Source organism: Anabrus simplex, chromosome 3 (assembly GCF_040414725.1).
Source record: "Anabrus simplex isolate iqAnaSimp1 chromosome 3, ASM4041472v1, whole genome shotgun sequence".
In the NCBI taxonomy this organism is placed as follows: Eukaryota; Metazoa; Arthropoda; class Insecta; order Orthoptera; family Tettigoniidae; genus Anabrus; species Anabrus simplex.
In genome coordinates this window covers 294,075,738-294,147,826 of record NC_090267.1, presented here as the reverse complement: position 1 = coordinate 294,147,826, position 72,089 = coordinate 294,075,738, and positions in this window count along the sequence as shown.

The window sequence follows — 72,089 nt, the reverse complement described above, 5'->3', positions numbered from 1 at the left end:
ATTGTATACAATGCTACGCCATTTGGGCCTATCCTCGGCTGTAGATTCCCAGTTGATCGTATCAATATGACATCTTTTAAGATTATACTTTAGAACATCCTTATATCGTTTACGCTGCCCTCCATGGTTACGCTGGCCATTCTTTAGTTGGGAGTACAAGATTTTCTTTGGGAGGCGTGTATCTGGCATGCGGACGATATGACCAGCCCAGAGTAGCTGATGCCTGACTATCTTTGCCTCTATGCTTGTAGTGTTGGCTTCCTCGAGGATGCTAATGTTCGTTCGACGATCTTGCCATTTAACTTTCAGTATTCTCCGCAAGCATCGTTGATGGTATTTTTCCAGGCATTTTAGGTTTCTCCTGTAGGTTGTCCAGGTCTCGCTGTTGTAATTCCTACTCCTACTCGTAGATGTAGAACAATTGTGGAAACCGCCCACGTTTATGTTTGCCTTCTTTCTTCACACTCTGCGAGTATTTTAGATGAATGTTTAGACTTTTGATCCAGTGCAGTGTCTCGGACTTTACCACTAGGAAATCTCTCCAAACTTCTTGATGATGAAGTAGATTACATTCACTGATGATCTGAAGTAGAATTCTATACAGTCGACATCTATGGGCCTGTGCTATTAATATTTGCTCTATTCTAATTCCTTCTGGAGGGGTGACTGAAATATAAATTCGTGTCCTCGTCACAAGGCGGTGTAACTCTCAATAGAGGTGAGCTGTATTCACCTTCGCTTTAAACACATACCAGCCCTCCTGCCATTCTTATATTTCTGACATTTTCGAGTACCGAACACGAACCTCCCAGGATCGTTACACTATTGAGACGGAACAGAGGTAAGTGAGAGCCGTTGGTAAGTTGAGAGTCAGCAACTTTATCCTCTTGTACAGTTTGCCTCTTGCCTGTTATACTTTTCTTTGGAGTTTGCTACGTTTCGTAACCGAAAACCTTCGACAATTTTTGAAATATGGTGTTGAGTGGAATGGCTACTTTCCGTCTATAGTTATTCAGTAGATATAATTTACAGATGTCAACGTAGATGTCCTGTTAGGAGAAGCACAAGGCTGTCTTCACGTAAACTAGCAGTGTACTTTTTTTTTTGAGATCATGTTATATACTCTAACAAGCGCTATAGATTCACCAGGGTCTGGTGGCAACTTGTATGTTGATACACAATAGTAAACATGTGTCCTCGTATTTTTCGAGATGTTGCAGCTCCTTTGAGCCACACTACCAGCGGAGGTGAACTGCCATGTACCTTTTTAACTACATACCAGCCCTCCTGCTAATTTTAAATCTCTAGCAGTACAGGGAAATTAACCTGGCTCTCTTAGGATGGCAGCTAACAGCGCCATCCGTTACACTATGGATGCGGATATGAGAAGTCAGTATGACCCCGATATATCTGTCAAAGAGACACAGACAGATATAATCTTGGATAATGAAGGGCATGGTAACCGAATGACCATGTTACCGAATTTTCACCAAGGCAGACGTGGCTCGAATGACAGCCGATGCACATGGTATATTTGAAAAGAAACGTCACGTCCCTGTGGTTCGAATACGACGTAAACTTGGAGCTCCCGTGGCTATAATCACAATATTAAATGTCACGCTTCCTTTCATGTTGTATAGTGGTTGTTAAATCTTTTAGAATTGGCTTTAGATAGGTCTTATGGCGACGATGGGGTAGGAAAGGCGTAGGAGTGGGAAGGAAGCGGTCGTGGCTTTAATTAAGGTACGGCTCCAGCATTTGCATAGTGTGAAAATGGGAAACCACGGAAAACCTTCTTCAGAGCCGCCGACTACGGGGTTCGAACCCACTATCTCCCCGATGCAAGCTCACAGCTGCGCGCCCCTACCCGCACGGCCGACTAGCCCGATAAAGTAAGACTTTAAGACAGAAAAATGTTCGTGTTCGATTCCCGATGAGGTCGGCGATTTCAGCCGTGTCTGGTTAATTCTTATGGTTTTGGGAATGGGTGTTTGCGTTTGTGTAAATATAGACGACACACCATGTTATCAACCATAGAAACACGCAGAACTAAGTACATCCCAAGACAAAGTTTTGGCATCAGGAAGGGCGTACAGTCACAAAATAGAATCAAGTCCATATGTGTGGTATAGTCACAGCCTTAACTCACGAGAGCGTACGAAAAGTGGAAGAGGAGAATGTAATTTACCATTTTCCTTTCTACGGATTTTATTTTAAATGTTAGTTATGCCGTGTAAGATTTCTGTGTTAAGTCAAGCACTTCTGGAGGTGCAATCAAGTAAATGTAGCAGAAGTGACCGGGAACTAACACGGGAACACTAGAATAGCTCCATCTCTCCCTGACAAATCAATCCATGTCCGAGTGACTTTACATTTTCCCTACCCTTTCTGGTTTGTTCTATTATTTGTAAAACAGATTAGAAAGGGGAAATTGATTCTGTTGAACAAAAAGTTGACAGTCACGAGATCGCGTGAGGCTTCCTTCCGAATCGAGCTCTTCCTTTTCTTTTGCTGCGGAAGGTCTTCGACTGACTCTTCCTCTATCAGGCAACGAGCTGGTCATTACGTCACTGGAATTCGGCCATGAAATGAAATGGCGTATGGCTTTTAGTGCAGAGAGTGTCCGAGGACAAGTTCGGCTCGCCAGATACAGGTATTTTGATTTGAATCCTGTAGACGACCTGCGTGTCATGACGAGGATGAAATGATGATGAAGACGACACATACACCCAGCCCCCGTATCAGCGAAATTAACCAATTAGGGTTAAAATTCCCGACACTGCCAGGAATCGAACCCGGGACCCCTGTGGCCAAAGGCCAGCACGCTAACCATTTAGCCATGGGGCCGGACTCGGCTATGGAATTTTGGCGAGGGGAACTTACAGACTAAATTCTATCGACTCTTTTCGATCGTGTGATCTGGTACTTCAATTTTCAAGAAGCTATATCAAAATACCAATGGAATGTTCCTCTGTTAATTTATTGACCTATGTTTCAGCGAAGTTCGATATTGAAACATGAGTCCTTCATCCTATCTGGTTTTGAGTCAACTCAGTCAGCAATAAAGACGTGTACCCTCATCGAATATTGTCAGGTACAGTAGTTTAGCCAGTTGTGATAAATGCGAGGTCTCTGTGTCGTTGGCTTCCAGCGTGTTACAGAACTCCTTGGGGACAAAATTTCTATACCTCGGTATTTCAAAATATTTAACAATTGTTGAGTGTCCATCTTCTTCTCCTTCTTCCTATTATTATTATTATTATTATTATTATTATTATTATTATTATTATTATTATTATTATTATTATCCTTTTGTCTAAGTTTTGAACGTTTCGTCTTTACTTCACTTTTATCTCGGATTAAGCAAACACAAGAATTGGCAATAGGTTAAGTTTCATCACTGTCGACCTGTTTTCCTGTTAACATCGTGTAAAAACACCTGGAAGGTTTCTACGTTAAGGGATAATAAGTATGCAGAGTGCTCAGCCCGGAGGCTGGTTTGGACCTCAACCGCTCCGCCATTAGCCGTTGTGTGGCCCAGGCGTACTAGGGAAATGAGTAAGATAGTTTCCCGTTGCTTTCCTCACTGAGCCAGAAGTAGCTATTACATCTTAGTCTGACAAGCTCACTGAAATGCCCACACCAACTGACTTAAGGAATAAAGAGGTTTGGAATTTAGGTTGTGAATTATTTGATTAGTGCTGGGTGGAATGATAGTTTACAGAAGGTTCTTGAAAATGCATACTCAATTTATTATGCTCAATGTTTGTCAGTAAAAATTTATAATTTACCACCTTGTGTGTATTATATATTTTTTTCTTCCGGTGATTGATATTAGAAACATCTGCTTTTCTTAATGTTTGGGGACACACAGAGAACATCGTACTGACTGGAAATTTTGTGAAGGCGAGGTATGAACTGAGAACGCTTGAGTCGAAGAGTGGGGACAACGGTTCCCTACTTGGCTTTCACTTTCTCCTTGTCCGGCTCCGTGGGTAAATGGCTAAGATTTCTAGCCTTTGGTCCACATGGTCCCTCAGTCGATTCCCGGCCGGGTCGGGGATTTTAATCTTAACTGGTTAATCCGTCTTGCTCGAGGGGGGTGGGTGGGTGGATGTGTGTGGGTCTTCATCATTAGAAACCAACTTAGGTAGGACCGCATCCTCACAGGCATGGAGGTCGCCTGTAGGTCGTCTGTTAGAAATAGATCTGCACCAGGCCTTTCCGGAGGCTTGACGCCATTATTATTATTATTATTATTATGTATATAAATTAAGTTGTAGGGCTCCGCTGTCTGTAATTTCGTCTGCTTTGCCAAATTTTCAGATATTTATCCGTTTTCGGCCAACTGAAGACCGTATCGCTGGTTTTCATTTTTCGTGTCTGTTTATCTGTTTGTTCCACCATCACGGCGAAATGGCAGGATAGATCTGGACCAAAATTCATTTTTAGAGTACAATCATCCCCGAGATGGTTTTGATATGCATACGATTTTCAAATATCTGAATAGACTGGGTTTTTTAGGAAAGCCAGAATGTTTTTCATCTATTTTCTCTTATACTATTGACTTTCTGTAAAATCCGTGGACTACATGTGAAACATCCCTTCATTATAAAGAACTTTTGTTATGCACATAATTTCGTTTATTCTTCAAATAACTATTTTTCTACGGGTTTCATGCTCTGCATTCAGTGACTGACTGACCGGGAACGAACCTACAGTTTACCATGGAAACGTCTCTGATTGCTTGCCAGCAGGGAAGTAATGTATTGTCATTTTCGTCATCGTTCCTGTAAACTCGTGGTTGTTCCTTGGGCCGGGCGAGTTGGCCGTGCGTGTAGAGGCGCGCGGCTGTGAGCTTGCATCCGGGAGATGGTAGGTTCGAATCCCACTATCGGCAGCCCTGAAAATGGTTTTCCGTGGTTTTCCATTTTCACACCAGGCAAATGCTGGGGCTGTACCTTAATTAAGGCCACGGCCGCTTCCTTCCAACTCCTAGGCCTTTCCTATTCCATCGTCGCCATAAGACCTATCTGTGTCGGTGCGACGTAAAGCCCCTAGCAAAAAAAAAAAGGTGTTCCTTGGGTAGAAAGCGAGAAAGACGTCAAGCGGCCATTCTCATAATACTCGATCTTGGTTGAAAACCTTTTTTTTAAATTGTGTTGACAGTTCCATACATCTTGTGGATCTTCCTGTTTCTGTAGTTATCTTGGATTGATTTTTGTTTCAGGTGGAGTTTTTTCCTTGTACGAATTAATTTACTACATTCTTTCTGTTTTTCTCTGTATACTGCCTCAACTTCTACATTCATATTAGACTACAGCCACTTATTACGCCGTATTGGCACTTCATTAACTGCATCTTACATGCTTCATCGAACCATTTATTTTTCTTACTAACACCTTTAACACCTTTTGGTATCACTTTCATTGCTACTGATGTCATGATTTGTTTCGTGTTATTCCAAATTCGTTCACAAACTTCGTCATTTGTTTCATGAATGTCTTCAAAATGATTTTCTCTCAGAATGTCAAATTTGTTTGTAATTTCCACCTTGTACTTTAATCTTTCATACTCCTGCTTCAGTTTTCCAGTGTCAGCTTTGTATCTTTCCTCAGTCTGTGACTTACAAGAGGTTTACAATTTTTTTTAACAGAAGCAATTATATTATGATCAGCTCCTCTGTAAGCTCTGATATCAGTTATGGAGTTTCTATGCCTGTTATCAATTAGTACATGATCTATCTGATTGGAAGTCTTTTTTTTTTTTTTTTTTTGCTAGGGGCTTTACGTCGCACCGACACAGATAGGTCTTATGGCGACGAAATTGGAAGTCTTACCGTCACACGAGTACCATGTTTCCTTATGTATTTGTTTATGTGGGAAGGTGATACTCCGCACAGTCATGTTTGTAGATGTAGCAAAATTGATTAGTCTAATGGCATTATCATTGGTTTCGTCATGCAGACTTTTCCTTGCTATTGTTGGCACAAAAATTACTTCCTTTCCAACTTTTGCATTGAAATCACCCAAAATCATTTTGACATCGTGTTTGGGTAATTTATTCCATAGTTCTAACAAATCCTCATAAAAGGAGTCTTTAACGTGATCATCCTTGTCGTTTGTGGGGGCATGACAGTTGACCAGTGATACGTTAAACCATTTAGAATGTACCCTCAAATAGCATAGTCTTTCATTCACATGTTCAAAGGACAGCACTGACGATACTAGTGAATTCTGGACACAAACTGCAGTACCAAATTCGTGGGGTCCAGTTTCTTTACCACTCTTAAGAAGTATACTTCTCCATGTCCTGTATACCATTACCTAATAATCTAGTCTCTTGAATTGCAGCAATTTCCACTCTATACTTCTCTATTCTGAGAATTTTGTAGGATCCAGGTTTATACAGGGTTCTTACATTCCAAGTTCCTATTCCTAAAGCCGATTTCCATTGCAGGGTCGTCATATTTTGATGAAAATGAAATGAAAATCCACAGCCTGTTTCCAGTCATTCGACCGGGTCAGGAATGGAATGAATGAAGTCCCATCTAGCGGCGAGGATAGGAACTGTGCCGGTTGCCGAAGCTTGTCACACTCCTCTGGGGAAATGATTAATGATATTGGAGAGTGTTGCTGGAATTAAATATGACAGGGAAAACCGGAGTACCCGGAGAAAAATCTGTTCCGCCTCCGCTTTGTCCAGCACAAATCTCACATAGAGTGACCGGGATGTGAACCACGGAACCCAGCGGTGAGAGGCCAGCGCGTTGCCGCCTGAACCACGGAGGCTCTTCATATTTTGATATCCATTCTTATTCATCTGCGGCAAATGTGAGATATTCGTAACAACCGTTTCTTTTTTAAACAATAGAGCTGATAACCCTATGTGCAACCCCCAACCTGGACGGCCAGAGAATTTTCTGTCAGGGTTGTCGTACCTTAGTCTAGCAGTCCCAGTTGTTGCTTTTTTTTTTGCTATTTGTTTTACGTCGCACCGACACAGATAGGTCTTCTGGAGACGAAGTCCCAGTTTTAAGGTGCCAGGTACTCACCCTCACCGCTTGTATTAGGATAGGATTTGCTGGTTATAATGTATAGCAGGTAGTCCGTCAGCCAAATATTTCGTGAGTTTTAGCAGATAAACTTACTCGACATGGGTGCACCCCCCCACCCCTTCCCTCTCCCAAGTTCTCAACCAGCCGATGCTTGGGATACCCATTCAAATCTTTAATGGAGTAGTTTCCCGTTCCCTTCCCCATCCTATGTCGTTGGCCATCTAGTGGCTCTTTCGTCTTTAGGAGCAGTTTCTCACACCAAGGGCAAGAGAGTGCCCTTCCTTATACACGCTCATCCGCCCTCCTAGGAGACCGTTGGTATGTGGCAGAAGGTAGTCTCCTTATACCGGGAGATAATAATAATAATAATAATAATAATAATAATAATAATAATAATAATGATAGTCTGTTTTTGGTGTGTTGTGCTCCAACTATTTTCATGCAGTGACCACCGATGGTCACGGTGCTATACGATTAATGATCCTTCGTCTACAATCAGGTTTAAGATACATTAAGAAAAATGGATATGTAAGGTACCTTTAATTCTACTTAAGCACTTCAATATACTGTAATCCAACTGCGCCGGGACCAATTCCACAAGCTTAAGCACAAGAGTCGACAGAAGGTATCTGACCAACCACGCAGTCCGTCTAGGTATGTATAAGCATAAGCGTATGCATAGGAATAAGAATAAATTCTGAAGATATCGGGTTCAATCACAATTTAAGTCGGTGACATCTCAGAGCGTTTAAAAGTGACAAATCGGAGCTTACAAAAGCGCTGGTCTTCTGAGACAAAGTTGGTGGGATCGATTCTGGTGGTCATTGAAGGTACTGAAATACAAGGGCGTCGCGTCGGTATATTTACTGAAGCGGGAAAAGTTATGGTACCTAAATGCCTCCGAAAAGAGCGTAAAACCAGAAATAACAGTAAATGTGGCAACTCCGTAAACTTCCGACTCCCTGGTGTCTCTTCAACTCCATGGCAATTGAAGGGAAGGTAGATAATAATAATAATAATAATAATAATAATAATAATAATAATAATAATAATAACAACAATTACTTAGAGGAAGGTCCGCCTCTCTGGTGTAGTGGTTACCGTGATTGAAAAGTGATACCAGGACTGGAACGGGGTCTACTCAGCCTTGGGAAGTCAAATGAGTAGAGGAGGGTTCGATTCCCACCTCAACCATCCTCGAAGTGGTTTTCTGTGGTTTGCCACTTTTCCTCCAGGCAAATGCCGGGATAGTATCTAACTTAAGGCCACGGCCTCTTTCTTCCCTCTTCCTTGCCTGTCCCTTCCAATCTTCCCATCCCTCTGCAAGGACCCTGTTCAGCATAGCAGGTGAGGCCGCCTGGGCGAGGAACTGTTCCTCTTTCCCAGTCATATCCTGCGACCCAAAGTCTCAAGCTCCAGGACACTACCCTTGAGGCGGTAAAGGTGGGATCCCTCGCTGAGTCCGAGGGAAAAGCCGACCTTGGAGGGTAAACAAGATTAAGAAAGAAAGAAAGAAAGAAAGACAGAAAAGCGTATAAAAATGTAAAATAAGAATAAAATGGACTGACATGAGATCTGTGATATCAGGATTAGGATGGGAAGAAGAAAACAGAGGAAAAATAAAGTACATCAGTACGGAGATAGAAGAATACATAGAATCTGTAAATAGTATGATACTGTACTCTAAGTCCTTCCATAGCATGAAATTGAAAGCGAGAAGGTCATATGAATAAGTAAACGAAATTTTGGACGCAAACTAACCATGAAGTTCCGAAGTAGGACTGCGGAACTAAATGCTACCTGCATTCCATCGTACTAAACAGAACTCGTCCTTTGAAGTCGTGATGGTAATCTCTCATTTGACTAAGAATGCTGTTTATCTCTCTGGGTATTAACTGCACGTACAAACAAGTGGCAAGAGTGAACATACAAGGAAATAACGAGAGTGCTTCCGGTGGAGCGAGGTTAACATGCTGGTATCCACGAGGATGGCTAATTCACTGTTCCCGTTGAATACGACCTTTCACGAGTTTCTGTTATAGAATAAGGGTAATATACCTGTGTTCTCGGCAGTAGCCCTAAATATATGATATATTTCCAGTCAGTGGATTTTCCATGAATTAGATACCTATTAGTACATAGATATTCCATTACTGATTCCTTACTTCAATTGTTAGAGGGGAGAGATTTGTCCAGGACAAGAAAGGAAGTGGTGCATATTTTTCTGAACGAGTTGTTCCCAAACATTTGAGGTCTCGAATTACAGGAAAAACATTCAACACGGAACAATAAATTGCGTTATTTCATTCAAACAATTATTTTATGCTCCAGGTTAATTACATATACGTTTTCAAAATTAAAAATAACAAAACAACCACCAAAAATGTCACTAGGGATAATGAAGGAGTTATTATAACAAGTGGAGGTGAGTCTATTTTGATTTACATAGCTTAGTTTTATCTGGTTGAATCTGAGATAGTTTCAATCGAATATTTGGCTCCGCATCGAGACAGGATCTGCATTTTATTGTAGTAGCGTACTTGCGTAAGCAGAGAATCCTGACATCAGAATCAATATAGAGACTTGTTTAAGATCCCGGATATTTTAGTTCTCCTGTAATTCTTTTAACGGTGGGAAGCAGTCAAGATCACGGTCTTTTGGTGATTCTGTCTAAAACTCAATCTCATCATGGAACACAAGGAGATGTTTCACGGGGCACACTTTGGGAACAACTATCCTGAAATGTCGATTGAAGCCTGCCCTCAAAGAAAGCTGTTGTAGTATATCAGTATTTGGACAAGTTGAGATGTTCATGGAATAAGATTGTATATCATCTAAGGAATATCTTGGCACAGAAAAGTCGTTCTATATTCAAACAAATGAGGGAGAGATTTTTGTTTGAAATTGGCTTCCCTGAAAGAAAGTTGTACATCAACAAATGTAGAGAGTAACGAGGAGATGGAAAAAATGCGAAATAAAGTGCAGTTGTTGGAGGGGGAGGTGAGAAACTGAAGAGAGAAGTAGCGGAAGGAAACCTGGAACGAAGGAAGAAGAATGTTCTTATATATGGAATAGAAGAAGCTACGAAAGGAGATAATGTGACACTAGTTTATAAGGTGGTTGAGATGATACAGAACAGAATGAAGATAAACTTTAGTGAGGTAGATTTTGATGAGGTCCAGAGAGCGGCAAAAGTGAAAGGGAAAAGTGGCTGGCCAGTTAAGCTTACGTTAATATCCACCCTGATGGCAGATATTGTTCTAAGGAACGCAGGGAAGCTAAAGGAAGAGAAGATCTGGATGAAACAGGATATAGGCAGTGAAGCGAGTAGAGATTTTAAAGTGTTAAGAAGACATATGGAGAGAGCAAGCCAACAAAGGCTGAGAGCGTTCATTTTTTTTGCAAGTTGCTTTACGTCGCACCGACACACATAGGTCTTACGGCGACGATGGACAGGAAAGGGCTAGGAGTGGGAAGGAAGCGTCCATGGCCTTAATTAAGGTACAGCCCCAGCATTTGCCTGGTGTAAAAATGGGAAACCACGGAAAACCATCTTCAGGGCTGCCGACGGTGGGGTTCGAACCCACCATATCCCGAATACTAGATAATGGCCGTACTTAAGCGACTGCAGCTATCGAGCTCGGTGGAGAGCGTTCATTAATAACAATATGTCAAATAATACGTTTACTATTTAACAAAATACACTGACTGAAAGAGCAAATGCAACACCAAGAAGGAGTGGTTCGAAAGGGATGAAAGTTGGGGAAAAAACAGAGACGGCACGGACGAATAATTGATGTTTATTTCAAACCGATATGCAGGTTACACAATGCGCACGGCATCGACTCAGTAGGATGTAGGACCACCGCGAGCGGCGATGCACGCAGAAACACGTCGAGGTACAGAGTCAATAAGAGTGCGGATGGTGTCCTGAGGGATGGTTCTCCATTCTCTGTCAACCATTTGCCACAGTTGGTCGTCCGTACGAGGCTGGGGCAGAGTTTGCAAACGGCGTCCAATGAGATCCCACACGTGTTCGATTGGTGAGAGATCCGGAGAGTACGCTGGCCACGGAAGCATCTGTACACCTCGTAGAGCCTGTTGGGAGATGCGAGCAGTGTGTGGGCGAGCATTATCCTGCTGAAACAGAGCATTGGGCAGCCCCTGAAGGTACGGGAGTGCCACCGGCCGCAGCACATGCTGCACGTAGCGGTGGGCATTTAACGTGCCTTGAATACGCACTAGAGGTGACGTGGAATCATACGCAATAGCGCCCCAAACCATGATGCCGCGTTGTCCAGCGGTAGGGCGCTCCACAGTTACTGCCGGATTTGACCTTTCTCCACGCCGACGCCACACTCGTCTGCGGCGACTATCACTGACAGAACAGAAGCGTGACTCATCGGAGAACACGACGTTCCGCCATTCCCTCATCCAAGTCGCTCTAGCCCAGCACCATGCCAGGCGTGCACGTCTATGCTGTGGAGTCAATGGTAGTCTTCTGAGCGGACGCCGGGAGTGCAGGCCTCCTTCAACGAATCGACGGGAAATTGTTCTGGTCGATATTGGAACAGCCAGGGTGTCTTGCACATGCTGAAGAATGGCGGTTGACGTGGCGTGCGGGGCTGCCACCGCTTGGCGGCGGATGCGCCGATCCTCGCGTGCTAACGTCACTCGGGCTACGCCTGGACCCCTCGCACGTGCCACATGTCCCTGCGCCAACCATCTTCGCCACAGGCGCTGCACCGTGGACACATCCCTATGGCTATCGGCTGCGATTTGACGAAGCGACCAACCTGCCCTTCTCAGCCCGATCACCATACCCCTCGTAAAGTCGTCTGTCTGCTGGAAATGCCTCCGTTGACGGCGGCCTGGCATTCTTAGCTATACACGTGTCCTGTGGCACACGACAACACGTTCTACAATGACTGTCGGCTGAGAAATCACGGTACGAAGTGGGCCATTCGCCAACGCCGTGTCCCATTTATCGTTCGCTACGTGCGCAGCACAGCGGCGCATTTCACATCATGAGCATACCTCAGTGACGTCAGTCTACCCTGCAATTGGCATAAAGTTCTGACCACTCCTTCTTGGTGTTGCATTTGCTCTGTCAGTCAGTGTAGTTTATTACTGAAGTGTTTGTTTCCTTTTAGGCTCGGGTGTGCAGTCTTAAAGGTTGTTTTTAAAAAGAGTGTTTTGTCTGTATTTCGAGGCCATTGGAGTTACAACAGTACACATATTCCTTTTTTGATACTGTATTTTTTACAAAACAATGCATATTTCGAGTTGTAATGTATTTGAAACACAAAATACTACAGAAATTATGATGTGATATACAACTGTTTTCTCACCATAATCCTTCTATGATAGCATTTACATGCAAGTATATTATTTAACTAAGAATAAACTATAAGTTTTATTTTCAGAAAGAATAAACCCAGACCTCTGTTATATAAAGAACTTCCTGATCTTTTTCATTCCTGTGAAGTTGCCAAATGTGATATATATAAATTTCTTTGAGGGCAGGATTCAATTTTTTACTTCTTCTGTCACTTTCATTATGTCGTTATGAATTTGTCATCGTCTCACGGTATTCACCAGTTGAGATGTTCCTTAAAGGCGGGGTTAGGTCTAGGTGGAACTAAATTGCAATGAAATCAAATAATCTAGACTTTTCTGTTTGATGGACTTGAAAGGACAACATTCCTGTCAATAGATGGACATACGATAACGAACTTCTGTTTGTGGTTGGACGTAAAATTGCAAACTATTGTTTGCTACTGAACACAAAATGGCGGATTACAGGATGTTTATTTAAACTGGAGCTCAAATGAATTGAGAGAAATAAGCAGAGAATAATTATACTAGGCCAAGCTGACGTCATGTGTCATGATTTAATAAACTGACAATTTTATTTTAATTCATATTCCGGAGTATGTTAGTAGATGGATGGAGAAAGTAATAAAAAAAGTTATATATTTTTGAAGACAGATAAACTCGTTTTGGTTATTTTAATGGATAAACGTTGTATATTGAAACAGTATAATTTGGTAGTTCCGATCTTTATGACGCATTCTTGGAATAACACTCAAGAGAATTCGAGATTAATTTTGTAATGAATATTATTAAAGACATTTTAAAACAATCCTTTTTGGTGGAATTAATAGAAAATATTACAAAAAGACAACTTGGAAAGAGTACCTTTTGACGATCACCGGCATAACCACAAAAACTTGAACCGAAAACATACCATTGTTATGTACGTAATGATATTATTCAGGTATGTGTGGATAGAAGTTCTATAGCAACGTTATGTGTGATATGTTACTAACCGCATTTATACGAGTTTCAGGTATTGTTCGGAGTTCACATGTTTGCTAGCAAGGGGTGAAGTGGAGAGAGGAATGCTCTTCCGTCCACACAGGCTTGTTGCTGTTACCATAGCAACCTCCTACTAGGTAGTGGAAAATATCGGCCCGCTCTGAGTGGCTTTCTTTGTGTCAGTCAGTTCGTATCTTTGCTCTTATTAAGTCGTTATTAACATTCACTTTTGTGGGTTTTATTTTTTCAGAGAGCTTTCTTTGAGGGTGCATAGGTTTGATAAATGTTCTGCCTTCAACATGTCTACCGTTCGCACATTGTGGAAAGTAATTCGTCGTGAATCTAGGAAAATAGTAGAAAACATTATTAAGCAATTAAATCAGGAAGATAGACAAGGTAAAAAAACCGTATCGTTAGCATAAGTCATCCTGTTTGATTTTTAAACCATTATAATTAATAATAATAATAATAATAATAATAATAATAATAATAATAATAATAATCAACATCTAAGGACTCAGATGCTTAGTGTACAGAGTCTCTTAAAAACTTTAATAGTCGAAGGAATGTTAAAGAAATGAAAAACACCGTTCGCGGTGACTTCTTTATTATTGTAGTGTTTATAATTATTTGGAACTAATTTGGGCTTTGATTGGCAAGAAAATGGAAGACACTATCCTTACGTGTTTAGGTTTAGATGTTTCCTACATCTTCATCACCTGAATCTCCGTCTATCAAAATAGCTGGATCTGGTGGTGCTATATAAACTGCATCTGCCAGTTGCAAGAGTATGTCCAAGGCATCCTTAACACTCAGATCATAGGGTAATGCTATTGGAAAGGATCTAAAATGAGAGAATCATTCCAACCGAGGAATGTAATAAAATGAGTGCCTAAAATTAATCTGACTTCATAACTGCCCCACGCGGCAACACATGAGGTCCTGACTGGCTAAGCGTTACTCTATGCCTCTATGCGCCAAACAAGAACTAGCACTTCTATATGCATCTGACTCAAAGATCACAGTTTCCTTAAATCTATACAGGCATGCCAACGTAAAATTTTATGTCACATTTCACAGGAGCAACTGAAATAAACCTTACATACGTGTCCATATGTACACGCTGGGCTGTTAAGGGTTATCGAGTATAGCCGAGAGTGGTGTTCGAACAGCCCATCTCCGAGTCCAGCCTCCGCAACGCACGGGGTTAATCTAGTCGTTATGAGAAGTGATTCACCGACTACGTTACTTGAGTGTTTCCTACGTCATGTGTGGTACAGCTGATCACGAATATTTGAAGTGTTACTGCACAGTTATAAATAAAGTACTGCCACCCGTTAATGAGAAATGAGTAACCCGGATGTTGATTAGTCTGCGTTCTACAGAGAGGGTGGAGGTGACAGTCCCAGTTACGAATCATTTATAAATACACACGTATTTCCACGAGCTTTCAGAAAAGCTTTATTGCTGCTTCTCATCATCCGACTTGGCATGCTGAAGCCATCTCATTCATTATGTTTGTGTCGCCGGCGAGTCCTGCATTTCTTTTCTGACTCGTCGTAACACACACTCTTTACTTTAGACACGAGGAGGGCCATCAGTTCACAGTATTTAATTGGCTTGTTGGCGGTTTAAGTGATGCCTTGTTGCAGCCATTATCTATTGATCTCCCATCACGAACGAAGAGAGAAAAAGGAGCGAAAAGGAACACACAGTGCCTCACTGTTCTCAAAATGACAAGTACAAATAAGCTCGCAGCAACTTTATTGGATTACAGTACGTATCTTCGTTTTTCTCTTTGCTAGATTGCGAAGTCGTTCTACGAAAAACAAATATATTTGTAACACTCGAAGTAGATTGGCGCGATGCATGGGACAGGTAGGGCCTACTCACATTTCTAGAACGATGCATTCAGTGAAAGGTGAAATGAGACAAAATTGATCCCAGATGACGGTGACTTTCAGCGGCAATAAGTAATCTCTTACATCTTTTGGAAGTTCGAGCACAGCTTCTACTGCTGTTATCAACGTTGGGATCATCAGTCCTTAGAAAGCAAGTTCGTCGTTTCAAGTGAATTGATATCAAAATCAAAGCCACGGGATATCCATTTTTACGGGGAATCCGAACCAAAAGTATATGTTTTCTCACTTAAAATGTCCTGTAGAGCATTGATCACTGCCTGTCCCTGTGCATGGAAGGCAGGAGAATACATTCACGAAGCCACTGCCTGTCATAAAAGGTGACTAAAAGGGGGCCAGGGGCTCTAAACTTAGGAGCATGCGTTGGCGACCACAGTTCCCGTAGCAGAATTAGGCTCCTCGCTTTCATCTTTCTTTCCCGACTACTCTTGGTCAACTTTTGTTCTCTTCTAACCCCGATGGTGTTAAGTTGACGAGGCTAAGGGAGTATCACGCCCTTCGTGGACCTCCCCTTTCTTTTGTCGATACCTTCATTCTTCGACGAGTCGGACCTCTTCCATTTTCCTTCTGATTAGTATTAATTGAAGATGGTTGCCAAGTTGTACTTCTTCTTAATAGTCACCACGACCTCTAACCACTACAGTTTTTGTGAGGGACCATTGATAACGTCACTCGGTTTTCACACCCTTTTAATGCCATCTATCATATCTACATAATTACTGGTGCCTCCTCTCGCATAGCACTTCAGCCGTTGGTGGGCCTTGGCCTACCATGCGACCACTTCTCAGCCCGAAGGCCAACAGATTACGAGGCCACCCATGGCCACCGCGACAAAACCTCTTGTCTATAATTATTGATTTTTATAACCGGGGCCACTATCTCACCGTCAGATAGTCCCTAAACTGTTCTCACCTAGGGTGAGAGCACCTCGAACCAGCCCTCAAATCCAGCTAGAAATCCCTGAAGTGGCCGGAAATCGAACTCGGGGCCCCGGCTAAGAAGCAGGCATGCTACCCCTAGACGCGAGGTCAGAATTGCTCCAGCTCAAAAAACTTTCTTCAGCTTATCCAAGTTATTTCTGGGGTCGATGGAGCCACCTAGGCTCATTTTGGTTTTGGTCGGGAGTTTAAGCCCGGATGCCCTTCCTGGCGTCACATGATTCTTGAGATGAAAATCCCGACCCAGAATCGACTGGGATTCCAGGATTCGAGCCTCAGCCTTCCCGGTGGGAAGCCAGCAGCTAAGCCACTGAACTAATTCCCTCCCCCCCCCCAAATTGCTGCAGCTCACATCAACTAAATTCTTCTCGTGTTTACTGTGTATGGTTGGGATTCCAGCCAGCCTTCGGCCTGAGGACTCATATCAACAAACTCTGCTGATAATATTAGGAGTTGGGAGTGACCCATCTCAGGTATGTTAAAAACCTGACAAATTTAAATCCCGCATATCTCTGAAATCTCCTCAGATATAATGTTCAAGTATTAAGATCTGCTTTTGGCATCCATCTTTACGTTTACTGAATCAGAACAAAGCAACCTTTCTGATTTGAATATGTGATTTCATTTATTCAAAGCAACATTTTGAGAGGAACAAACATTACGTAACAGTGTCTTATTCAGGCAGTTATTATGATATATAACTTTGCGTCGCTATTGCTAGCCTGGTACAGCCGTTGTAACAATAGAGTCTCACGCATAATGTGAAGTGCGTGTTGTCGTATTCGATATCATCATGCGGAGGGGTGCAATGCAGCCAAAATCCATTGACGAATGAGTGATATGTACTGTGAAATTTTCATGAGTGACAACAAAGTGCGGCTATGGTGCAGGAACTGTGAAGCAGGACGTTCATACGTTCATGTTGCAGGCGTTCAGGGAAGGAAACGAGTGTCAGTCGATGATCTTGTTTAGCGAGTGGATCGAGAAAATCGTCAGTTCACAATTTCTGTGTTGAGAGGTTCGTTTCCCGAAATGTCACGGTCAGCTCTCTCTACCATCGTGAGTGAGACTTCAGTACCGCAAAATGGCTGTAAGATGGGTTCCCAAGATGCTGTCCGACCATCACAAAACACAGCGAATGGTCGCTGCCTTAACGTTTCTCCAGCACTACCATGCTGAAGGACAAGATTTTTGAACAAAATTGCCACAGGACGCGAGACATGGGTCCATGTCTGGCTCCATGGCTAAATGGTTAGCGTGCTGCCTTTGGCCACAGGGCTCCCGGGTTCGATTCCCGGAAGAGTCCGGAATTTTAACCATAATTGGTTAATTTCGCTGCCACGGGGGCTGGGTGTATGTACCGTCTTCATCATAATGTCATCCTCATCACAACGTGCAGGTCGCCTACGGGAGTCATATCAAAATACCTGCATCTGGCGAGCGGAACTTGTCCTCGGACACTCCCGGCACTAAAAGCCATACGCCATTTCATTTAGAAAATGAAGAAACAAAAGAGTAATTCAAACAGTGGATGCATTCTCATCCCCCGAGTAAACCAAAGAAGTGCAAGCGAGCCTTCTCCATCAGAAAGTGTATGGCTACTGTGTTCTGGGACAGAAAAGGAGTTTTGTTGGTGGAATTCATGGAACATGGCGCGACCATCACTGCAGCCTCATATAGCATGACTCTGCAACGTCTACAAAGCGCAATTCAGAACAAGCGAAGAGGGATGTTGTCATCAGGCATTGACAATGCTCGGTCGCACAATGCAGCTGCAACAAAGATGCTCCTGCAGCGTTTTCGATGGAAAGTGTTTGATCACCCACCATACAGCCCGGACTTCGCTCTCTCTGATTTTCAACTCTTTGCTCACATGCAACGCTGGCTAGGGGACCAGCATTTTGGCACAGACAACGAGCTGCAGACCAGCGTAGAAAATTGGCTGAAAGCACTTGCGGCTGCTTTCTATGACGAGGGTATTGGAAAGTTGGTACCACGCTACGACAAATGTCTATGTCGGAGCGGCGACTATGTAGAGAAGTAGCTGGACGGGGGAGCTAAATGTTGCAAACAAAATATTTTTTATTTTCATTGTGGTTTTAATTTTGCGACCGATCGGACATTGAGAAAAAAATAGCCCTCGTAATTTTACTAAATGGAGAACTGATGATGATAATGATGATGATGATGATGCTTGTTGTTTAAAGGGGCCTAACATCTAGGTCATCGACCCCTAATGGTATGAAATGAGACGAAATGAAATGATAAATTAAATGCCCAAAAACATCCACTGACCACAATTCAAAACGCGAGGACGAAGAATGAATGGATGGATAGATATGAATTTAAAACGATCAGTGGGACCGACCCACAGTGTCTCACATGCACAGAAGCTGGCGCACAACAATAGTAGTACTGACCAAGGGACTGCTTCTATAGCACAATACTGAATCGATGATACTTTTAGTCGAAAGGGGTCCAAAATCCAAGTCAGCGGCCCCTCACAATGGTACTCTTCGCTAGGAAAGTAGAACCATGGTATTTGTTATGTTGCGGTGCTGATCAAGAGTAGCGTAGACACATTATAATACTACTCCTCACAGGTAACGAAATTCGCACATGTATTACAGACCTACGCTGTTTCGCACATTGCTGCGCCATTTACAGGCAACGCGAACCTATGGTGTTCATCACATAAGGGTACTAACCACAGGGACTCGTACTTTCCCGTGGTGTTCCTCATATAGTGGTACTAATCAAAGGCAAGCCAGAACCATGGGTTCCCTCATCCCATGGTGTCGCTCATACAAGTGCTACTAATCACAGGTACTGTAAAAGCCGTCGAGCTCTCGTTTGCTACTAATCACAAACCCAACATAGTGGTACTACGCACAAGTAAAAGCGACCCATGGTGTTCCCCGCGTGATGATACTAATCACAAGTAGTTTCATTGTTCTAATTTGATCAACCCTTGGTCGCCCCTTTTAGTAGCCTCTTACGACAGGCAGGGGATATCGTGGGTGAATTCTTCGTCTGCGTCCCCCAACCACAGGGGGTTGTGTGTTTGGTCCGCGAGAGGTATTTTATTTCCCTCAAGTCCGCCGGCAAGCCGGTTAGGACCCCCCTATCCACCACCTGAGACGCGCCACGTGGGAGTATCACCTCTCCCCCTGCTACGCCAGCGTAGCAGGTTCGTGGAAGTGGAGAACTCGGCCTAAATCTAACTTCTTGTACGAGTTTATTTCTTAAAATGATATTCGAACATTACTCAAAGTGTCCGGTTCCATGGCTGAGTGGTTATTGGCTGTGGATTCCTGGGTGGGCCATAGGAATTTAATCGTAACCGGTTAGTTTGCTTAGCTCGGGGATAAGGTCCTGGACGTCATATACAACAAACATTATCTCAACCACAATAAAACAGTATCTCACACACGGCAGATGCCGTCAACCCTTATCGAAGGGTTGCATCCAGCTGTATGAGCCACACGAAAATATTATGATTCAAGTTAATTCAAGATTACCGGGGAGAGATTATATATAGGGAGTAGATTATACAACTCGCCACTTACTATAGATAGAGCTGATGTCAGCGATGCTCCTAAGCTGTAATCATTAGCTTCGTGGTCGAGTAATTCTTTACCCACTGTGAAATGGACAAAAATGTAAACAATGATAGCGGAGCTGTTTAGAGATAAAAATTGATTGTGTGTGGTAATGAAAAATGTCGCTTGGATGAGCCAGACTAAAATTATCTGGTCTCGTAAAACGTATGACTGGGTTTAGCGGGCTGTTGCTATCTATAGGGGTAAATAGAGTGGGAGCTACTTGTTCTCCGAGACACATTGTGTTTGGCGGACAACATTGGTTTTCCACTTCGCCGAATCAACCAAGTGATCTAATAGAAAGTAATCGGCCATTCAAAATATAAACAAAAGGGGGGAAAATGTATTCACTACCAGAATGTGCACAGTGAATTCAAAAGGAGTGTTTTCATTTTTTCAATGGAAGCGCTCGCAGATATTGTTCAATACAGAGACCGATTTTAATTATTCCTCTAGCCATACTAAAACATAAAAAAGGAACCATTTTTTATTAAAGATGAGAGTTTTTATAGTGATGTTCTGATTATAAACAGTTTTATTTCTGAACCAAGGATGAGTTAGTTTTAAAATATTTCTAAAGCATCTCGTTCAGTAGAGGGTGCAATTGTACTTGTTAGTTCATTAAATATTGCGTTCTACGAATATTGCCACTTCTTTCCTTACAGCCCTCGTGGTACAGTCTGAACACCGTAGCTCACCATCTGTGTGTAATTCCCATAGTCCATCGGAGCAGTGCATCTCCACCACGTGCGGCTGGTGCTCCATACTCTGTACAGATTATATATAATGAAACTAAACGATCACTTCAACTCACAGGATGTTCGGCTATAACTTACCATAGATTTTGAAACTCAGTTGAAACTCAGTGTATTTGAAGAGGATCTTCACTTCTCTTAGAATTAGCGCTGTGTCTACTATTCATATCCATTACAGTCGCAATATCCATTAAGATAAATATGAAGTGTATCCTCTTAAGCTTATCGTGTTTGTTGTGACCCCGATAAGAGACATTCAACCCTCTACCCAGAGCACTTCCTTCTTCAGAAGTTGTCTCATTAACATTCACTATGGAAATGGGATTAGGTTCACTGAGATGAACACCAGAAAGAAAACTTCCGAGTGTCACACTATCTGATTATTCCATTCTCGTATCTCTGCTGGGTAGCACATCCATTTACTCGACGCGGAAGTAACCCTATGATTGTTTAAATTAGTCCCGATTCACGTTGTCAGAATCTTACAAAAAAGAATATGAAATACTAATGATTTATTTCATTCTTGGCTCAGTCCGGTGGTATTTGAAGGTGCTGAAATACGTGAGCGTTGTGTCGGTAGATTTACTGGAACATTAAAAAAAAACTCCTGCGGAACAAAATTCCAGCACCTCGGCGTCTTCGAAAACAGTAAAAGTAGTTAGTGGGACTGAAGTGACCGGGCGAGTTAGCCGTGCGGTTAGAGCAGCGCGGCTGTGAGCCTGCATCCGGGAGATAATGCGTTCGAATCCCACTGTCGGCAGCCATGAAGATGGTTTTCCGTGGTTTCCCATTTTCACACCAGGCAAATGCTGGGGCTGTGCCTTAATTAAGGCTATGGACGCTCCCTTCCCACTCCTAGGCCTTTCCTATCCCATCGTCGCCATAAGACCTATCTGTGTCAGTGCGACGTAAAGCAAGAAAAAAAGAAAAAGATACTGATGTAGAGGAAGGTGGACGACAGACTCTCCTCGTCTTTTCTTTTCTTTTCCTTTTCTTTTCTTTTCTTTTCTTTTCTTTTACCGATCTTTTTCGGTGAGCAGTGGCGTTTGCTGGGATCAAGACGTGGGCTACCACTAGACTTAGGTTACCCCTTTTCGATGGAAGGTTTAAATGAACATTGACGTTGACACGGGGTAGCCTGCAGGGCGTCAGATGTAAATACTTGCACACGGTAACTGAAACTATAGGATTATTACTATTATCTTTTTTTACTGTTTTGTTTTACGTCGCACGGACACAGATAGATCTTATGGCGACGACGGGATAGGAAAGGCCTAGGAATGGGAAGGAAGCGACCGTGGCCTTAATTAAGGTACAGCCCCGGAATTTGTCTGGTTTGAAAATGGGAAACTACGGAAAACCACCTTCAGGGCTGCCGACAGTGGGATTCGAACCCACTATCTCCCGGATGTAAGCTGACAGCTGAGCGCTTCTAACCGCACGGCCAACTCGCCCGGTACTAGTATTATTATTATTATTATTATTATTATTATTATTGTACCGGAGGTACACCTGTCCCGTGCATTTAAAATTAAGCGCCTTTGACAAGGCCATTTAGAACTTGGTCGTCAAACTGTTTGATACAAGAAGTTTGGACATTTCTCGACAGATGTCGCCACTATCAACTTGTATTCCGCCCTACTTCAAATACGTTGGAGAAATTATAGTACCATCAGAATTAGACAGTAGTGCCAATGTAGAAAGAAACACCAAACTACTGTACATAAGGGGACCCGGACCCTAGAAATGATGAAATTTTCGATTTTCAGTTTATTGTGGACAAAAATACTACAGCTTTTCCTCTTTAAAATGACATATCAATCTTCCCAGTAGCTCAATTCCAAGTATTAAAAACATATTTTTTAATAATGTGTTGTAATGGGCGTGTCACCACACATAATTTCCATGGATACGTATTCAGTGAAAATATTCTTATTCATACCTCTGTCTTTCCAAAGTGATTGTATTATGTATGTAGGACATGTTTCTTGTGTTGGCTACATGATTTGATAGGCAATTGTTTTATAGCATTGCTTTATTCCTTGGATATTCTTGTTTACATTGAGTAATTTGGTGGTTATTGCAAGTATTGTGCTACTTTTCTGTTGTGTAACTGGAACTTATCAAACATGCCTCGATTTAGTAATAGAGTTTATAAGAAAAAGAAGCCTCTTGGGAGGTACACTAGTGGAACTGTGACAATTTCTCATACCGTAGGTAATAATTCTGAAAATAGTGAGGTTATGCATGAAGTGTTATCAACTTTGGTGCCTAGCACAAGCAAGAAGTTATATGGATCAACTGAAAAATATTCCAGTTTATTGGAACAGTGCAGTGAGGATAATGTGAATGAAATAATAAACATTTCATTACTCTCAAAGGCGATAGAGAATTCAGTACTATGTAAGGAATGTTTCAAAATGAGTATGTCACTGACTGTCAAGCGTCACAAAGGACTTGCTGCAGAAATCTGTCTCCATTGTACTGACTGTCATCACAGTGTTTCATTTTGGAGTTCAGAACATGTACAAATAGGCCAAGATGAAACTGGTAGTGAGAAAAGCACGTACTATGATGTAAATATTAGATGTGTTTATGCTCTGAGGTCAATCGGTAAGGGCTCAACTGCAGGTCAAATGTTTTGCGGTGTAATGAATCTACCACCACCACCAAGGAAATTCTCAAAATATAACTTTGTTGTTGGATCCTGTGTTGAAGATATTTCCCAAGAATCCATGAAAGAAGCAGTGGAAGAGGCTGTGGAACTAAATAAAGAAAACCCTGATGCTCAGAATCCTCGGGACCTGACTGTCGCACTAGACGGTACTTGGCAGAAACGCGGTCACACTTCACAAAATGGGGTGATTACGGCGACAAGTGTTGATACTGGAAAGGTTATAGATGTTGTAATTAAATCTAAGCACTGTAGGTGTTCTAAAAGACTAAAGGATGAGCATGAAGACATGTGTCGAAAGAATTACAGTGGATCTAGTGGAGGCATGGAAGTTGCTGGTGTGAAAGATATTTTCAGTCGCTCTCTCCAGTGGTACAATGTCAGATACGTACAGTTCCTGGGTGATGGTGATTCCAAGTCATTTGCTGCTGTATCTGCGTTGAAACCTTATGGAAATGATGTCACCATTACTAAACAGGAGTGCATAGGGCACGTTCAGAAACGTATGGGAGCAAGATTGCGTCGACTGAAGACCACAATGAAGGGCCAGATACTAAGTGATGGAAAACCTTTGGGTGGAGCTAAAAGACTGACAGATGAGACAATCAACAGACTGCAGAGAGACTATGGACTGGCGATAAGGCAAAATACCCACTGTGTTGAGGCAATGAAGAAAGCTGTAATGGCATTGTTCTACCACACCCTATCGACTGACGAGAAACCACTACATGGACTATGCCCAAAGGGACCCAATTCCTGGTGCAAGTACAACAAATATCAGGGATCTGAACGTGTATACACGCATCATCATAATCTACCAGAAGCTGTCATGAAGACTATAAAGCCAATTTTCCGCGATCTTTCCACAACTGAACTCTTGAAGAAATGTCTCCATGGACGTACGCAAAATCAAAATGAAAGTGTGAATAATGTCATTTGGACCAGAATCCCCAAAAATGTGTTTGTGGAAATATTTACTCTTCATTTTGGTGCATATGATGCCATTGCTACATATAACAAAGGTAACATTGTAAAGTGTGATGTACTGCAGAAGTTGGGAGTGACGCCCGGGAAGTACATGGTCCGTGCTATGATGTCGATGGGCAATGAAAGGAAACGGAATGCTGAAAGGAAAGAAAAGGAGTGTGAGAGGCAAGCCAGACAAACAATGAAAGCTGTTAAAAGAAGGCTAGATGACGAAATGTCTAGTGACAGTGAAAACCCCTCTTATGGTGCTGGACTCCACTAGAAAGCTAATTGAAACTTTGAACCTCGTTTCCTACAAGTTTACTTTTTTGCCACATAAGGAACATTTTCTCCTAAACTATTGGAGATACAAACCTCAAATTTTCAGGGATTATAAACAATAACAATATACACCTTTTATCATAGCCTTATTGTTATACTTAATTGATTATGCATTTTATGTCAAAGAAACTATGTCAAAAAATGTGCCGATTATTTTCAGTAACAAAATAATTAGTATCTTTCCAGAAAATAGAAATAAATCAAAATCCCTATGATACATGATGTTATATAAGTGTATTGTGCTGCTGTAAAAGTTTCATCATTCTGGTGTTAATAGTTTATAAGGAAATGTTCCTTACATTTAACATTGGCGGTATAGGAAGGTCCGGGTCCCCTGTACATAAGGCATACAGACTGACGTGGAATTACTACAACAAAAGAGTCATATCGCGTAATGCATAATTACGACACTACAAGACAGTTGTATTGCCTGAAGCTTTATATGCCTCAGAAACCATATGCTTAGGTGGTCACTCTAAAATTACAGAAATTGAAAAGCAGGAGCGGAAAATTCTCAGGAAAATTTATGGTCCTACGAGAGAAGATGGAATGTGGATTAAGAGGAGAACAACGGACCTCTATTCCTTCACCGACAGGTTTACTGATGCCGTACGGAAAAGACGCCTTAATTTCTATGGCCATATCTACAGAATGAACAGCGACAGACTAACTAAAAGATTATTCAAAGTAATGAACTCAAAGAAGGTCAAAATAAAATGGCTAGAAGAAACAAAGGCGGACCTCCAAGAAATAAATATCACAGACGACATCATGGAAAATCGTGGAGCTTTTAGAACAAAAGTAGCCAATCATAAATTTAGGGAGAAACCCAAAAACACAACTGGTAGGAAGTGGTCGACAGAACGCAAGATGCAACACAGTGCATTCATGAAGAGATTTTGGGAGGATAAGAAGGCACAAACCATCAAACCAACTAACAAGTTCAAACGCGCTCTATGAATGGGCATAACGAAGAAAGAATAATAATAATAATAATAATAATAATAATAATAATAATAATAATAATAATAGCGTGTGGTCTCCGAAGAGGCCTGGTACAGGTCTTTCGAGTTGACGCGCGCCGTATAGGTGACATGCGCGTCTGTGAGCATGGGTAGAGCCCTGCATGGATGCGGATATCCGCGGATTTATCCGCAGATATCCGCGAAGTTAGTGTCTTGGCGGATACAAGGTGTATGGCAGTGCGGGTAATTTTGCTGATCATTTCTAAATAATAATGTTTATTGATTTTCACTCAGGTAAACTCCTTTTGCTTGTGGTTAGGCGACCCTTGACATTGGAATGGGACCATGGTGATATATGAAGCCTTGAGACCATAAAGCCGTAAATCTGATCCAAGCCTAACTGGCTTCTGCCCGCAATTAATGGAAGAAAGAAACTAAGATCAATACGTCGACAGTTGTCGCAATAGAAAATCTCTCATAAACCTGTGACTGTAGGGGTTCTGGTGCCAGGTGTCAGGACTATTGTATTATGTTAACAGATCTCTCCGATTCAATATCTTGGGTGTAACATACTGTAGTTAAATATTTATAATATTCGTGGGTAACCATTTGCGGATGAGGATAACCATTGGCGGACGAGGATAACCATTGGCGGACGAGGATAACCATTGGCGGACGAGGATAACCATTGGCGGACGAGAATAACCATTGGCGGATGCAGATGCGGGTGCGGGTGCGGATGAAGGAAGTGCGGATGCGGATATTATTTTGTATATTCGCGCAGGGATCTAAGCATGGGGCCCTACCTATGATGAATTATAATGCTGAAGACGGCACACACACTCAGCCCCCGAGCCATCGAAACTAACCAATGTCGTGTGACCTCCGGAGAGGCCTAGTGCAGGTTTTTAAATTGACGCCCGTAGGCGACCTACGCGTCGTGATGTGGATGAAATTATGATGAGGACGGCACATAAACCCAGTCCTTGTGCCAGGGGAATTAGCCAATTATCGTTAAAATCGCCGACCCAGCCGGGAATCGAACTCGGAACCCCTGGAACAAAGGTCAGCCCGCTAACTATTTAGCTATGGAGCTGGACGGAGACGAAGTAAAGAACATTGAAAGCCTTTATCGTCTCCTATCCGAGGATTTCATGGCCTATATTAAGAAGACTTCCCTTTTCGTTGACAGATCCGTCCATCCATCAATTCTACTCTATATAGATTTATTCTGAAACCAACTTTCACTTTATTGCACTGTATAATTCAATACGCGATACGGTGCAGTGATAAATGAACACAAGAGACATTTCCAGGAGTAGCAGCTGGTGTAAGATGACAGTTGGCTCAACATTTCTCCGAGAGCTCGACAGTGTCAGCTACAGATCAGACGTCTGTTTGTTTTCTCACTCCTGTCAACCACATGGAGAATGTCTTAGGGGAGTGCAGGCTGTACAGCAACAGGGATGTTAAAATGATCTGACTGCTTTCTTCCATTATGTAACTTCGTAAGAGCGGTACATAGATCTGGCACCGCAATCGACTATCCAGTTCCAAGTGAAGAGACGGAATAATGATGATGATGATGCTTGTTTCAAGGGCCTAACATCTAGGTCATCGGTCCCTAATGGTTGGAGATGGAACGAAATGACGTGACAGTTAAATTTAAAAAAATGTATCCACTGACTAGAATTTGAAACAAACAAAGACAAAGTCACCTCCGTACAGGCCATGAAGGCATGAAGGCTTCCACCATTGTTAACCACGGCACGTGATGGGGTAGAGTGGTTAGCTCTACGCCCGGCCGCCTTTGCCCCCAGGAATTAACCTGGTACTCATTTCTGGTGTAGGCTTAGTGAACCTCAGGGCCATATGCACCTCCGGAAGTGGAAATCTCGTTTCTTAAATTTTACGACTTCCTGACGAGGATTCGAACCCACGTCCTTCCGGGCGAACCGATCACGCCTTTATCGCCTCGGCCAGGCTACCCCATTTAAATGAATATGAAATTAAAATAACCAGAAAATATAGATTGCAATGTAATAAGGCATTGCCTTGAAGTACAGTGATATACACAAACAGTGATATACACAAACGCAAAATAAAAGAGAGTCAATGGAATGCAAACGTAGTTAGTAATAAAAGAAAGTAACAGAAAATATACTTTTATACTCAATAAAACAGGCCCCTATCCCTCATAAAACGAATGACGATGTCTGGTGACTGCTCGTCATCTCGTAGGATGAGGGAGATGGTACTCGGAAGTTTTACACTACGGCGCAGATCGGCCAAGTCCAGGCAATGCGTAAGAATGTGTACCACGGTAAGATGACCGCCTCAAGTACATACAGGGAAGCTCTTGCCCTTCAGTAAGTAGGCGTGCGTGTCTATGCCCTGAACAAAGTAGTATAATAGGGGGATTCGGCCGCCTCCTCCTCCGCCCGCGGCGCGGGAAATTTGAATTCTGGCGGGAAATTTGAATTTTTGGCGGGAAATTTGAATTTGTAAACAAAGCCACGTGCTTTTTGACAGCTGTCATCGACAACAATGCATCGCTAAGCTCACTGCTGCCATCTTGACGGGCCTAAACCTCAGTGGTACCAACTTAACCTAACTAGCGCGAGGTAAACAAAGCCACGTGTTTTTTGACAGCCACGTGCTTTTTGACAAACAACAACGCATCGCTAACCACAGTACTGCCATCTTGACGGGCCTAAACCTGAGTAGTGCCAACTTAACCTAACTAGCGCGAGATAAACAAATCCACGTGCTTTTTGACAGCCACGTGCTTTTTGACAGATTTGTAAACAAAGCCACGTGCTTTTTGACAGCTGTCATCGACAACAACGCATCGCTAACCTCAGTACTGCCATCTTGACGGGCCTAAACCTTAGTGGTACCAACTTAACCTAACTAGCGCGTGGTAAACAAAGCCACGTGCTTTTTGACAGCTGTCATCCGCCATCTTTAAACTACAGAGCACTGTGCTACCCTCTTTAGATGTTAAATTCTTCACCTGTCATCGGCAGTGCTGCCATCTTGGTGGGCCTAAACCTTAGTGCTACCAACTTAACCTCACTAGCGTGAGATAAACAAAGCCACGTGCAGCTGTCATCCGCCATCTTTAATCTATAGAGCACAGTGCTGCCCTCTATAGCTACTTACCTTTGAAATGTGGTGGCGGATAATTTGAAGAATGCTTTTTGACAGCAGCCATCTTTGAGCACCGTGCTGCCCTCTTTAGCTAGATACCTGTGGTGGTAGACAATTCCACATGACAGCAGCCATCTTTAATCAAGAGAGCACCGTGCTGCCCTCTATGTGGTGGCGGCAAATTCCACGTGCTCTTGTTTGGAAACAAACTCACGTGCTTTTTTGACAGCTGTCATCTGCCATCTTTAATCTATAGAGCACAGTGCTGCCCTCTTTAGTTTGAAATGTGGTGGCGGCAAATTCCACGTGCTCTTGTTTGGAAACAAAGCCATGTGCTTTTTTGACAGCTGTCATCCGCCATCTTTAATCAACAGAGCACCGTGCTGCGGGCAATTTCATCACCTGTCATCCGCCATCTTTAATCCACAGAACACCGTGCTGCCCTCTTTATGGCTACTACCTTAAGCACGTAGTAGCGGGCAATTTGAAAAGTTCTGCTAGCTATCATCCACCATCTTTAATCAAGAGAGCACCGTGCTGCCATCTTTAGCTAGATACCTTTGAAATGTGGTGGCGGCAAATTGAAAAATTCCACGTGCTCTTGTTTGGAAACAAACTCACGTGCTTTTTTGTCAGCTACCATCCGCCATCTTTAATCAACAGAGCATAGTGCTGCCCTCTTTATTTTGAAATGTGGTGGCGGCAAATTCCACGTGCTCTTGTTTGGTAAACATAGCCACATGCTTTTTTGACAGCTGTCATCCGCCATCTTTAATCCAGAGAGCACCGTGCTGCCCTCTTTATCGTAGTAGATGTAAATTCGTCACCTGTCATACGCAGTGCTGCCATCTTTAGCTAGATACCTTTGAAATGTGGTGGTGGATAATTTAAAAAGAAAAATTCTACAGCAGTCCTCTCTCGACGCTAATTGCATAAGATGGCGGCTATACATGACTCCTTAAGGGTGCTTACGCAAGATGACTGCTATACATAGACGCCCTTGGGATGCTTGCGCAAGATGGCGGTTATACAAGGCTCCTTATGAGGCGCCCTAGTGATGCTTGCGCAAGATGGCGGTTGCTCTTATGAGGCGGCTTAAGGGTCCTTGCACAAGATGGCTAGAGACGCCCTAAGGATGCTTGCGCAAGATGGCGGACACAAGATGGCGGCTATACACGTCTCCTTATGAGACGCCTTAAGGGTGCTTGCGCAAGATGGCTGCTGCTCTTAGCTTAGAGGCTAACGCGTCGTGCTAGTTCGATTCATTAAATTTGGGGCTTAAATGCAAAATGTTAAATATCTCGAAAGCGATGCATCGTAGAGCAAAACGGACAAAAAAATTTCTACCCAGTACCTCGGTTCGCAGTACGAGGAACAAGAAAACATAGTCTAATGATGAGATCAACGGTTCGGTTCCTACTTAGGCCCTTTAGCATTCGCTCTGTTTTAGCTTGTATTGAAGCAAGTCTTAGTAACATGATCAGGTTTAGCTATGGTAGAGAGTATAACGTGCCGTTCAGGTTCGATTCATTAAATTTGGGGCTTAAATGCAAAATGTTAAATATCTCGAAAACGGACAAAATTTTTCTACCTGATACCTAGGTTTGCAGTATCAGGAACATGATAGCATAAGAAAAACATAGTCTAATGATGAGATCGACGGTTCGATCCCTACTTAGGCCCTTTGGCATTGGCAGCTATCTAATTCTACAAGATGGGGGCTATACATAGCTTCTTATGAGGCAGCTTAAGAGCGCTTGCACAAGATGGCTGCTGCTCTTATGAGACGCCCTAGGGGTGCTTGCGGGAGGTAGCAGCGACAAGACGATGACTATACACAGCTGCTTATGATACGGTCTAGAGGTGCTTACACAAGATGGTGGCTGCTCTGATGAAGAAAGCTAGCTTTGCATCGTGCAGGTATCTTTACAGCACTAAACCTCATACCTTTGAAATGTGGTGGCGGGAAATTTGAAAAATTCGACGTGCTTTTTCTTCACAGCAGCTATCTTTAAACAATAGCGGCTATACATAAGCTGTTAAGGCCTCCTCTTATGTCAAGGCATAGCTCTATCGAACAAGTTTAAACCTGCATCGGGATAGCTAGAGTAAGCACGTGCTACAGTGATGACGTCATTATACATGTTTAGACTTGCAAATCACTAAAGAAACATAACAAGACTAGAATCGAACACCGCACTCTATGCCGTTAACTTTATCATGTGATCGGAACATTGATTGAAGTGTTTAGAACGCTAAATAAGTAGAACCGAACACTGTACTCGACACAACATGTGTTTAGAACATGTCAGGGGATACCTTTGTTCTAAGAAGATTAGGTTACTGCACATTCCTTGTAGGGCTAATGGGCTAAAGGGCTAAAGGGCTAATGGGCTAATGGGCTAAAGGGCTAGGGCGCCTCTCCTCTCTTTATCCGGGCTTGAGACCGGCTCTACAACTAGAGGCGGAGTTAACACCCTAAGGAAGGGAGAATGTTGGGAAATAATCTATACGAATATAGCTACTCGATCGACTATATACTACAGATGGATGACTTACTTAATAATACCTACACGACGTAATTCATACTCTATTTCAAAAATATCTTCTTTGTACTGTGTGTAACCAGCATCATGATAGGCTCTTAGCAGTTGTAAACGTTTTACGAGTACGTTGGGGTCTTTACAGTAGCTTATATCTACATAGGGTAACAGAGGCTTGTTGTGAACTTTGAGTCTATATGCAGACAGTTGATGTGCAGGGACTTGTTTTGATGTAATACGTGCTTCAGCAGTAGCGTTTCTAGGTACAAACATAACTTGTTTCGATAGCGATGAAGCGTTGAAATTTCCTTCTTCTTTACCTTGCATCTCTTCTTGAGATGTTTGCACTTCGACAGAACGTGTAGTAGGCTTAGGAAATGAAGTAAAATCATCAAGCTGTAATGGCAATGAATTTTTCTTCTTCTTCTTCTTCTACTTTCCCTTTACTACTGTTTTGATCAACATCATTATCCTTATTATCATAATCATGATCTTGCCTCTCTTTATCTTGAAGTTTGTGCTCAGTAACAGAACTTGCAGCAGGCCTAGACAACAAGGGAGAATTAAAAATCTCTCGCAGAGGTGTACTTTTTAAACATAAATCAGTGTTCGCTGGAATATGGTTGAACTCTTTGTATTTTGTTCCCGATGAAGCTACATTACACGCGGCTTCATGACGTTGAGCGTTGTATGCGTTCTTGAACTCTCTTCTACAATGTTTGCATTGAAAAATCGTCCTACATGATATCTCATGACGTCTCCTGTGATAGCTTCGGGAAAATGCTTTTCCACACTCTTCGCAAATATACCTAGAAATAGGTTTTTCCATGACGGACTTTTATCTTCTGCTAACAGATTCTTCTTTAAATCTGCTCGACATTTGTTACTCTCTACTTCGATGATGCGAACAGCTTAGCGATTAACAGTAAACTAACACAAAAGCGTATAACCAAGGTGCAACAGTAAGGTTTAAGCCCATCAAGATGGTAAGAGTGAGGTTAGCGACGTTCTGCTGTTGGATTTTAAATTCCGCGCTATAACATGCATAAGGTGGCAGCCTTGAGGTTTACTGCCGTAAAGGTGGCAGCAGTGAGGTTAGCGACGCTCTATTGTTCTTCAAAGTGAGGTTAGGGTTCGTCAAGAAGACAGCTGTCAAAAAAGCACGTGGCTATGTTTACCAAACAAGAGCACGTGGTGGTAACGTCACGGTCACGTAATCAATCCTTAGCTCTACGTCGTTAAGGGCAGCATTAGGATTAGCTATGTTTAAAAATCTTAGGAACAGAGCAGCAGTATGAATAGTCATGTTTTAAAGCGTGTAGACATCACCTATCGATTTTACATGCATCGACTCTCGTACTAAACTTCTTCCGCTAGATCGTGCTGCTATCTTAGCATAACCTATACGCATGACCTTAAAGTACAATGAATAGTCATGTTTCAAAGCGTGTACGCATCAACTATCGATTTTGCATGTATCGAATCTCGTACTGAACTTCTTCAGGTAGATTGTGCTCTTATCTTAGCATAACTTATACACATGAACTTAAAGTACAAAGAATAGCCATGTTTCAAAGCGTGTACACATCACCTATCGATTTTGCATTCATCGACTATCGTACTAAACTTCTACCGCTAGAGTGTACAACGTTCGCAATTGTTTGCTGCTACCTATGTGCGTGAACTTAAAGCACAAAGAATAGCGTGTACACAACACCAGTCAATTTTGCACGCATTAACTCTTGTACTAAACTTCTGCCACAACAGCGTGCGATCATCGCTTGTGTGTGCTGCAATCTTAACATAACCTATGTGCACGAAGTTAAAGCACAAAGAATACCCAAGTTCAAAGCGTGTACACATCACCTATCGATTTTGCATGCATCGTCTTTCTTACTAAACTTGTTCCACTAGAGCGTGCAACAACCTTATAAGTATGCTGCTAACTTAGTATAACTTATACGCATGAACTTAAAGCATAAAGAATACTGATGTATAAAAATCTTGTGAACATAGCAGCAGCAGCAGTAAGAATAGCAATGTTTTAAAAGCGTGTACGCATTGCCTATCGATTATACATGCATCAACTAGAGTACAAAACCTCTCGCGCAAGAGTGTGCTGCTACCTTAGCATAACCTATGTGCACGGATTTAAAGCACGAAGAATAGTTAAGTTTCAAAGTGTGTACAAAACACCTATCGATTTTGCATGCATCAACTATCGTACTAAACACATCGCGCTAGAATGTACAACGTTCGCATGTGTTTGCTCTGCTACTTTAGCATGACCTATGCGAACGAACTTAAAGCACAAAGAATAGGGATCTTTGAAAATCTTGCGAACATGGCAGCGGTAATGATAGCAAGGTTTAAAAGCGTGTACATATCACCTTTTGATAATGCATGCATCTTCTAGTAGAGCACGTGACAATCGCTTGTACGTGTGCTGCTATCTTAACATAACCTATGTGCACGAACTTAAAGCATAAAAAATAGTTGTGAGTAAAAATTTTGTGAACATAGCAGAGTGTTTACTACGTAGGTGTAGACATTGAATATTGCATGCTGAAGCAGCATACTACGTGACCGTGACGTCACGACTACGTGCTCTTGTTTGGTAAACATAGCCACGTGCTTTTTTGACAGCTGTCTTCTTGACGAACCCAACCTCACCTTGAAGGACAATAGAGCGTCGCTAACCTCACTGCTGCCACCTTTACGGCAGTAAACGTCAAGGCTGCCACCTTATGCATGTTATAGCGCGGAATTTAAAATCCAACAGCAGAACGTCGCTAACCTCACTCTTGCCATCTTGATGGGCTTAAACCTTACTGTTGCTACCTTGGTTATACGCTTTTGTGTTAGTTTACTGTTAATCGCTAAGCTGTTCGCATCATCGAAGTAGAGAGTAACAAATGTCGAGTAGATTTAAAGAAGAATCTGTTAGCAGAAGATAAAAGTCCGTCATGGAAAAACCTATTTCTAGGTATATTTGCGAAGAGTGTGGAAAAGCATTTTCCCGAAGCTATCACAGGAGACGTCATGAGATAACATATAGGACGATTTTTCAATGAAAACATTGTAGAAGAGAGTTCAAGAACGCATACAACGCTCAACGTCATGAAGCCGCGTGTAATGTAGCTTCATCGGGAACAAAATACAAAGAGCTCAACCATATTCCAGCGAACACTGATTTATGTTTAAAAAGTACACCTCTGCGAGAGATTTTTAATTCTCCCTTGTTGTCTAGGCCTGCTGCAAGTTCTGTTACTGAGCACAAACTTCAAAATAAAGAGAGGCAAGATCATGATTATGATAATAAGGATAATGATGTTGATCAAAACAGTAGTAAAGGGAAAGTAGAAGAAGAAGAAGAAAATTCATTGCCATTACAGCTTGATGATTTTACTTCATTTCCTAAGCCTACTACACGTTCTGTCGAAGTGCAAACATCTCAAGAAGAGATGCAAGGTAAAGAAGAAGGAAATTTCAACGCTTCATCGCTATCGAAACAAGTTATGTTTGTACCTAGAAACGCTACTGCTGAAGCACGTATTACATCAAAACAAGTCCCTGCACATCAACTGTCTGCATATAGACTCAAAGTTCACAACAAGCCTCTGTTACCCTATGTAGATATAAGCTACTGTAAAGACCCCAACGTACTCGTAAAACGTTTACAACTGCTAAGAGCCTATCATGATGCTGGTTACACACAGTACAAAGAAGATATTTTTGAAATAGAGTATGAATTACGTCGTGTAGGTATTATTAAGTAAGTCATCCATCTGTAGTATATAGTCGATCGAGTAGCTATATTCGTATAGATTATTTCCCAACATTCTCCCTTCCTTAGGGTGTTAACTCCGCCTCTAGTTGTAGAGCCGGTCTCAAGCCCGGATAAAGAGAGGAGAGGCGCCCTAGCCCTTTAGCCCATTAGCCCATTAGCCCTTTAGCCCTTTAGCCCATTAGCCCTACAAGGAATGTGCAGTAACCTAATCTTCTTAGAACAAAGGTATCCCCTGACATGTTCTAAACACATGTTGTGTCGAGTACAGTGTTCGGTTCTACTTATTTAGCGTTCTAAACACTTCAATCAATGTTCCGATCACATGATAAAGTTAACGGCATAGAGTGCGGTGTTCGATTCTAGTCTTGTTATGTTTCTTTAGTGATTTGCAAGTCTAAACATGTATAATGACGTCATCACTGTAGCACGAGCTTACTCTAGCTATCCCGATGCAGGTTTAAACTTGTTCGATAGAGCTATGCCTTGACATAAGAGGAGGCCTTAACAGCTTATGTATAGCCGCTATTGTTTAAAGATAGCTGCTGTGAAGAAAAAGCACGTCGAATTTTTCAAATTTCCCGCCACCACATTTCAAAGGTATGAGGTTTAGTGCTGTAAAGATACCTGCACGATGCAAAGCTAGCTTTCTTCATCAGAGCAGCCACCATCTTGTGTAAGCACCTCTAGACCGTATCATAAGCAGCTGTGTATAGTCATCGTCTTGTCGCTGCTACCTCCCGCAAGCACCCCTAGGGCGTCTCATAAGAGCAGCAGCCATCTTGTGCAAGCGCTCTTAAGCTGCCTCATAAGAAGCTATGTATAGCCCCCATCTTGTAGAATTAGATAGCTGCCAATGCCAAAGGGCCTAAGTAGGGATCGAACCGTCGATCTCATCATTACACTATGTTTTTCTTATGCTATCATGTTCCTGATACTGCAAACCTAGGTATCAGGTAGAAAAATTTTGTCCGTTTTCGAGATATTTAACATTTTGCATTTAAGCCCCAAATTTAATGAATCGAACCTGAACGGCACGTTATACTCTCTACCATAGCTAAACCTGATCATGTTACGAAGACTTGCTTCAATACAAGCTAAAACAGAGCGAATGCTAAAGGGCCTAAGTAGGAACCGAACCGTTGATCTCATCATTAGACTATGTTTTTCTTGTTCCTCGTACTGCGAACCGAGGTACTGGGTAGAAAATTTTTTGTCCGTTTTGCTCTACGCTGCATCGCTTTCGAGATATTTAACATTTTGCATTTAAGCCCCAAATTTAATGAATCGAACTAGCACGACGCGTTAGCCTCTAAGCTAAGAGCAGTAGCCATCTTGCGCAAGCACCCTTAAGGCGTCTCATAAGGAGACGTGTATAGCCGCCATCTTGTGTCCGCCATCTTGCGCAAGCATCCTTAGGGCGTCTCTAGCCATCTTGTGCAAGGACCCTTAAGCCGCCTCATAAGAGCAACCGCCATCTTGCGCAAGCATCACTAGGGCGCCTCATAAGGAGCCTTGTATAACCGCCATCTTGCGCAAGCATCCCAAGGGCGTCTATGTATAGCAGTCATCTTGCGTAAGCACCCTTAAGGAGTCATGTATAGCCGCCATCTTATGCAATTAGCGTCGAGAGAGGACTGCTGTAGAATTTTTCTTTTTAAATTATCCACCACCACATTTCAAAGGTATCTAGCTAAAGATGGCAGCACTGCGTATGACAGGTGACGAATTTACATCTACTACGATAAAGAGGGCAGCACGGTGCTCTCTGGATTAAAGATGGCGGATGACAGCTGTCAAAAAAGCATGTGGCTATGTTTACCAAACAAGAGCACGTGGAATTTGCCGCCACCACATTTCAAAATAAAGAGGGCAGCACTATGCTCTGTTGATTAAAGATGGCGGATGGTAGCTGACAAAAAAGCACGTGAGTTTGTTTCCAAACAAGAGCACGTGGAATTTTTCAATTTGCCGCCACCACATTTCAAAGGAATCTAGCTAAAGATGGCAGCACGGTGCTCTCTTGATTAAAGATGGTGGATGATAGCTAGCAGAACTTTTCAAATTGCCCGCTACTACGTGCTTAAGGTAGTAGCCATAAAGAGGGCAGCACGGTGTTCTGTTGATTAAAGATGGCGGATGACAGGTGATGAAATTGCCCGCAGCACGGTGCTCTGTTGATTAAAGATGGCGGATGACAGCTGTCAAAAAAGCACATGGCTTTGTTTCCAAACAAGAGCACGTGGAATTTGCCGCCACCACATTTCAAACTAAAGAGGGCAGCACTGTGCTCTATAGATTAAAGATGGCTGCTGTCATGTGGAATTGTCTACCACCACAGGTATCTAGCTAAAGAGGGCAGCACGGTGCTCAAAGATGGCTGCTGTCAAAAAGCATTTTTCAAATTATCCGCCACCACATTTCAAAGGTAAGTAGCTAAAGAGGGCAGCACTGTGCTCTATAGATTAAAGATGGCGGATGACAGCTGCACGTGGCTTTGTTTATCTCACGCTAGTGAGGTTAAGTTGGTAGCACTAAGGTTTAGGCCCACCAAGATGGCAGCACTGCCGATGACAGGTGAAGAATTTAACATCTAAAGAGGGTAGCACAGTGCTCTGTAGTTTAAAGATGGTGGATGACAGCTGTCAAAAAAAACGTGGCTTTGTTTACCACGCGCTAGTTAGGTTAAGTTGGTACCACTAAGGTTTAGGCCCGTCAAGATGGCAGTACTGAGGTTAGCGATGCGTTGTTGTCGATGACAGCTGTCAAAAAGCACGTGGCTTTGTTTACAAATCTGTCAAAAAGCACGTGGCTGTCAAAAAGCACGTGGATTTGTTTATCTCGCGCTAGTTAGGTTAAGTTGGCACTACTGAGGTTTAGGCCTGTCAAGATGGCAGTACTGAGGTTAGCGTTGCGTTGTTGTCGATGACAGCTGTCAAAAAGCACGTGGCTTTGTTTACAAATTCAAATCTCCCGCCAAAAATTCAAATTTCCCGCCAAAAATTCAAATTTCCCGCCAGAATTCAAATTTCCCGCGCCGCGGGCGGAGGAGGAGGCGGCCGAATCCCCCTATTATACTACTGACCAATCCTAAGAAGACAGAATACCACTGCTTCCCTCCGAGAAGCCCCAATGGAGATCTTCCATACCTTCGTAGTTCCTTTTGTCGCTCTCAGCTTATTTGGGAGAGGACTGACCTGCCACTGTATCTCCCAATTGGACATAACCAAATGTCTCAGTTGGGAACAGAGACAAAATAAAAGTAGCATGTTATGTGCAGGCGGTACGACCTCTGCTACTGTCGTGGAAAAAATTATAAACACCTGAGTTAATATGCTAATAAAAAGTTTATCCTTTTGCCCCACATAGAAACAAGCTACTCCAAAATTTAGCTATTTTATTCTACGTTAATTATGTGGAGTAGAAATTCTTATCGTATCCACTTAAAATTCTAACGCAGCTTGAACAAAAAAAAAAAAAAAAAAAAGCAACTATTTTTTCCATTTCCAAAAAGCGTTCACTTTGAAAATTCATAACTTAAAAAGTATTGATCTCATCGTTACCAAAACTTTAATAAATCTTAAAGTAACTTATTGTTGATCTGTGTACCAAGTTTTTATTTCATCTAATATTGTTGTTGTAAATTTTGTGAAACAACATTTTCTCATTACTGGGTGATCACAGCAGTAAACATTTCGGCTTATTATGAAGGTCATGAGGTAAGGTAAGGGTTATTCTGCCCGAAGGCAGGTCCGAACCTCCGCAGAGGTGTTCCTGAGCCGGAGTTTACGTGCGGTAGGGTGGCCAGTTCCTTTCCGCTCCTCCATTCCCTTACCCCCACCAACAGCGCGTGGCAACCCATCCAACTCCTGACCCAATGTTGCTTAACTTCGGAGATCTCACGGGATCCGGTGTTTCAACACGGCTACGGCCGTTGGCAAAGTCATGAGAATACCAGGTTAAAATTAAAACTGCTTTTTTGCCCGCATGTAATTTTTGATTTTATATTGATTTATATTTAATTCGGTGGTTGTGTGAGTAGAACGTCAAGTCTGGACAGTAAATTGCAATGGCGTTCCCACAATAAAATTGTGATTGAAACCTTGCCCTTGCTTTCTGCTTCCATAGTGAAGCCCTCTGCAATGTATAACATCGCATAACTCGTCGTATGTTAGCTGATGTACTGCAAGGGGTTTGATATGTTACTCATGAAGAAGTGACTCTAATAGCTGAACAATTAAATATAAGACGAAAACACGTCATCTCCTACAGTATTGAGTCAAAGGCTAAATTGGTTTCCCACTTCTCCTCCAGGCGAATGCCGGGATGGTACCTAACATAAGGCCACGGCCGCTTCCTTCCCTCTTCCTTGCCTATCCCTTCCAATCTTCCCATCCCTCCAAAAAGCCCCTGTTCAGCATAGCAGGTGAGGCCGCCTGGGCGAGGTACTGGTCATTCTCCCCAGTTGTATCCCCGACCAAGTGTCTGAAGCTCCAGGACACTGCCCTTGAAGGCGGTAGAGGTGGGATGCCTCGCTGTGTCCGAGGGAAAAGTCGACCCTGGAGGGTAAACAGATGATGATGATGATGATAATGATGATGATGAGATAGGCTATATAGTATGTTCGATAAAATGTCGCCTGACAACAGCCCATGATAAAGAGGGATCAGAAAAATAAAATGAGGTAAGGAAGCAACCTTCCAACTCATAATTTTTCGCCAGATTCAAATGGGGCAACTAACGTAGTGTCGTTTTAGAGAAGGTCTGTAGCTGAAATTTCCTCCAAACGTTGCAAATCACAGTTTTGTTGTGAAACCCAATTTTTTCGACGTCTAGGGCTCATAAAATGTCAAGATCAATGAAAAACTGAATGTCGATTTTTTTTTTTTTTTTTTTTTTTTTTTTTTACAATTTGCTTTGCGCCACACCGACACACGTAGGTTTTATGGCGACGATGGGTTAGGAAAGGGCTAGGAGTGGGAAGGAAGCGACCGTGGCGTTAATTAAGGTACACCTCCAGAATGTCAAATTTTTGCACGATCACAATATTCCATTCACTAACGTCGTTCGAAATTACTGAACTAAAACCAAACAGAAAGACCCAGGAGACCCCGCCTGAAGAATTATGGTTGCAAAACTATATTTCATTACTTTCACCTAGTTGACTCTGAACGAAAATCACAAGTTAGTGGGTTGGTTTGTATCCCCATTTTAATTGTCACAATTTCCTTTATCACCAAAAATAGTTAACTTGGAAGGCATTTTTCATACGACCTTCATACTGGATCCGACATATGTATGGGATTAGCGGAAAGGATCAAACACATAAAAGTTTTTAAAAGAGTTAGTGCCATTTTAATATAGTTTATCACTGTCTATGTTCAGCAGGAGTAACCAGTCCTAAATCCCTTTATTAACCAATGGTTTTCTTGTACAGCACTTTCTCGATATAACATGCATCATTTCCATTTCAGGAGAAAGGATTCAGGTGGTCACCACTATACGCTTGGAAGAAAACGGACCATTTTATATTCATCCACTAGCCAGTGGTTCCTCTATATGAATTATATTCATCCACTTGATTTCAGTGTAAAGAAGCCTTTGGTTAAACTTCAAACTTCTCAAAAGGTAGGCTACTCCATGACGGTTTTTTTAAATGATTGATGTCCATTTTTGGTCCGAAACCAGCTTTAACGAGGCATACGATGTAGACCAGAAGAAAAAAATGAGTTGCGAACCAATACCACCTTATTACAATGAATCCATCGATAAAAACTAGAGAATATCGCACAGATAACTGGTTCATTTATTTTTATTTAGCTTATGGTACAATTTAAGCCACACGCAAACAGAGGAAGAAAGAACATGATGAAGACACAATGACTAATTTAGAAAGCTAAAAAAGAAAAGAAAAAACACAATACAAAAATGGAGATACATGTTTACAATACAGGAAAGAAAACGAAAATATATATATATTAAAAAAACAGAAATGAAGGAACATAAATTACTCATTAAATGTATGACCTACCGGGCGAGTTGGCCGTGCGGTTAAGAGCGCGCAGCTGTGAGCTCGCATCCGGGAGATAGTGGGTTCGAAATCCACTGTCGGCAGCCCTAAAAATGGTTTTTCCCCCATTTTCACACCAGGCAAATAATGGGGCTGTACCTTAATTAAGGCCACTTCCTTCATATTCCTAGGCATTTCCTGTCCCGTCGTCGCCATAAGACCTATCTGTGTCGGTGTGACGTAAAGCAAATAGCATAATAATAATAATAATAATAATAATAATAATAATAATAATAATAATGACATTTAAGCCAACATCGAGTACAAAACATACTATAGTAGAGTACAACACTTCTACCTCCATAAGTATCACTTTTCAACTTTACTTAAAACTACTGAACTAAAATAAAATCGTAATCTGTATTGCAAATGACAGTGAAAAGGAAAAGCACGTCTCACTCGGACAATGACTGGAGTTTTTCTGCCTGCTAAGGAGAGTGGGACTACAAGGAAGCCAGGAGGTGACGTGATGTTGCTTGTAATATCGTTACTATGGTCACTTTGATGAACTGTTTCCTTTCAACTTTTGACCAGTTTTCATGCAGAAATACTCCTCTATGCGTCGTTGATGCTCAGAAGATCGTTGTTAGTCCCGAAGAAGGCTTTGTGTGGGGATCTGAAGGTGATGTGTCGCATCATTATTGTTGCACTACTGTAGGACATTAAGAACTGCTGACATCTGCCGTGATTTTGGGATCTCGAGCACTGTGATAAAGACAACTTCTATGATTGCCCATAAAAGAAAGATTCATTGCCATCTTGTGGAATTACTCCTTGCTGTAAATATAACAACTTACAGGGACACTGATTGTACAAAGACAGTAGGGTGATACAATCACACTATCAATGCCAGTCACTCAGAAGGTATTACTAGGAAAGAACATTCATTCATTCATATCGTAAAGGCAAGGCCTTGTCGCTGCAACCACATTTGTCTTTCCTCTGCTGAGCGTTTCAGTTCAACATATTTTTTCGAATTCAGCCTGTCCATCACGGAATCCACATACTTCTTCCTCGGCCTTTCTCTTCCCTTCTTACCGAGAGCTTTTCCTTCCAGCATGGTCGTGAGGAATGTGTTATGTCGAAGTGTGGGGCTAAGAAATTTGGTTTTCCTCTTTTCTACAGTGTTGATCAATTCCCTTGTTCCGTTTATTTCCTACAGGACCCTATTGTTTGACGTTTTACTCTGTCCAACTAATTTTCAGCATCCGCCTCCATATCCACATTTCCATTGCTTCCAGGCGTTTTATATCCTGTTTTGCTAACACCCATGTTTCGCAACCATACAAGAAAACACTCTACATAAACATTTTGGCAAATTCTTTCCTAATTTTAATGTTAATGTTCCTGCTTGTCAAAAGCTGTTTCTTGTTACTGAAGGCTTGTTTAGCTAGAGCAATCCTCCTCCTGATTTCTGTGGTGCACCTGTTCTCCTGAGTGATAATGCTTCCCAAGCAGCAGAATTGACTTACTTGCTGTACATTTTCATGCCTACCTTGATGTTTATTGGTATTTCCTCACTTGATTTCTTGAGAACTAATACTTTCGTTTTCGAGGTGTTCAGTTTCAATTTTGATTCTTGTAGTGTTGATATTACAACTCGTAGCATTTTACTTATTTCCCTCTCTGAATCTTCAATTAATGCAATGTCATCGGCAAGCCTTACAGTGGATTTGTTGTCCATTAATTTTGATTCCTTTGGTTTTCTGCTTAAGTTTTGATATGGCCTCCTCAATGAACATGTTGAACAAAAATGGAGATAACGCACAACCTTGTCTCACTCCCCTTCTAATGGATGCTGTCTTAACATTACCATTGATTTCAATCGTTGTGCTTTGATTTTTGTACAGGAGTAAAATGAGTCTTCTGTCCCTCCAGTCCAGTCCTATATTCTTCATGTTCCTAAAGAGTTGTTTCCATTTTACTTTGTCAAAGTCTTTCTCTATATCCACAAATGCAATGTATGTTTTCCTGTTAACACTAAGTCTTCTTTCTAGAATAGTTCTTAATGCTAAAAGAGCTTCTCTTGTTCCCTTCCCTGTTGTAAAACCAAACTGATCCTGCAATGGATATTGTTCAATTTTCTTTTTAATCCTGTTCTTTTAGTAAAGTCTCCAGGAATTTCACCATTGTAATAGCATTTTGCAATTATGTTATACAGTTGTTGTTTCATTCTTTCTCCTATTCCCTTGAGAAGTTCTGCTGGTATGTCGTTCGGTCCGGTTGCTTTCTTGTCCTTTAATTGTTTTAGTGCTAGATCAAATTCTTCCCATGTGATTATTGGGCCTATGTTGTCTTCTTCCACCATCTGTTCAGGTTCAAGATAGTCTGGAATTGCCATTACTTCTTCATCCCAGTACAGGTCTTCAAGATATTCCTTCCAGCGTTCTGCGATATCTTTACTATCGATAAGTAGTTGCCCATTCTTATCCTTTACAACTGAACTTTTTGTTTCGGGTTTATATTGGAGTGATTTGATCATGCCATATGCTCTATCTGTTCTTCGTTCTATTATATCATTCTCTACAGTCTGCGTAATTTTCTTCATCCATACTTCTTTTGCCTCCCTACATTTTGTCACAATGAAATTCTTTGTTTTTCTGTACTGATCTTGGCTTAATGCTGTGTTTATCTTCCTATACTGGTTTCGTTTCTGAATTAAGTCTAATATCTGTTCAGTAATCCATGGTTTTCTTGGCTCTAGTCTTCTATTACATAAAGTTATATGTGCTATCTCAGAGATTCCTTGTTTCATCATTTCCCAGTCCATCCCACAACTATTATATTCCATGAGTCCATTTGTATTCTCTGCATATTTCTGTTTAATTTCTTTGTTTTGCAATCTGTTTAAATCCCATCTGACTTTCTTCCTTCTGATTATCTTTTTAAGTTTGTTTTGCAATCTGTTTAAATGCCATCTGACTTTCTTCCTTCTGATTATCTTTTTAAGTTTGAAATTGCATTTTGCCATCACAAGTGTATGATCACTGTCCACTTCAGCGCCAGGATAGCTGTGGCTTGATTTGTTTTGATTTCTATACCTAGCTTTAACTAATATGAAATCAATTTGGTATCTCTGCATGTCTCCGGGACTTTTCCAGGTATATCGTCTTCTCAAAGGCACTTCAAACATGGTGTTAGTTAATACCATATCGTACTGTTCGCAAAAATCTAGTAGCCTTTCACCTCGGCTGTTTCTCTTTCCCAGACCAAATTTCCTTATTCCCATTCTGTCTGGTTTTGAGCCAACCACAGCATTGAAATCTCCCATAATCACCAGATTTTCCTTGTCATCAATTAGTTTTAATAGCTCATCAAGACACTCATACAGCTCTTCAACCTCATCTTCATTACTGTTCGATGTTGGAAAGTACACTTGTATAATGGTCATATCCCTAGGTATTGCTTTGATCTTCACCATCAATATTCTGTCATTTACATGATAGGTGTTCTCAATATTCCTTGCCCAGTTCCTCCCAAGGATTAGTCCCACACCGTATTGACCAGGTATTGTTCCTCCGCTATAGATGATCCTAAATTCATCACTAATGAAATCACCATTTCCTTGCCATCGTGTTTCACGAAGTCCTAAAATATCAATATTATGAACTTCCATCACTCTTTTTACCTCTTCTAACTTCCCGGGTACCAGTAGTGTTCTGACATTCCACGTTGCGATTCTCATCTGTTTTTTCTGTCCTTTGCAAGGATTTCGCTGACTGACGACCTGGGAAGCCTTGCAAGTCTGTCTTCCCCTGTCGGATCTTGAGTTCCGATGCTCATGATCAGTAATCATTTGCTTAAATAGAGACGATTGCATGGTTGCATTACGAGGGAACATTTCTTCTTCAAAATAACATATCTTCACCCTCACGGCAGAATATTGAATACCATGTGAAGATCGATGCATCGACCGTTTTGTTATCAGCGTACCCGCGTAAGAGAAACTAATGAGCATCTCATCACGCCTTCTAGATAACGTTTTTAAATGAAGAGAATAATTTATTGTTAAAGCGAGAGCTCTCTACAAATACAGTAGTATACTTACGAGGGAACACATACATGTGTTTCACTCGGATTCGGTTGAAATTTGGTAGGAATATTCGTGGGAGGCAGTAGAATGCTAAGGTGAAAACTGCATGTCCCCAACGCAAGTTTAAACGCCAAAATAGGACAAATAAATAGTCGTAAAATTAGAAGTGCCGCGGGAGTATCGGGGTTTGGCGGAGAGGTAGTAAGGAGCGAAGCAGCGGACGTGAGCCAACCGGGCTGTGTCGAGCTGCGCCAGCAGCCAGGCAGCGTATAGTTAGCGCGTTCCCCTTAACTTCCCGATTAGATGTGCAAAACGTAAATATGAAAGCAGCACATGATACAAGTGTACAAAGGACGATGTTTGAACAACGATGCCAATAAGGTTTGAAGAATTCACGCCCGAGTTCTTGTTACTCGTTGTAATTAGTGCAATAGTGATTGTTTACAAAAAAAAGTGTACAAGGCACAGATACTGTGTGCACCATGCATCAAGTATTACACTGATTATAGGAAGGCTCTTCTATGAAACAATAATCGACGGGATTAACAAATTGTGAAGGTTTCTTGTTTACATAGCCACATTTGTACCAACTGTACTGCCATATGCTACGAAAACACAGAGAGGAGAACTGGTTGTGTGTCAAAGACTGCACTTTTAAAATGTTGTTCCTTAAATGTACCTTGATGTCTAACGAGTTTAACAAAATTAAATCGTACAAAATACGTATAAATTGCTTCCAAATGCAGAAGCCTAAAACATCTAACGGCTGGATAAGTCCAGTGGCTCCTTTCGGAATTGTTTGAACATTAATGATTTTCTTACTCCCAATTTTAGCATTTGAAATATTTTCTTCTTTCTGTCCGGTCCAGGAATCGAGAACTAAAACACTGTACTCTGGTACTAGCTCACAATAAACATCCCGTAACCATTTCTGTACAAGTTCTTTGGCCAGTTTTCCAGACTTTGAAGGCAAAGTGTACACATTTGGTGTGGTAAATAGTTTTTTCTATATTAGGACCAAATTTGCCATTTTTTTCTTTCAACACCACTAGCAACTTCGGCAGGAGTTGTCCATCTGCCGAAATTATTGGCTGTATTGTGTAGCTATGAGTTACTGAATTCATAGATTGTGCTTCCGCTAATACGACTTTTTTTCTCCTCGTTCATTATGGGTCCTGCCAGAATGGAACTCTTCATGAAAACCAGACTGATCAGTATTAAACACGCACTCTGGGCCGTGACTTTCTATTAATTGCGACACTTCTTCAACAAACAGTGTCGCGTTACAATTAGTATCTTCTTGTTCAAATTGGTACTTTTTAGATACGAATTTGCAAATTTTTCTTAATCCAATTTTGAATTTCTTTTTAAAACTCATTACCCAGGAATGAGACGCTCGAAACGTGTCGTAAGTAACTAGATGAGCGTACTTTAAGGCCCATTTTTAAATATTTATATCGTGAACAATTTTGTTTCGTTGTCTACTTTCTTTGAACTTTTGATAAGTCTTCTCTGTAACAAATTAATTTTTTTCTTCCATTGTGCCACCGCTTTCCAGTTGTTGCTCCCACCTGTAAAGCTCTTGCCGGAACTTTAATTTACAAAATCTGTGTTTCACTGATGCGAAGCTCCTCTGTTTCCCACCTTTGTTTAGCCAATATTCGACGAGCGTCTTCTTATACGTTATTGGGATTAGGCATCGTTCAGCCGTTGTTGTGGATGCAGGGTTAGGAGCAACATTTTTGGAGACGAGGTCAAATAACGGTGTTTCAATATTGTCTTCCTCGAAATCAAAGTCATCATCTGACATATCCAAAGTGCCATCCAGTTCCACTGTCATATCGGTATCCAAAACCTTGTAGGCAATTAGACCTGTAAAACGGAGACAAGAACGCAATTCCTGTGAACGCTTATTTTCCTCGTAAAAGTAAATATATATAAATACATTGATCTACTTACGATATAATTCCAATCCCAAATTCCTTTCATCTTCAGAAAATGGGGTGTCTTTATTGTCACACTCTGCAAAACAATTCTGAAGGCACACAACTACATTCCACGGATTGACCGACTTCTGTAGTGGGCGTTTTTTTTTTTTTTGTATCTAGGTGTAAGAAATCAATTATTACCATACATGGTTAAAGTAAATATACAGTCACCATTCATAAAAATGACTATAAAAACGTCAGATTTTACCTGTCATTGTAGGAACGTTGTCTCATCGGACGACTAATCAATGTGCACCTCTTGATCTGCTTTGACGTTTCTAATCGGGAAGATACGAGGTATGTGCGAAGTGCGGTGTAGTAAAGAAGCGTGGCCGGGAGGGTGGGGTGGGTGGTCATTCATTCGACTCGAGCGAGCAGCCCGACTATACGCTGCTAACGTCTGCTGCTTCGCTCCTCCCTCCCTCTCCGCCACACCCAGATACTCCCGCGGCACTTCTAATTTTACAACTATTTATTTGTTCTATTTTGGCGTTTAAACTTGCGCTGGGGACATGCAGTTTTCACCTTAGCATTCTACTGCCTCCCACGAATATTCCTACCAAATTTCAACCGAATCCGAGTGAAACACATGTTTGTGTTCCCTCGTTAGATCTGCAACATGAACTGATGGAATTTAATTACCACTGCTAACACGACTGGACGAAATATACCTACTTCCATAGCCTTGTATCTCAAAAGTTCAGCGAGATCACAGTGATTTTCGGTGAAAATCTCGGCGCTCTGGAGATATCCATGTTCACAAGTTCTCAGCTAGGTGACCTGTCATCAGGCCGTCATGAATTATTCACTATCTAGGATAGGAGATTTCAATAACGTCTTCACCGAGGTGACTTCATTCACCAGACAGACATCGCGACAAATGAACGGGAGTCGGCCTCTGTGATGTAGTGGTTAGTGTGATTAGTTGCCATCCCCGGAGGCCTGGGTTCGATTCCCGGCTCTGCCACGAAATTTGAAAAGTGGCACGAGGGCTGGAACGGGGTTCACTCAGCCTCAGGAGGTCAACTGAGTAGAGGCGGGTTCGATTCCCACCTCAGCCATCCTCGAAGTGGTTTTCCGTGGTTTCCCACTTCACCACTAGGCAAATGCCGGGATGGTACATAACTTAAGGCCACGACCGCTTTATTCCCTCTTCCTTGTCTATCCCTTTCAATCTTCCAATCCCCCCGAAAGGCCCCTGTTCAGCATAGCAGGTGAGGCCGCCTCGGCGAGGTACTGGTCATTCTACTCAGTTGTACCCCCGACCCAGAGTCTGAAGCTCCAGGATACTGCCCTTGAGGCGGTAGAGGTGGGATCCCTCGCTGAGTCCGAGAGAAAAACCGACCCTGGAGGTTAAACAGATTAAGAAGAAGATGAACGGGAGATTTCAAATGTTCAAATGACTCCATTCACCGGACAGTTTACTAAATAATCCCGATCAATGGGTGGGAGATTTCAAGTCTTGAGTTAAGTAACTTCACTTGTTAGGCAGTTCAAGAATTAATCACTATCATCGTATATTTTCAGGTTTAAGAGACCACGGGAGTCTTTTGTCTTCACGCCTTTTATGGTCCATCCTTCGTTTTGCTGATACCCCTTTCTTCTATGATCATCCTTAAGAGGACGATTACTATTCTGTAATCCTCTTAAAAATGATCGCCTCCATCACGAGGGCTGGGATTCAAAGTAACACTGCAGGTTCTCTGCGTATGACGATATGATAAGACTTAAAAGTCACACAAAACCCTTCGTTTATCGGTTTGCTTTCAAACGTCAAGGAATGAATACCGATCCGGGACACCCCCCAACCCCGTACGTACGTACGCACACACACACACACACACACACACACACACACACACACACACACACACACACACACACACACACACACAGAGAGAGAGAGAGAGAGAGCGCTAGAGAGAGATAGTTGGAGAGAGAGAGAGAGCACGCTAGAGAGAGAGAGAGAGAGAGTGAGTGAGTGAGTGAGTGAGTGGGTGAGTGAGTGAGTGATGTTGGTTACGTGGTATTACTCGCGTAGCGGTAAGCTTACGTTCCGGTGATGTGTGTCTCGAATCTCGTCAGCATCATCCTTGAGGATTATTTTCTGTAGTTACCTAGTTTCAATCTAGAAAAATGCAGAGACTGTGCTTTAATTAGTACCACGATTACTGTCTTCCGTGTCCGAGACCTTTATCATCCTACCGTTGCCACAAACGTATATATCTTAATACAACGTTAAATCACAACGAAAGGAATAAAGAAATACAACAGTTTCATGTGGCTGATCCCTAAGATATGCCATGTTGCCACATTAAAACAATAGCAACAACAGCATAACTGGGAGAAATCAAACTGGCTTCAATCCTTCTCTTCTGGTCAGAGTTTACTGTGAAATGCTTTCCATCTGCTTGCTGTCATTTCTTGATGGATACAGTGCTTTTGCATCTGTTGGCACAGGCCAGAGCAAAGTATAGCTTGCACCCAAGTCCCAGTCTCATCCATGACTATGACAATATGGAAGCTGCTGGGGTATGGATGGTGCTGAGTAATGACATTCAGAGCACGACCAATGTGTTATATAAGGTGTTACTCATAGGGTCAGTCGTGCTACAATAGCATTGCGGGAAACAATGGCAAAGTACCTCAATATTTATCTTGGCTAGTACGCCTCATTTTAGTGCTACCATTGGTTTCTGTGGTTTTCCTGTAACTGCATAGCCTTGGGTGGTGCTATTTGAGGGTTCAACCAGCCTCTGGGCTAATGGCCTAACAGATACATTACCTAGTTCATGAAATCCTCTCTGTTAGTGGAACGATTCAATTTATTTTCTCTAACGTTCATTTACGCCACCAAGTCACGTTCTACTGCTAAAATACGACACGTGAAACATTCCGCACAGCTTGTTTTATTACATCACATTTCTATTGTAAGTCTTCTCCGTAGTAGTCTTCTACACTTCTCTTTCATCCAGGATTTCTTTACGTCTTACGTGGCTCATTATCTTGAGTTTGTTTTAATATTCAAAAAATAAGACTTCTCCCCTTCACTGTTAACATGAGAATATAAAATCCATTACCTAGAAACATATCGTGTAATGTTGCGCGCTTTTTAAATCCTCTCTTAACATTACAGTCATAAAACTTGTGTCTTCCTCATTTCCATTACAATTGCTCATTCACTCTGTGTTCGCTGATGAAGACATTTTGGAAGTATTTCAATCGTGTGGATTGCGTGAATGGAGCTTCATTTCACTAACTAAATTAATACATCCATGTTTGTCATAGTCTGTTATGAATTTAAGCGTTCAGCCTACAAGCCCCTGTGAATTGTCTCCATAAACCTCTATATGCAATAGCTAGAGGCATGCTTTTTCTCCCGCATTAACAGTAAATTCGACAAAAAGTATTCTGAAGCGTTTTTGAGATATCTGAACGATTTATATGATTCTGATTAAGAAAATAGTGATTTACTATTGCGAATTAAAGTGATTTGAAGCAGCAAAGTCAATTTAAAGCGATATTTATTTCACGAAAAGTGTGAATCTATAGTACAACGAAATTCATGGAAAGTAACGAGCTTGAACTTATATTCAAAAGTTACGTGTGTGAAGATAAACGAATGAGTAAACAAGGATTTCTCAGTTGAATATTCCAGGACATCTCTTAATGACATGACCATTTAGGGTGAAAGGTTTAGGGTGGGCTCCTCTCTAAGTAACTTGACACAAATATTGTCCACTCACCTCTACCCAAGTAGAGTGTTTCGAATATTGTTCCCAAAAAGTCCCTAATACTCGAAGATCCTTATTACCAGATGTAGTCCCGTCTTTTGATAGAGTTCCACTAGTTGTGTACAAAAATGTTTGGTGGATTTATAACGGCATTCTAATTTAGGTAAAATACATAAAGTGAACATACAATCAGTAGCGGAGTCAGGGTGAACGACGACTTTCACTGTGCTTATGTTATCTTTCTCAAAGTAAAAAAGTGAATAAGATAATGTAATCGCCATTATCACGCAATTTATTATATTATATTAATTAGGACTATAATGAAGGAATAATTGATTATTATGAATATTGTTGCCATGTATACACTGACTGAGCAAATGTCATGGGATAGCGGAGCACTGATGCGCAGATGTGTTGTCTGCGCACCACACGCCCCCTGTGACAGCGGCAGTTGTATAGGAGACCTTGTGAGCAGTGGCTGTGCATGTGACAGGTGTAACATGGAACGTCGTCGTGAGCTGACACCGTTCGAACTAGGTATGGTGGTCGGTGCCCGGGATGGGAAGTGCGATTTCGGAAGTAGTGCGGGAATTCGGCTTCACACGATCAACCGTGTCCAGGATGTATCGTGAATGGTTGAATGCGGGTGTCACCGTCCACAACAGACGAACGACCGGCTGTCCAGCCACTCTCGATGACCGTGACCGGCGACATCCGAGACGGGGACAGACGGGCTACCGTGCAACAAATCACGGTTCATTTCAACACAGGCCATGCTAGACTTGTCTCCCAGTGGACAATCCGTAGGAACATGGATTCTATGGGGTATGGGAGCCGGCGCCGCACACGGGTGCCACTGTTAACCCAACGTTATCGGGCACAACGACCTGCATTTGTCGCCAGTCACCAGGGATGGACACTGGAACAATGGCGTAACGTGATATTGTCGGACGAATCACGATTTCAACTGCACCATGCCAATGGCAGGCAACGTGTATGGCGCAGACCACATGAAGCGATGGATCCCGCCTGCCTTGAAGGTGTGGTTCAGGACGCTGATGTCTCTGTTATGGTCTGGGGTGCATTTTTCCTGGTATGGAATGGGGCCCCTAGTTGTTCTGGAAGAGACTTTGAATGGTACGCGTTATGTTGAGCTGCTCGGAAACTATCTCCACTCATTTTTGGCCCTCCAGCGCCCAGACGGTTCTGCGGTGTTTGAAGATGATAACGCGCCGCCACATCGCTTCCACGTTGCCCGGAATGGTTCCAGGAACATGCAGCGGAGGTCCAACGACTGCCATGGCCACCCAGGAGCCCCGATATGAACCCTATCGAGCATATCTGGGATGTCCTGGAACGCAGGCTTCGTGCCATGGATCCTGCACCCACGAACAGACTAGCATTGGCAGCCGCTCTGCAAACGATTTGGTGTCAGCTGCCTCCAGAGGACTACCAGGGACTTGTCGACTCACTTCCACGGAGTCTCACTGCAGTTCGCAGGGCCAGAGGAGGCCCCACACGCTATTAGGTGACTATCCCATGACATTTGCTAAGTCAGTGTATATCTACCTTTTACATAAATAGCTCATAAATCACACTAACACTGCAATGGAGCCATCCCTCTTGCGGGCATAAAGAGAGCCATTCGGTCTATGAGACCGGTAAAGTATATATTTATAAATAATAATTTATCTGTTTCTATATTCTGTATGCATGCAGGTTTTAAATTTATATGTAATTACAAATAACGCAAATTACATTCACAGAATTAAACATATTATTCGTGACAATATTGAGTTTTTAGTTTACATATAAATAGTTTTCACATAATTTTACTGTTAATTCTCACGTCGAAGAAGATAAATTACGCACGTGTGGCTTCGGTACAGAGATCTTTATAACTTGTTTTAATTTAATCAAACTATGACAGACATTATAGTGCAGATATTAACTGCACGTTACTAAGACTGTCTGGTTTGTGAGGTCGGTATGTTTCTACCTATCCATATGTTGCCACTGAACGATTTACTCCAATTAAACGAAGACGAACATTTGGAGAAGAGGCTGAGGAGGGGCGAAGGTACTATGCAGAAGAGCGGCCTTGACCAAGTAGTTTGGCCACTGTACAAATATCAAATTTACTCCTGGTCATACAGACCGGTGGCTCAATTAAAGTGCTTACGAAGCTTCTTATGAGCAATTTATCAGAAAATTATTAAGGCAACATTCAAACGATGTGGCAAGATCTATTTCGTGAAAGGGAAAATTTGTTTCCTTTTCGTGAAATCGTGCATTAATTAATGCGATAATACCATGCCTCTGGCAATAGCTCTGTGGTTTCGTTTAGTTCCACAACTGTTACCTTTAAATCATTAAAAGCTGAGTCTAACCGTCGTCACCTTGTTCTTTCTATGGTTAACTTACCCTCCTTGGCCAAGTCCATTATCCTCCTTCATTCGCCTCGCATGACCCAATCACCGAAGTTGATTCATATGCACAACTTCATCCACGGAGTTCATTTCTAAGTTAGGCTTTAGGCTGTCTCGTAATTGCGAATACCCTTCTGCCGTTGTTCTTAGCTGTTAGAACAAGCAACAATTCTTGCTATTTTCCTGGCTCTCATTTCAATCTTATAAACAGGATATCCTAAGATCACCTAGATTTTTTATTTTTTACAATTTGCTTTACGTTGCACCGACTCAGATAGGTCTTATGGAGACGATGGGATAGGAAAAGACTAGAAGCGGGAAGGAAGCGGCCGTGGCCTTAATTAAGGTACAGACCCAGCATTTGCCTAGTGTGAAAATCGAAAACCACGGAAAGCCATCTTCGGGGCTGACAACAGTGGGGTTCGAAACCACTATCTCCCGGATTCAAGTTCAGAGTTGTACGCCCCTAATCACACCGCCAGTTTGTCCGGTAGCCACCTAGATTTCACTGCCATACAGAAAACTCGATCTGAAAGGTAATGATTTCGAGAGCTCACGTATGTCTTATAGAATACCGTTGATTGCAGCTGTAATACATTGATTCTATTTCATTTAGTGTACTACCACCCTGGAACAATGCAGATGCTAAGTGCTATAGATTACCATGTTAATATCTGGGGGGCAAAGACGACCGGGCGTAGAGCTAACTACTCTACGGAGATGACTTTGATTTTGCTCTTTTAGAACTAAAAACGACCAACCTGTTCCAGTTTAGCATTCCCTATTGGTTCTCAGTCCTCTTAGGCTTTTTCACAACTGATATCACTTTCAATCTGGTCAATTTTTGAACAAACAAACAAACAAACAAACAAACAATAATAATAATAATGTTATTTGCTTTACGTCCCACTAACTATTCTTTTACGGTTTTTGGTAACACCGAGGTGCCGGGATATTTTCCCGCGGGAGTTCTTTAACGTGCCAGTAAATCTACCGACACCAGCTTGACGTATCTCAGCAACATCAAATACCGCCGGATTGAGCCAGGATCGAACCTGCCAAATTGGGATCAGAAGGCCAGCGTTCTACCGTCAGAGCTACTCAACCCGGCACGAAATGTTCAACTCAAGACCAAGACAAGTAGAGATGGATTATTACTGGGGCAAACCAGCCAGAAGACATAATACATTACGACCATGAACAGGTACTTCGATTAGGAGAAGAGTTTTGTACTAGGAAGTTAAAGCTGTAGAAGAGTTCCCAAGGACCTCATGATTACCTCGTATTGTCTGATAGAGAGTGAGGTATGATCAAGTCCCATATTCTGCGAATGTACAGAGGAGAAGAACACCACACAGTACACCATACTCAGAATAGAATACGCACATTTTTATTCCTAAACATTACACATATTCACAATGAAGCACGGTACAAGTAGCTGGCTGTCTCAAGGCCAGTCATTGTATTTCCCAGAGATGAATGGCTAGATGTTCAGAAATGCTAAATACTCGCATATAGAACCAGCCTACATACCTTTGTGCAACAGGACGGCCTTCGAACGTGGACCTTGCCTTTTTAGTACAGTGCAATGTGCGTGGTGAACGTCCTTGGAAGAAATGTTCGCTCTCCTGGAAGAATAGTTAAGTGATACTGCTGCCAAGAGTCTTCGGCTGTTTGGTGGTTATCGATTTTCATTCACACCCTCGCCCCTCAGGTGCGACTTCATCGAGCTGCATTCCAATTCCTATACCAGACCTCATCGTCGCATCGCGTCTGACCGCGTTGGATAAATCGATTATCGAAGTAATAGAGTAATATTAACATTCGACTATTACATGACCACCAACAATTAGGGTGATTTTAGGTTTTAACACCACACGCCAGTTTTACATAGCAGCCTGGCTCCATGGCTAAATGGTTAGCGGGCTGGCCTTTGGCCACAGAAGTCGCGGGTTCGATTCCCGGTAGGGTTGTGAATTTTAACTATCATTGGTTAATTTCGCTGGCACGGGCTGGGTGTATGTGTCGTCTTCATCAACATTTCATCTTCATCACGACGCGCAGGTCGCCTGCGGGAGTCAAATTAAAAGACCTGTACCTGGCGAGTCGAACATGTCTTTGGACACTCCCGGCACTAAAAGCCATACGCCATATCATTTCATTTTACATAGCAAGGGCTATTGAGAATTATTACGCGGAGATATAAGATATTTGTATACCAGAAAAATAACCATGGAAATTTGGAAGGGTTATCTTTCACACTTTTAATAATAATAACGTTATTCGTTTTACGTACCACTCACTACTTTTACGGTTTTCAGAGACGCCAAGATGTCGGAATTTTGTTCCGAAGGAGTTCTTTAACGTGCTCGTAAATCTACCGACTCCAGGCTGACTTATTTGAGCACCTTCAAATACCAGCCGACTGGCCCAGGATTAAGTCCGCCAATTTGAGCTCCAAAAAAGGCCAGCGCTTTACTACCCGAGTTAACCAGGCCGGCTTTGAAATTTTAATTTTATTATTGTTTTGTTTTGTTCTGCAATAAGACAAACCGTGCAGCATTTGGGCCATTACCTGCCAAGACAGTTGTTGCTCAGATAGAAGGGCTGCAGATATTAGAGCCCCATATGATCAGAGTGTTGACATCCCCAGCCGTATTGCTTGGACTTCTTGACCGAGTCCACTGTCTTTCGTATCAGACAATTCCTCAGTTGGTCCAGCCGTCAGTTAAGCATCCCTTGACAGGTTTGGAATCGAACCTAGGGCTTTCGGGTAACAGATAGGCACGTTACCCCTACACTACGGCTCTGGTATAATAATAATAATAATAATAATAATAATAATAATAATAATAATAATAATAATAATAATAATAATAAACGACATAGAAACCGCTAGAGCTCAAATTGAAATCTTAAAGGAAATTGCCGAACAAACTGGTTTGCAGATATCGTTTGAGAAAACAGAAGTAATGACTAACATCAAAGAGGCTCCACCAAAACTCCATACAAAATACCGGGACATCACCCGAGTAGACAAATTCGAATACCTGGGTGAGATCATCATGAAAAATGGACTGGACAAAGAAGCACTTCAGGAGCGAGTACGCAAACTGGAAATAGCCTACCAAACATTCCGTACAATCTACAACAAAAAAATGCCTTTCCCAAAACACCAAGATACGTCACTATGAAACAGTTCTGAAGCCGGTAGTTCTAGATGCAGCCGAAACCCCGTCTCTAAATGCCAACAAAGGACTCCTTGAAGAACTGGAGAAAAGAGAACGCAAAATTGTGAGAGGAATCTTGGGATCAAAGAAAAGAAAAGGAATCCATCAAAAGAGATCCAACAAGGAAGTCTACAGCAAAATAGAGAAAATTACCGACACAATCAGAAAAAGACGGGCACGATTTTACGGTCATCTGAAAAGAATGGACGGAAGAAAGTTAACTAAAGAAATCTTTCACTTTTTTAATTCAAACCCCAAAACCACAATTCCCTGGTTTAGAAATACCAAAGAAGACCTGCAAATGCTACATATCTCAACTGAAGACGCCCTTAACAGAGATCTCTTCGGCAAGAAAATATTGACGAACGGGCTAAACCGAGACGAGCAACCGAAGAGAAGACACGGTGCCCCTTGGACAGAGGAGCGTAAGCAGGCCCACTCACAAAGAATGAGGGAAATTTGGGCTCTAAAGAAGGCCAAGTTCAGTGTCAAATGCAACAAGACTTAACGTGGTCCTTGATGGCCCCAGCGAATTATATAATAATAATAATAATAATAATAATAATAATAATAATAATAATAATAATAATAATAATTGTTACGGAGATACCGTGGTGGACACAGGCGAAAGAATGTGCGGGCATGAATGAATCAATATTAGTCAGTCAAAAGATTAATTTAAAACTTTAAAATTAGAGTTCGATTTCCTTCTCATATATATATATATATATTTTTGTTTCTTTTCAAAGTTAGACTTTACAATTTCAGGTACCAAAATTTGCTTACAACTTAGGTGACAACAAATGAAAAATTAGCAAAATTGAGCTTGCAGCTCCCTAATTACCAATGTTGCATGAGCACAACTGCTCCCATTAACAAACAGTGAAGGAGATGAATCTCCCAATATTTCTTTTACACCAAGATAAGGGCCTCCTTGCTCTACAAGTTTGTCTACGAGACTACTCTCTAAACCTTATAACATTACAGCCTTCCAAAGGCACCATTCAACTTTTACATTAATAAACAGAGCGTCTTTGCTCTATAAAACTTACATTTTCAAGAAATGTCCAGGCCTATCAAAGGCACAACCTACATTTTACAATTCAAACAGTATTTACTGTCTTAGATGCTAAACAGTCTAACATTTCAACATTAAGGGAATTAACATGTTTAACAGGGCTATCGAGTACCCATCCTACCAGGCCTTTGTGAAAAATAACAGGTTAAGTTACTGGCCCAAAACTCAAAATGGTGAGGAGGCAGACATTTGCGCTCCTTGAAAATCGAAATTAATGTTTAAAACCCTATTTGGGCTTATGACCCGAAGTTACAGTCTCTAATCCTATACTACTGAAGTGACTAGATGGAGAAAATATTTAAGTTAGATTATAAACGGTTACAAAATCATAGTAACCTAAAAATTAAGTTGAGAGGGAACGCGAGAGGGTATCTCACTCTCTATTCCCTGATTTCAGCTAAGTTCTTTCGACTTGTTTGAAATGTACATCTGAACTTGGAATTTACATTTCAGAAAGTAAAGTTACATAGTTAAAGATCGGAAACCTTCCACTCGAGCTAGCTTTCAAAGACTATTACTTAATAAAACCAGGACTGCCATTACCTTGAGATGATGGACGTCTCGACAATGAACGAGGCACTCCCGCCTCAACTGGAACGATCAATAAGACAACCTGGTCGAAAATGTGGCAGCTTTTATACCCGAGAGGAAGGTTCTAGAGAGCTCTGGGCTAAGGCCCGACACACCCCCAATTCTTATTGGGTAATTAAATAAATACCAGACATAGTTTGATTGGCAGAAAAATAAATGTACAACATTTTCTATTGGCCAACATGTTAAGTTGGCAGGAAGAGATCGAAGTGTTGTCAACTTTAACATATCAAAAAAACAAAGAATAATCAACTCAGTGTAGTAAACCTTAAAATAAAAAATACTTAATTTTTATAATTCCTCTTCACATCAGAGGACATAACATAATTTTCTTTTAGTAGAGACCTGTAGAGAAAAGTCCAAACTACTTGTATTAGTTGTTGAAAACTTCAGATATCAGATGGCGTTCTCCAAGACGCTTCTTTTGAATGAACGGGGCGGTTGTACCTCCCGGTACAATAATAATAAATAATAAAATAATAATAATAACGATGTTAGAAAGCATTTTAAAGTAGAATGGTATCAGTTATTTCAAATGCTAAAAGAAACAGGAGTCCAATATAAAGACAGGAGAGTTATCTGGAGTGTCTACAAAGAAGACGTGGCGGGGATAAAATGCGGTGGGAAACAACAAGAAGCAAACATAAAACAAGGTGTAAGACAAGGGCGTGCCCTCTTACCAGTACTCTTCAACGGATACATCCAGAAAGCTCTAGATGAAACAAAGGAGAAGCTAGGACAAATAGGTGGTGTTAAGATTCAAGGAGAGAGAACAAATACAATTCGTTTTGCTGACGACATACCAATAATAGCGGAGAGTGAAGAACAGTTAACAACAATGCTGGAAGTAATGGCCAGTACTTTTACATATTGATATAACATGAAAGACAAAACAAAAGTAATGGTGATAAGTAAGTGGACTTCCGTGGTTTCCCACTTTCACTCCAGGCTGTATCTTAACGAGGATTACGATCGCTTACTTCGTAATACTATAACTTTTCCATCTTGCGTCTCCGAAAACCTACTGTATGCGTTAACACGACTATAAACTACCAGCAAGAAAGGACCATTCGGATCCCTAATGTCATCGTTTGATAAATATTGTATTATTATTATTATTATTATTATTATTATTATTATTACAGCTCAGTAACGTTGAAGAGTTTTCTTACACAGGAAGCAAAATAACAGCTGATAACCAAAGTAAGACAGATCTGATCAGCAGAATTAACCAGGCAAAGATAGCTTTCAATAAAAAGAGAAAGCTCTTCACATCTAAAAATAGAAGCTTAAAACTGAGGAAAAAATTAGTAAAGACATATGTATGAAGCGTACTTCTGTACGTAAGTGAGACCTGGACACTAGGGGCTGGCAGAGAGGAAGAGGGTAGAAGCGTTTGAACAATTGTGCTATAGACGAATACTGAAAATTCCTTAGACAGATAGAGTTATTAATGATGAAGTAGTGGAAAGATTTGGAGAAACGCCGAGCTTGTCAATCAATATAAAGAAATACATGGAATGGACATAGAATGAGATATGAGAGTTCACTAGCCTTCATCCTGGAGGGCTCTGCTGAAGGAAGAAATTTTAGTGGGAAGACCTAGACTAGAATATATATATATATGGTCTGTTCAGACGGCATGAGAATAATTGACGAGTTACCTGTCGGTGAGAGAGTGACCCCGATCTTGAAAGCCAAGAAATAGGACTGAAATGTTACATCGCGCTTACCATTCATCATATTGCAATCTTTAGGCCTCTGGGCTGATCATTTTTTTCTTTTTGCTAGTTGCTTTACGTCGCACCGGGAAGGGCTAGGTGTGCGAAGGAAGCGGCCGTGGCCTTAATTAAGGTACAGCCCCAGCATTTGCCTGGTGTGAAAATGGGAAACCACGGAAAACCATTTTCAGGACTGTCGACAGTGGGGTTCGAACCTACTATCTCCCGAATACTGGATACTGGCCGCACTTAAGCTATCGAGCTCGGTGGGCTGATCAGTAAGCACATGGTAGGCGATCAGGGAAGTTGCATAATGGAGTTTGACTTTTCTATGTGTAAACTACTGATTAGATACAATTGAAGTTTTCATCAACATCTTAAAACATATTACGAAGGGCTACTTCGCTAAAATCGAAATATTTATCATTATCTGAAATAGAAAAAGATACATTCCATTTTCTGTTCAGAAATTGCTGTAAGAAAGAAGAAATCATATTCAAACCATAAGGATCACTTAATTCTGGTGCAATAAACGAACAAGAGAGGTCTAAAACAGCTGTTCGACTCCTTGGCTAAATGGTCAGCGTACTGGTCCCCGGTTCAGAGGGTCCCGAGATCGATTCCCTGCCGGGTCAGGGATTTTAATCACTTCTGATTAATTCCTCTGGCTCGAGGACTGGGTGTATGTGTCCGTCCCAACACTCTTCTCTTCATATTCACACAACACACTACACTACCAACCACCACATAAACACGCAATAGTGATTACATCCCTCCATTTAGGGTTGGCGTCAGGAAGGGCATCCTGCAGTAAAACAGGGCCAAATCCACATGTGCAATGCAGTTAACACCCATGACCCCACATACTGTACATGGGAAAAAGCAGTATAGAAAGAAGAAGCCTAAAACAGCTCTCCAGGTTGTTTCAATACAAGTAACAAAAATTTAAATATACTCATAAAATAGGGGACACCATACTGAACATTTTCAGACAGGGAAGCTAGGATATGAGAAGACAGTTTACGTGGACATAGGCTCAAACATGTCCACCAAAATTACTGTATTCAGGTTATTTACGGCTAATTTTACATGCCATCTAAATTATTCCTACGTTATGTGACAGTAAATATCTAAAGTGACAATAAATACTATTTTCATGTATCTTATTGAAAAGATAATCAAGTAACAAAAACACGAAGTGTCACCGTTGGTCCTGGTAGAGTTAAGCCTCTATCTACTTAAGAAATAATATGGTACCGAGGGCGCTGACAACGCTGTTTCTGTCACGTAGGCGTATGCTTGCATTCGGGAAATGGTGGATTCGAACCCCCACTGTCAGCAGCTCTGAAAATGGTTTTACGTGGTTTCCCGTTTTCACACCAGACAAATGCTGCGTCTGTACCTTAATTAAGGCTTCCTTTCCACTCCTAGATCTATCCTATCCAATCGTCACGATAAGACCGGTCTGTATCGGTGCGACGTAAAGAAAATAAAATAAAAAGGAAGGAAGGAAATGGTCAGAGATCCCACGTTAGCCTACAGCTGTTACACACAACAGTTAACAGGGGTGATAACCGCTGAAGTTTTAGGATCTAGATATTCGGTCTCATACAACAGTCCTGATGAGAAACAGCCAGTTATAATATAGCCCCACTTATTTTGCTATTTGCTTTACGTCGCACCGACACAGATAGGTCTTATGACGACGATAGGACAGGAAAGGCCTAGGAATGGGAAGGGCTGCCGACAGTGGGATTCGAACCCACTATCTCCCGGATGCGAGCTCACAGCTGCGCGCCGCTGACCGCACGGCTGACTCGCCCGGTAACCCCACTTTACCCACTCAATTACACCACCTGATCCCTTCTCTTCGTACAGACTCAGGGCAGTAATTTCTAGATTACTGGCCCTACATCTAAGACTGGCTGTTTAAATAACAGGAACAGAATATATAATTTATCTATAAATGCTTTTCTAGTAGCTTGCATTTTAACAGGCCCGCTTCATTTTATACCACCTTACTCGCATTTGTCGATGAGTCGGATATCACTCCCTGTGACTACACGGGGTGAACGATAATTAATTCCTAATGTAATAGTAATAACAATAATAATAATACATTGCCTGACAAAAATTAAGCTCCCAGAAGGGGGGAAGGAAACGAAATTAAACTTCCCGTGTTGAGAGGGTATGTTACGTTATTTCAGTGATTACAAAATCGAGTCAAATTTAAAAAGAACTTGACAAGACGTGCCCACTTAACAGTATGACATTCCACCTCCTCTGGCCTGCATGCATGTATTGATTTGTTTGGGAAGGTTATCACAAAGCTGGTGTATCCTCTCCTGAGGTAAGCTGGCCCACAACTGGTCCTTGATATCCTGGCACTGGGACGGAGTTGACATCCGAGCTGGTCCCACACGTGTAGTTTCGGGGACAGATCAGCGGATCTTACTGGTCACGGGAGTACGGTATCTCAACATCACGCACACAGTTCTTAGAGACACGTGCCATGTAAGGACGAGCATTGTCCTGTTGAAAAATGGCATCACGATACTGTCACATGGGATGTAAGACATGAAGACGCAGGATGTCCGTGACGCACTGTTGTGCCGTTAGAGTTCCCTCTATCACTACCACTGAAGTCGTACCCAATTGCTCCCCGCACCATGACGCCAGGAGTAACACCACTGTGCCTCTCAAAAACATTGGAAGAAATGAACCTCTCCCCAGATCGCCCTCGTACTCGCAGACGATGGTCATCCGGGATAATGCAGAACCGCGGAACAACATGCGACGCATTCGTCAGCAATCCATGCTTCCCTGTCACGGCACCCCTTCAAACACAGCCGTTTGTGTTGTGGTATTAACAGCAGCCTACGCATGGGACGATAATTTCCTAGTCCGTCTGCTGCTAGTCTTCTATCCAAGGTGCGGGGTGACACAGAATGTTGCAGGGAGTCCATTACTTGTTCTCCGATGGCAGGCGCAGATGTGAAGTGGTTACGATGTGTTTTGTGCAAAATACGGCGATCCTCCCTTATGGTGGTCAGTCTTGGTCGACCAGAAACTTGACGACGAATATGCCTGCCCTCACGTTCCCATGTAGTCCAACATCGGGCCAGTGTTACAACGGAATGCCCCACAAATCTGGATATTGCAAGATTCGTCCAGCCGGCTAAATGCTTTTTTTTTGCTATGGGCTTTACGTCGCACCGACACAGATAGGTCTTATGGCGACGATGGGATAGGAAAGGCCTAGGAGTTGGAAGGAAGCGGCCGTGGCCTTAATTAAGGTACAGCCCCAGCATTTGCCTGGTGTGAAAATGGGAAACCACGGAAAACCATTTTCAGGGCTGCCGACAGTGGGATTCGAACCTACTATCTCCCGGATGCAAGCTCACAGCCACGCGCCTCTACGCGCACGGCCAACTCGCCCGGTACGGCTAAATGAACACCCATCATGAGGCCCCTTTCAAACTCTGTCAGATGCTGATAACCCTGTCTCACACGTATACGCGGCATCTCCGTATCCTTCACATTGATCTCTCAACATATAATAATAATAATAATAATAATAATAATAATAATAATAATAATAATAATAATAATAATAATAATAATAATCACTTGCCATCCTGGAGCGTTTGGAAGCACAAGTCGAACATCAAATAGGTGAATACCAAGGAGGGTTCAGAAAAGGTCGCTCAACAGCTGAACAGATCCAAAATCTCAAAACGATCATCAGATATTGTACACTAAGGTCCAAGCAGTATGTGTCTGTCTTTGTGGACTTTAAGAAAGCGTACGACTCCACTGACCGGGAAGTCCTGCCAAACATCTTAAATGAATTTGGAGTTGATTTGAAACTGTTGGCATTAATTAGAGCCACCCTGACCGATACAAAATCCAAGGCGAAGTTCCACGGATGTCTCTCGCATTCCTTTGACATCAAAACAGGAGTCCGACAAGGTAATGGGCTATCCCCGATACTCTTCAACTGCGTTCTTGAAAAGATCATCAGAACCTGGCGGGTGAGATTACAGGAAACCAACTACAGTCCATTGAGAATAGGAACCAAATCCAAGGGGATCACAACAGACTGCTTAGCATTTGCCGATGATATTCCTGTTCTCTCAAACGACATAGAAACCGCTAGAGCTTAAGTTGAAATGTTAAAGGAAATTGCCGAACAAACTGGTCTGCAGACATCGTTTGAGAAAACAGAAGTAATGTCTAACATCAAAGAGGTCCCCCCAAAACTCCATACAAAATACGGGGACATCACCCGAGTAGACAAATTCAAATACCTGGGCGAGATCATCATGAAAAATGGACTGGACAAAGAAGCACTTCAGAAGCGAGTACGCAAACTGGAAATAACCTACCAAACATCCCGCACAATCTACAAGAAAAAATTGCCTTTCCCAAAACACCAAGATACGTCACTATGGAACAGTTCTGAAGCCAGTAGTTCTATATGCAGCCGAAACCCGGTCTCTAAATACCAACAAAGGACTCCTTGAAGAACTGGAGAAAAAAGAGCGCAAAATTGTGAGAGGAATCTTGGGGTCAAAGCACAGAAATGGAATCCGTCAAAAGAGATCCACTGAGGAAATCTACAGCAAAATAGAGAAAATTACTGACACAATTAGAAAAAGACGGGCACGATTTTACGGTCATCTGAAAAGAATGGGCGGAAGAAAGTTAACTAAAGAAATCTTTCACTTTTTGATTCAAACCCCAAAACCACAATTCCCTGGTTTACAAATACCAAAGACGACCTGCAAATGCTACATATCTCAGTTGAAGACGCCCTTAACAGAGATCGCTTCAGCAAGAAAATATTGACGAACGGGCTCAACCGAGACGAGCAACCGAAGAGAAGACACGGTGCCTCTTGGACAGAGGAGCGTAAGCAGGCCACTCACAAAGAATTTGGGAAATTTGGGCTCTAAAGAAGGCCAAATTCAGTGTCAAATGCAACAAGACTTAACGTGGTTCTTGATGGCCCTAGCGAATTATATATAAATAGATTCAAAAATAACCACCAAAGGTAGGATGTAATTCAACAGAGTTGAGATAACTCGGTTCACCTGGACGGACGTCGGTTCGATTCCTCATCGGGAAGTCGAAAAGTCTAGAAACGAGTTTTCCACTTTGGGGGAGGCACATGACCCTAAGGTATACTCAGCCTACACCAAACATGACTAACAACACCTAGGGGCAAAGACGGGCAGGTGTCGAGTGGTGCAAGTTCGTGCTGATGATGCGAACATCAGAAACTTTTACCTCCCACTGCTTGAAGGGTTCTAAAGGCTTGTAAAGGTGACTATTCATTTGTAAAAGATCTTCCTTTCCTTTTAGATATTATGGCTGTTTATATCATTTCAACGCTTGGGAGGTTTGTGAGTTTCATTTTAGAAACGAAGCACTTCGATCTTTCTACTCGGTTTCCCAAACTTGACATTTAAATATTGTTCTGTGACGTGCCCTGTTTACAGGAAGACGCCAAGAAGAACTTCGTTTAATCCAAGAAAACTTACCGTATAGTTCTAAGGAATATATGATGTACTAGGAATATACTATAATCAAATGCCGTCAACACCACAAATGTCTCGGCTAGGCAGCCCTTAACCTAACCTAACACCATGGCGCTACAGCCCTGAAGGACCTTGGCCCACCAAGCGACCGCTGTTCAGCCCGAAGGCCTGCAGATTACAAGGTGTCGTGTGGTCAGTACGACGAATCCTCTCGGCCGTTATTCTTGGCTTTCTAGACCGGGGCCGCTATCTCACCGTCAGACAGCTCCTCAATTACTAATCATGTAGGCTGAGTGGACCTCGAACCAGCCCTCAGATCCAGGAACAAATTCCTGACCTGGTCGGGAATCGAACCCGGGGCGTCCGGATAAGAGGCAGCCACGCTACCCCTAAACCACGGGGCCGGTTAGGCAGCCGTACAAATGTATAATTATTTACACATTCTTGTAAATAGCTTATCAAGATGATGCATCTTTTGAACTTAAATTAGCAACGAATATTCTTAAGACGCAATGAGGTGCCTGATAGTTTGGTTTGCTATCTACTTTCTGCGTCTGACGGGAAGTAGCGGCAGCTTGTAGGTATGGCATGAGTAACAGCTACAAATATCAGTCGTGACAGGCAATGTCTCATTATGCGGTACATACTTTAAATGTCTAACTATGGTACAACTTTGAAACTCCACCTCAATTCGTAAGAGTCACCGCGGACGGAACAGGTGTTTATTGTCAGGCTTCGAGACTTGAGATAAGCGCACGCGCGGCAGCCATGCTTACCCCTCGTACATCTCGCATCTCTGCTACTTCTCTCAGACGACCATAGTAGGCCTATCTATACGAGTTTCTCGAATGTACCTTAAATATTGACTGACTGTAACGATATTCGATCTTGAAACCTATTAATGTTATTTGCTTTACGTCCCACTAACTACTTTTACTGTGTTCGGAGACGCCGAGGTGCCAGAAAAACTAAAGAACTACAACTTCTTACATTTCCAATTCTGTCATATCTATCTCGGTCTACCTCTAAAATCGTTCTTACTGCCTGCACTTCCCTCAAAAACTAACTCTAAAAATTCCGGACGTCTCAAGATGTGTTCCACAAATCTGTCTCTTCTTTTAGTAAAATTTTGCTAAATCGTTCTCCTGCGAACAACTCGATTTTGTATCACTTAGTTTGTGAACTGATCTATCCATCTCACCTTCGGCAGTTTTTGGTAAACAATATATCGAAAGCTTATATCATATTTCTTTCTGCGTTAATTACTATCGATGTTTCACGCCTCTGTAGCGTGACGGTCAGCGCTATTAGCTGCCGCCCTTGATAGCCTGGGTTCGATTACCGGTACTGCCAGAAATTTAAGATTGGCAGGAGGGCTGATGCGCGGTTAAAATGGTACACGCAGCTTACCCTCATTGGGGGCGTGCTTGAAAAGTGCTGCATTACCTCGGAACCAGGACACGAATTTTACTTTCCATGTTTTACTTTACCCACTCTAGACAAATATTTTCAACAAAAAAATATCTTCTAATCTGTATACCATATCTGTGTTTGATGTGAGTAAATTTCTATTCCCTTGATTTAATTTTCTATTTGCTGCATCTCCCGACTTCGTTCAACTGCATTCTCTTACATTTGTTTTGCTTTTATCTTTTATCTTTTATCTTTTACTCCTTCTCAAGTTGATTGATCAGACTGTTTGATCGATGGTCACAGAAATAAGTATCCTTGAAGTCCTTCGCATGCGTACCTTACGTTCTTGTTTGCTACAGAAATAAAGTGAAGCGTCATTTGCATAGTTCCCATGCACGGATTTATTTTAACTCCTTGTCGGTCGGCACGCAGGTGTGCTGACCTCGGTAGAGACTTCACAATGGTTCACTTTAATTACAAAGTCCATCCATATGCATGAGCAGTTCAGTTAAGTACTGTTCGCTTTGTCGCTGGATCACTTGACGTCACAGGCCGATCAACCCCGCTATGAATAAGCAATACGTAGCGATTTTAGAGTAAAAACGCTTTCTATCGGTGTTCACACATGTACACAGCACCAAATCGGAGGTGCACATTTGATATTACTGATGGAATGACTTCTCTCTCTACACGGTATCCCACACAGCTTGAGATAAAGTGAAATGAGAAGAGATACTGAGGAAGATTGGTAAAGGGTTGCTTACAAAATACAATACAAATGGGGTCGTAAAGGGTTACTTATAAAATAAAATAAAAATGGGGTAAATTTTAGTTTGGTCTGAAAGTAGTAGGTACTGCGTACATATAATGTTCCAAGCCAAACCCTATGGCGCATCATCCCGAAGGGCCATGACCTACCAGGTGACCGGTACTGAGCCCGAAGGCCAGCAGATTACGAGCTGTTGTGTGGTTGGTACAACGAATCCTCTCGGCCGTTATTCTTGGCTTTCTAGACAGAAGCCGCAATCTCACCGTCAGATGGTTCCTCAACTGCAATCACGTAGGCTGAGTGGACCTCGAACCAGTTCCCAGTTCCAGGTAAAAATCCCTGTCCTGGCCGGGAATTGAACTCGGGGCCTCCGGATAAGAGGCAGGCACGCTACCGCTACACTGAGGGCCCGGCGTACAAATGATGTGCAGGAATGATTTCTTTCGCTTTTGTTAATAATGATTATGTAATATTTCTTCTTTCTAGCTTTTTCGCAAATTCCTTAGAGTCGACACTTAATATGAACTTGGCGCAGTTTTGTGAACAGATGCCCTTCAAGACGCCAATCCTGTGAGGAGAAATGTATTCACTACTTCGTGTTTTTGTCGTGGTTGATTGTGTGGTATATTGTATGTAAATGAATAGAGGTGTATTAAGACGAAAATAAGCACCTGGTCCCTAAACCTCAAGAATGAACCATACACTCGGCCCGGCCAGGAATCGAAGCCAGGGCCCTCTAGCTTGAAGGTCCCTACACTGACAACGTCGGTAAAGAGCCGGATGATGGTTTTATCATGAAGACATTCAGTACAGTAATTATGAAACTACTGAAGACAGGGGCCCTGTAAGGAGCTAGAAAAGCCCTCGTGCAAGATTTACAAATTCAAACTGCTATTGTACTTGAGCGGAGCCCCGCAAATGTTTTTTGCTCTTTGTTTGCTTTTGCAATAAAAATACCTTGAATATAATAATTTGGCCACCTCTATAAAAGTTTAATGTTCGCCTTCGAGGGTTGCCGAAGACCTCATTACGATTCCCAGCAGGTCCGTACAGAATGGAACCACGTAAGGATCGAATCTCGGACCACAGCATGATGTAGTTTTCCTGTGTTATAGAGCAGTACCTACACTTAACTGCTCTGCAACGAAGGTGTAAAGTATGGACTGAAATTAAAAGGCACAGTACTTTCAATGATATATTTTCTACACTGAGTATCTTGTGCACAGCAGGGTCAAATTGATGTCGTACATGGAATTCCTTAATCAGCACGTGTCTTCTCTGTGGTACTAAATGAAATAAACTGCAAATACTGGCAGCAATACAAAAGAGCACGGCACGAGAGAGAGAGAGAGAGAGAGAGAGAAAGAAAAGGAAGGAAAGAAAGAAGGCAATAACGATCCAAGACTGATCGCATCCCGAAATAGTCAATAACCATTTAAGCACACAAATACGAATATTCTGTGAATATCTCAGCACCCTCGGATATCTCAGAGGCGATGTCAGTGGCACAGTCGGTTAGCTGTTGTGCTATTTCGGCTAAGGTCGGTGGTATTTGAGGGCGTTAAAATATGACAACTTGGCGTCAAAAAGCAAGCTAGCTAAGGTAAAGAGTTAGCTTGCAGGTTTACGTGTGTGTTGTGATCACAGCTACAGGACCTCCAGTTTTGTGTGTCGATGGTTTCCAGCATATTAAACAGCTTCTGGGAGACAACATTCCGGGTGTCTCCTGAAATGCACAGCAACTGAAGGGACGCTAATTATATTATTAGTTTAACGTTCGGATCTTAAGGAATGGTCATGTTTCTTTCTTAAACTCACAGTACCCAAAATCGGAAAAAGTAAGTGTGAATGATGAGTCCCTGACCCTTTTAAAGCAATTTTACTTTCCATTTAAAAGCAAATTTTGGGAATTTTTATTTTCATCATATTTTGCTGTGTAGTGATACAAGGCACATTTGACTATATTTTGAACATTTTTATTTTAATTGACGCGTCGTTTTTAACAAGGTATATATTAACTGCGTCGAGTTTCGAACACAGAATATCCAAATACTGTGGTAGATATTTTCCTTTCTTTTCCCGAAATATTATTATTTTAGAAGTCCTGATTTCTAAAAACAGAGCTGCTGTAGGGCGTTTCACTGAGTAGGATGTCACTCCAGTGGATGTACTTAGCTCAGAAGCAGTTAGCAAGAAAGGACATCCCATGTTATATCTCGCCCAATTCATGCTTGACGTGTCCAGTTACAGCCCATTTCACCAACAACGAATTTCAAGAGATTGGTCACACTTGTAATACTTTAGGGAACCCCATCATACCTATAGTGTAGTTGTAAAATAAAAAAATAAAAAGAACTATGAGAAAGAGTTCGGCGAAGAGATCTTCTGCACTAACGGAACATTTCTTTTTTGTAAAACATGTGAAGTAAAGGCAGCGGCGGTAAAGCGATTTAATATGTAACGGCACTACGCTACGGCTAAACATAAAAGTTGCGTGAATCGAAAGTCTTCTCATCAGAGCAGGCAAGCTCTTTTGTTTGATAAAGCGAAATCTTTGCCTACCAAACTTCCCGATTTCTCAATTGGCACGCTTCTCGTGAATCTTCCAGGCGATGAATTATTACTTCATACACAGTTTCTAGATGCTGCTCACCATTCAACAACTGAAGTATTTTTGACAAGACCAGGAAGCTTTTGCGGGATGGTGAAGTTAAGGGAGAACGAATCTTGTTGCTGGTAACCGATACTACACCACTCGTGGGCGAAAGCAGCAAGGGGACTTCAGGTACTCTACCAAAATATGGTCAACTTAACGTATCTTGCCCACGGGTTGCAAAGGGCTGAGGAAATACGGCAGAACGTTTCTGATTTTGAACGGTTCATATCAAACGGTAAGAAAATATTCTTGAAGGCTCCATTAGAAATGGCAAAATTTTAAAGATCACTCATGTGTCTTCGCTTCCTTTTCCTCCTCAGCTGCTGTTCTCCTGATGGAAGCCGTGGCTTAAGGAGTGGAGTATTACTGAAAATATTATAAAAGTGTGCGAGAAGTACTCTAACTTAAAAACTATGTAAAAGTACTGAACTATTGCTAACTGTAACTACTTGCACATTAAAAGTTAAAAAAGTCAAGGGTAAAGAACACAGTATTACAGAAAATGAAATCTTAAGTTGTAAAATTGAAAAGACAATTACGAAACAAACTATAATTTTGTGTGAAATACCAGTTATTCTTGTACTGTGGATTTCCACCCAAGTTGAGAAAGGTACAGGGGATGTATAAAGTATACGGGAGGGGGAGGGGGGAAGTGGATTTAAAAGGAAAGAGGACGAGAAAGTATGAAAATGATTAAGTCTTACCATTTGTATCTCTCCATCAGATATTTTGCGCGAGCACATTTCAATTCCTTAGACACTGATATCCCTCTGACGTCTTGTTCCATTCACGAATTGCGGTAACTGTGAAGGAATTATCGAACAGGCTACTGAGGAATTGTGACTGGGAGTGGTAACAATATTTATGTTCTGTGCTATTGTGGTTCTTTTTTCGAGGTGTAGAGAGATATTGTAGAAACTCATATAACCCTGAATTTTGTTTGGATTGAGGAAGTTTCCCGTCAAAATCTATCATTGAGGTTGTAAATAAAGCAACAAAATGTTTTACCGAGATTCCTTGCATTTTATGCTGGAAGTTTAGTATACTTCCAGGACGACGTCAGGGACGCCCACTAGCCGAACATCCCCCCAGAATGATGTCCGGGAAATTCACAATCTACTATCTCATTCACTACATTTGAAATCAATGTAAGCCTATTCCAGGACGTTAATTTAATTTACGTCTTAATTATATCATCAATTTCTCTTCACAAATTACGATGGAATGGTTAGTTGCTGCAGTGACTGCGTTGTTGTCATGCCAATGAACGAGCATTACACTTGGAAGTATAAAATTGTACATTGGTTCATTAGGATTGGGCATCAATTATTTTCTCTAAATGAGGAAAAGGAACATTTACTTTATTACCCGAATTTTCATTCATGCCATCTTGAAGTTTTCTCGGCTTTCAGTTTTTAAATTGTCTCTTGAAAGCAACGGGCAGTTACTGGGAATATTTTTGCCCGTACTGTCCCAGTTTCAGTTCTTTTAGGGCACATAGAATGCGGATGCTGTTGAACAGATTCTGGTACTGTACTGTATATCTGACATGGGAAGATCGTCTGTATACGACATCAAGACGCTCATTGGTGCACTGTCCGGCTCCATGGCTAAATGGTTAGCGTGCTGGCCTTTGGTCACAGGGGTCGCGGGTTCGATTCCCGGCAGGGTCGGGAATTTTAACCATAATTGGTTAATTTCGCTGACACGGGGTCTGGGTGTATGTGTCGTCTTCATCATAATTTCATCCTCATCACGACGCGCAGGTCGCCTACCGGAGTCAAATTGGAAGACCTGCATCTGGCGAGCCGA